At 44.8% G+C, this 66679-nt stretch overlaps 11 protein-coding genes and 1 non-coding gene across 20 annotated transcripts in view; 6 read left to right on the forward strand and 6 right to left on the reverse strand.

The window, feature by feature from the left end:
* Positions 1-411: 411 nt before the first annotated feature.
* Positions 412-6734, forward strand: LOC112890278 (MADS-box transcription factor 55-like). Of its 2 annotated transcripts, none has more exons than XR_003228295.1 (8): positions 412-740; positions 3753-3834; positions 4494-4555; positions 4673-4772; positions 4875-4916; positions 5957-5998; positions 6091-6368; positions 6455-6734. XR_003228295.1 is itself a non-coding variant. In XM_025957183.1 (8 exons), the coding sequence occupies exons 1-8, from the start codon at positions 559-561 to the stop codon at positions 6484-6486; spliced, it is 678 nt and encodes a 225-aa protein (XP_025812968.1). In that variant the 5' UTR covers positions 414-558; the 3' UTR covers positions 6487-6734. The 2 variants fall into 2 exon arrangements, 1 of the variants encoding a protein (XP_025812968.1); XM_025957183.1 differs by having other exon boundaries at positions 414-740; positions 6091-6248; positions 6477-6734.
* Positions 6735-6794: 60 nt separating this feature from the next.
* On the reverse strand, positions 6795-6868 carry TRNAV-AAC. The gene has a single exon. It is a non-coding gene; the product is annotated as a tRNA-Val (tRNA).
* Positions 6869-11858: 4990 nt separating this feature from the next.
* Positions 11859-18222, forward strand: LOC112889097 (peptidyl-prolyl cis-trans isomerase CYP40-like). Of its 2 annotated transcripts, none has more exons than XR_003227996.1 (10): positions 11859-12242; positions 14113-14613; positions 15018-15105; positions 15225-15277; positions 15943-16047; positions 17313-17388; positions 17472-17509; positions 17584-17664; positions 17743-17819; positions 17908-18190. XR_003227996.1 is itself a non-coding variant. In XM_025955584.1 (10 exons), the coding sequence occupies exons 1-9, from the start codon at positions 12027-12029 to the stop codon at positions 17752-17754; spliced, it is 1170 nt and encodes a 389-aa protein (XP_025811369.1). In that variant the 5' UTR covers positions 11859-12026; the 3' UTR covers positions 17755-17787; positions 17908-18222. The 2 variants fall into 2 exon arrangements, 1 of the variants encoding a protein (XP_025811369.1); XM_025955584.1 differs by having other exon boundaries at positions 17743-17787; positions 17908-18222.
* Positions 18223-20966: 2744 nt separating this feature from the next.
* Positions 20967-22076, forward strand: LOC112889098. Its single transcript, XM_025955585.1, has 2 exons — positions 20967-21470; positions 21587-22076. The coding sequence occupies exons 1-2, from the start codon at positions 21275-21277 to the stop codon at positions 21847-21849; spliced, it is 459 nt and encodes a 152-aa protein (XP_025811370.1). The 5' UTR covers positions 20967-21274; the 3' UTR covers positions 21850-22076.
* A 154-nt stretch (positions 22077-22230) lies between these two features.
* On the reverse strand, positions 22231-24712 carry LOC112889096 (pentatricopeptide repeat-containing protein At5g18475-like). Its single transcript, XM_025955583.1, has one exon. The coding sequence runs from the start codon at positions 24613-24615 to the stop codon at positions 23098-23100; it is 1518 nt and encodes a 505-aa protein (XP_025811368.1). The 5' UTR covers positions 24616-24712; the 3' UTR covers positions 22231-23097.
* A 194-nt stretch (positions 24713-24906) lies between these two features.
* LOC112890285 (protein CURVATURE THYLAKOID 1D, chloroplastic-like) lies at positions 24907-27586 on the reverse strand. Its single transcript, XM_025957190.1, has 5 exons — positions 27409-27586; positions 27027-27304; positions 25512-25616; positions 25353-25424; positions 24907-25216 (listed from the first exon to the last, which is right to left on the reverse strand). The coding sequence occupies exons 1-5, from the start codon at positions 27539-27541 to the stop codon at positions 25145-25147; spliced, it is 660 nt and encodes a 219-aa protein (XP_025812975.1). The 5' UTR covers positions 27542-27586; the 3' UTR covers positions 24907-25144.
* A 5415-nt stretch (positions 27587-33001) lies between these two features.
* Positions 33002-35382, forward strand: LOC112890057 (cyclin-D3-1-like). The gene is made up of 6 exons (XM_025956887.1): positions 33002-33546; positions 33736-33822; positions 33914-34012; positions 34119-34320; positions 34417-34538; positions 34719-35382. The coding sequence occupies exons 1-6, from the start codon at positions 33238-33240 to the stop codon at positions 34941-34943; spliced, it is 1044 nt and encodes a 347-aa protein (XP_025812672.1). The 5' UTR covers positions 33002-33237; the 3' UTR covers positions 34944-35382.
* Positions 35383-41107: 5725 nt separating this feature from the next.
* LOC112891188 (GEM-like protein 1) lies at positions 41108-44333 on the forward strand. Its single transcript, XM_025958119.1, has 4 exons — positions 41108-41559; positions 41667-41768; positions 43035-43306; positions 43831-44333. Exons 1-4 carry the CDS (start codon positions 41262-41264, stop codon positions 44017-44019), a joined length of 861 nt encoding a protein of 286 aa, XP_025813904.1. The 5' UTR covers positions 41108-41261; the 3' UTR covers positions 44020-44333.
* A 754-nt stretch (positions 44334-45087) lies between these two features.
* Positions 45088-54848, reverse strand: LOC112890858 (chaperone protein dnaJ 1, mitochondrial). Of its 4 annotated transcripts, XM_025957725.1 has the most exons (19): positions 54526-54848; positions 54379-54418; positions 53617-53709; positions 53435-53526; positions 52796-52879; positions 52663-52701; positions 52386-52535; positions 52260-52301; positions 52088-52175; positions 50693-50757; positions 50546-50608; positions 50401-50473; positions 49823-49914; positions 48320-48391; positions 47777-47833; positions 47404-47452; positions 47269-47332; positions 46222-46311; positions 45088-45644 (listed from the first exon to the last, which is right to left on the reverse strand). In XM_025957725.1, the coding sequence occupies exons 1-19, from the start codon at positions 54583-54585 to the stop codon at positions 45545-45547; spliced, it is 1413 nt and encodes a 470-aa protein (XP_025813510.1). In that variant the 5' UTR covers positions 54586-54848; the 3' UTR covers positions 45088-45544. The 4 variants fall into 4 exon arrangements, with proteins under 4 accessions (XP_025813510.1, XP_025813508.1, XP_025813511.1 ...); XM_025957723.1 differs by having other exon boundaries at positions 50546-50757; XM_025957724.1 differs by having other exon boundaries at positions 45502-45681; positions 50546-50757.
* A 2651-nt stretch (positions 54849-57499) lies between these two features.
* LOC112888407 (RING-H2 finger protein ATL32-like) lies at positions 57500-59451 on the reverse strand. Its single transcript, XM_025954615.1, has one exon. The coding sequence runs from the start codon at positions 59220-59222 to the stop codon at positions 57915-57917; it is 1308 nt and encodes a 435-aa protein (XP_025810400.1). The 5' UTR covers positions 59223-59451; the 3' UTR covers positions 57500-57914.
* A 1137-nt stretch (positions 59452-60588) lies between these two features.
* LOC112890972 (probable glucan 1,3-beta-glucosidase A) lies at positions 60589-64656 on the reverse strand. The gene is made up of 10 exons (XM_025957859.1): positions 64587-64656; positions 63939-64045; positions 63731-63850; positions 62823-63005; positions 62545-62703; positions 62276-62445; positions 62008-62160; positions 61446-61798; positions 60947-61126; positions 60589-60674 (listed from the first exon to the last, which is right to left on the reverse strand). The coding sequence occupies exons 1-10, from the start codon at positions 64654-64656 to the stop codon at positions 60589-60591; spliced, it is 1581 nt and encodes a 526-aa protein (XP_025813644.1).
* A 716-nt stretch (positions 64657-65372) lies between these two features.
* The window catches only part of LOC112888586, a 6910-nt gene continuing 5603 nt past the window's right edge, over positions 65373-66679 (forward strand). The window contains exons 1-2 of one of the 4 annotated variants that reach the window (XM_025954828.1): positions 65379-65598; positions 66516-66572. The gene's annotated coding sequence lies outside the window, so the exon portion shown is untranslated. Of the gene's footprint in view, positions 65599-66515; positions 66573-66679 lie in introns of those variants that run through there. The other 3 variants (XM_025954834.1, XM_025954826.1, XM_025954835.1) reach the window with 3 other exon arrangements.

Below are 66679 nucleotides of genomic sequence, written 5' to 3' on the forward strand. Positions count from 1 at the left end.
AAAATCCATCGCAGCGAGAACGAAAAGGAGAGCGAGCGCGAGGGAGCGCAAGGCAACCACCAGCCGCCGCGCGTCGCATCATCGCGGCGAGTCGCGCGCCGGTGACCACCCTCCCTCCCTGTCGCACGTTCTGGGCCCGTCGCCCGGCTACAGCGCCCATCCGATCCCGACACGCGTCGCATCCGATCCGATATTTCCGGGGCATAAACAAGGACCCGGCGGTCCAGCGGCTTGCTCCATTTGTTTAGTCGCCGGTTACTGTGCCGGGGAGCACAAGGGAAACCCGCGGCCAGGCGTCGCTTTCCTTTCCTGTCGCTTCGGCTCGGCCTCGGCTCCCTCCGATTGGCGAGTCGCTTTCGTATGGCGGGCGTACTGGTACTAGCCACTAGGCGAGTAGTCGGCGTACACGCGCGCCTCGCGTTTTGGGGGGCTCCTTTTTTCCCACCCCTGCGCGAATCCAGGGGATTTCTCCTGCCTTTTTCTCTCTCTCTCTCCCCGTGTGGGTGTAGGACGAGAGGGGCAGCAGGAGGCGGCGTCGGCGGCGCGCGGGGAGGTGAGATGGCGCGGGAGAGGCGGGCGATACGGCGGATAGAGAACGCGGCGGCGCGGCAGGTGACCTTCTCCAAGCGCCGCCGCGGGCTGTTCAAGAAGGCGGAGGAGCTGGCGGTGCTCTGCGACGCCGACGTCGCGCTCATCGTCTTCTCCGCCACCGGCAAGCTCTCGCAGTTCGCGAACACCAGGCATGCACACTACTCGACCCGCCTCCGCCGCTCTCCCCCTCTCGCATCTGCTGCCCTTTCCGATCCGTTCGTGTTTTTTTCTCCTCGCCGTGGGTTTTAAGTTGAAATGATGACTTTAGTAGATCTGGCTCCTCTTCTACCAACACCGTGCCTTAGTTTTGTTTCGGATCTTTGCAGTAGGGTTTCCCGCTGGGCTGCCGAGAGGTTCGCTCCCTTCTCCTCCCTCTAGTTAGGGTTTGGTTTTGGTTTGCAAGACGACGCGACGATGGAACTCACTACCTCGAGAATACGGTTTCTATCCTTGAACACGTACGCGGAGCCTTTCCGTCGCGTTTCCGGCGGATTTCGTGAACTCCCCGACGGCCCGGAGAAATGGGGAATTTTCTACAGTATTTTCCCCCGATCGCTCACTCGCGGAGCACTCCTTTGCCCGACATGCTTCCGCATGTGCCGACGGATACAAGATTGGCAGATTGCTCCAGCTCGTCGTACGTTCTGATGCCGAGGGAGCTAGCGTCCGGTCAATTCGCCGCGCCGCCGCGTGCCCTGCGGCGAAAACACTGCGCGCCCCATCTCATGGCGGACGGGGGGACGTACCTGTGATTTTATGTGCCGGGACGCCGCATGAACGAGACGTGTTGATCGCTCGCTCCCCGGGTGGAGCTAGCTAGCTCTCGTGCTTTGTGCATGCGCTGGTGGGGTAAATTATTCTGGACTAGTACAGACGCACATATGGTGTGGCTGCCTAGCTAGCTACTGATAACCCGTCAGGTTTTTGGTAGCTCCTGCTTACCATTATTGTTTGGACCAAGAGAAAATTCCAACATATTTAGGTACGGCTTGGCTATAGCATGTTTGACGAGCATGTGCCAATATGTATATTTAGCAGTACAGATTAGAAGGCGCATGCAGCACCAAGCATAATCGTATGCACGATTGATGTGATGTTAGCTTAGCTAAGCGCCCATTTGTGTCACTATGTATGCAGTATATATGGTTTGTTCCGTACTGTTTATGCCTGCAATGTGCGTGGCGTATGGATGCTTTGAGTTCGCCCTTTCAGACGCTATACTAGATGCGTAGATGTTGTTTGCTTGACATGACTACATATGGTCTAGATTTGTTTTGAGAGGGGTAGCCAGTATTGATGCTTTGATGAGTTCATACCCTTTTAGACACTAGATACAGACTGATGTACTTTTGTTTTGAGATGTAACAACTGATACATGTGTTGCTGGATATATTATCATCTTGATCGACGAACAGAAAAAATCTTGATTTTGTGTTAGGAAAGAATTAAGGCTTATTATGTACTCCCTTGTGCTTTGTCCTTAAGGCACTGGTATGCAATCTGCTGCGTGCCATATATATATCTATCATCACAACAAGTTAGCCGAGTGGATCTCTAAACTACTGAACAAAATATTATAAAATTCTATGGCGCATTTATATATACATGATGATTTCTTCTGTTTTCAATAAGAGGCTAGAGCAAATGGTTGTGATCATGCCTCCCACACGAAATTTGAAAAAAGACAAATTAGAATATTCGATTACCAAGGGATGTTAGATGTTAGAGTGCGCAGCGGAATCTGGCTACCCACGAGCCAACGCCCTATCAAGTCCAGGTCCACCGGAGCCTGCCCAACCAAGTCCTCAGGCCTAACTCAACCCAAAAGACTAGCCTGATGGATGAGGGCTGCCCCAGCTTATATGTTGTGCTCCCCACCATCAATTTTCGATGTGAAACTAAATCTAACAAGGGACAGTAAGGCGCTACTTAATTTCGGGATAAATTCTATAGGCCAGTAAAGAGCTATTTCACTAAAGTTTCTGAAGATCATACATGCAGATACTAAAACTAAAGCACAAAACAAATCTTCCTTTTATTCTTTCGCTATTCAGTGATTGACTAGTGAGCACCTCATTAACTCCAACTTTCACAGTCCTTGGAAGGACCCGATTGAACTAGATAAGGAATTCAAGCAAGTGACTTGATTGATTCCTTGTTCTTATTTATATCTGGAACTCCCTTCACACACACTATACAATAAGGAACATATATATTTCAACTTTACCTATATGTGTTTTGACATGAGATAGAAAGTGATACGAGTATGCAGTATATCTAGAGTAGACAAATCACTACAAAATGAATTTCCACTGTTATCCTTGGCACTTGGTGGATCTGAAAACACCGCAATAACTGCTTGTTAACAGAGTGACACCAAGAGTTTAGGAATTAGGTTATGCTGAGATTGATTATTTCAGATGAAGCCGGTCTGTGGTGTGTCTACTCTAGCAGAAGGGAAGGGGCACATAGCCCTTTGGCCGGTTAGATCCTACTGGTTGTTTGAGTTTATGGACGTGTTTTTCTGTAGCGTAATTGCTTTGCTATCTTAGTGTTGGGCGCGAGTGTGTTTGGGTGATCTTCCCCTTTAAAGCAAGATCTTATATTCGGCTCATTCTTCTCTCTTTTTAAAACAAAGATATGCAGCTCACCTCCGTGTTAGTAAACAAAATGTATATCATACGATTTAATCTCATTTTTTAGCTGTTCCACCTTGTATGTGCCTTTGGATCAATTTTTTGAATGTCATATTTGACATGTCGATCAATACCTTATCTTCATGGCAATAAAAAAAACATATCTCCATGCATGTAGCATATATGTGCATATGTGTCTGGAAGTGACTGCACAAATGGACCAATTTGTAGAGGGCCCAGTGGAGGCTACTACTATGACACCACAAATGCGTCACACATATATAGTACTGAACTGAGGCCCAGTTGGAACATGGAATGTTTTTCTCTCAATTCCTACTGGAAGAATGTTCCTACTAAATTTCTGCCTTTCAAGCCAGCCCCTAAGGATACCAACCTTGTTATATTATTATGTTTTCAAGTACTATATCCTCATTGCCGATAACCTTTCTTTATATCTTTTTTCATTATTTACCGTAACGTTTTAGTTTGGTACAATATTGATATTTTTTTTGCTTTTCTGAACAGTATGAATGATATCATTGACAAGTACAGTACACATTCTAAGAATCTGGGGAAATCACATCAGCAGCCTTCTATCGATTTGAATGTATGTTAATTAAGCAATCTTTTTCTTTCTTTTTTCCTTAGATCGTTTTCTTCTTGCTAATAGGCTAGCTGTGTAAAGAAGAACAGAAGCAAGTTAAAAAAAAATGTATGAAAGACCTCAGAGATATATCAATTATTATATCTGCAAAGTGTAGTGGGTCCACATACAATAACTAATTTTTTCTGTGCAAACAGTTCAATATGGATAGCTTTCTTTTTTGTAGTTCCTTGTGGTTAATCCATGGTATCCTTTGCGAATTTTAAGTTGATGAAAGATATATAGATCTTAGTACAAATAACTTGATCAGAGTACATGAGCATTGGTAACATACTCAGTGTGATAAATTGAAGAAATTAAACATTGCGGAGTATTCTTTTCTATTTTATCATTAGTTCACGAGCAATATTTCGTGTCTTTATTAGTATATGTTCCAATATAACTGATTTCAGATAGATCACCACCTTTTTCTTCAATAATATATGTAGATGCACCATGCATGGCGACGTCTCTACAGCATCAATTGTCCCAAACTTCTTATTCTTCCGTGTAGGTTGCACAAGTGTCGCGAGAAGATTTAACTTATAGAAAGGACAATATGTATGTAGTTAGTGTTGGATTTAACTTATATACTAATATTATTTTCCCATATTAATTTTCAGGTAGAGCAAAGCAAGTATAGCGGTTTGAATGAACAACTCGCAGAAGCAAGTCGTGGACTTAGGTTATGTTTTAAATTTGTTCCATATTGATTGTGTGATTCAGAGAAAATTGTTTGAGGTAGGAAAGGAAGCCTTTAAGTTTAAGTTAACAAAAATGATTTTACTGTTTGATAATGTAGACAGATGAGAGGTGAGGAGCTTGAGGGATTGAGTGTAGAGGAACTGCACCAATTGGAAAGGAAACTTGAAGCAGGACTGCATAGAGTGCTTAGTACAAAGGTAAGGTGACTGCTCATGATGTTCTCCAACCTAGCTTCAGCTTCTTGTTTGAGTTGGAGCTTTGTGTATAACTGTATTTTCACACAATGTATGTCTCTTCAGGACCAGCTATTCATGCAACAAATCAGCGAATTACAGCAAAAGGTGAGAAATGATTATATCAACCTGATTGCTTTTGTGAATTGTTATTATCAGACAATATATAGTAGAAAATTAGAGACATTGGGTGCACTGATGTTTTAAATAAGGTGACTGTTGTTGTCATTTCCTTTATGTGCTTACATGAAGTTTGTATGATCAAATTCGATGTTGCAATTGGAAAATATGCAGCCTATTTCGAAGCCCAGTTTTGGATAATGTTGCTTCAAAAAATAGAAAATCTCGTTCCGGTTTCCTATTTCCTAGTTTTATTTTTTAAAAACATAAGCCTGAATTTTATGGATTCAAACTTGGAACTAATTCTGGAATATTGGGACTCAAAGTTCATTTAAATGCCTGCTACACTGTGATAAGCTTGAACTGTTCCTGTGTTCCAAGTGAGACCTCAATGTGGATGCCTCATGGATCCTTGTTAGTGGAACCATATGAAGAGAACTAGGTGACTAGCTAGAGCCTGCTCGATAGTAATAGCAAAGAAAAGGTAGATAGAAAAGACATCTTCTGATAGAGAGATGATATGCATACATAGCAGATCCGGGAATATCAAAATTGTGGAAATATGATTCAGTTTACATGGGTGTGATAGTTTATGTGCTAATCTCTTATGGACGGATTATTACACTCCTTATAGACACACACAAAAGTATAAACATATGTATGTTAACTATTTGTGTTGTTATGATGTTTGCTTAGTCTTATCATTTAATTTATTGGGAAATAGTACACTGCAGGGTAGTATATTTGTTGTAGTACGCCATTCATATTTGTTGTAGTACGCAAAAAAAATCTAGTATTTGGGAATATGTTTATTCTCCATAATTTATGAAAATGTTGAGCATCTGCAATTCAACAGATTTTCATGTAGATATTTGGAAGTACAGTATGACCTTTTTCCACAGTATTTGCATATATATAGGATTAGCTTGCAGGAAGTGAATCCTTCACCATTTACAAATGGAACGAAATATAATTACAATGAGGGGAGAATTTAATGATGCAATTCTGTGGTTTTCTTTTTAATGTAGGGCGCACAGCTTGAAGATGAGAACAGCCTTCTGAAAAAACAAGTAACAAATCATATGTGCATTTGTTAGAACTTCCATCTATCCAATGGCAGCAAAGGGCATGTTAATAATTCTGTTATTGTTTTGGGGTGCAGGTGCCTCAGGTGATAACAGCTGGCGCGGCAGTGGTTGCTGCTGATACAGAAAATGTCCTCACCGAAGACGGACAGTCGTCTGAATCTGTGATGACTGCTTTGCATTCAGGAAGCTCGCATGACAATGATGATGGTTCTGATATATCCTTGAAACTATCGTGAGTTTACTCCGAAGATCTTATGCATAAATCTTGCGTGAGCAAGAGCAAAGAAGCTTTTAGAGAACTTGCAACATACTATACCTTTTAAGGCTATCACTTTGATTGGAGTCTGTCTATGTAACTATCTAGAGCTCTTGTAATGAAAATTACATGTTTTTCGTTCCATTATACCGTTGAATTCTGAAGATCTCACCACAAATAAGTATGAACTCATTGCCCCTGCAGGTTGCCTTAAAAGCAAGGACCACCATGATCTGCATGACTGGTACTCAGAAGAGGAAGACTGGAATAGTCCCAAACTCGAGACCGGGTTAACCAGAGCTGCTATCTGCAGCTTAAAGTTGCAGTCCTAAATTTGTAATGTTGTATACGTTATCTCCGTTCTAAAATCTTTGTGTATTATTTGTCGCCTGTGCTACACTATTGTTCATGTCATTGTACTTGTTGACTTTTATATGAAACCTTTGCCCTAGAGCTTACAAAGGTGGGTTTGACTAAAGCCCGTTGTTTGACAATTGAAAGAGCAAAAAATGACAAAAAAAATGGCGTCGCCCGGACTCGAACCGGAGACCTTCAGTGTGTTAGACTGACGTGATAACCAACTACACCACGACACCTTTTGTGGCACAAAATTCACTAAAGCTTCTATAACGACAAAACTGGGCCAACATTAGCGTGACCACGCTACAACGTATTGGCCCGTCTAGGTTTTTCCTCGACTGACCTGGGCTAATCTTTGCGAGGCCCGTCACATGGTCGGGCTACACCTTCCCGGCCCAAACTGAGCTAAAACTCCAACAGGGCTCAGAATGCCCCCCGTCAAAGCTCGAGACCACAGGCCCACAGTGCGGTGACCTCGCCAGATCTGTGTGTCTCGTCGCCGGGTGCCGCCGCCGCGCCTCGGTTTGTAATTAATTATCTGACACTTGCATCTTTAGCCTCGCTCCACCGCCTACGCGTGTGCGCCCATGCACCCGCGGTTCTTGCCGTTCGAATCGAGGGGCGGGCAGCGGGCTGGCGGGCGCGCCCGGCATGTGTAGCCGGTGCAGCAGGTACGCTGGGTGCCTGCGCCGCCCAGCGTGTACGTCCTGCAAGATCCGAGAGCTGGATCCGGTCCAGGACACTGGGGCTGGGGCCGACCACTCCTGCCGCAGGTGCTTAATGTCAACCGGGCCCACTCGCCCATTCGAACCTGGCTGGACTCGGTCCAACCAGTAGTACTACCACTCACTACCGCACCAGACGTCGCCCCACTTGCAATCGGGTGGCCGGGCCGACCGGCCTATGCACAGGCGCCTTGGTGACGTATGGTGTTGGGGTGACTATGCTGGTCCTGGCCTGTTCCCTCTCTATCACGGTCCGGTGATACGGTTGGCAACTGCTGAGCAACGATCGCCTACGCCTAGGTATAGGGATAAAAATGTAAATGCGGTTTTTCAAAATATTCGATATTTATATCCATTTAAATATTGTTATAGATATCTGTATCCGTATTCAAATTTATTATGGAAGTAAAGTAGATATATCTGAATTCGATTTTTATTATTTTTCTCTATCTAATTCCACGTCTGTATTCGATAATATCCGATACTATCTGTATCCGTTTTCAGTAAAACTATTTAAAAAATTATATTTATTTTCCGTAACCAATATTATTAATTTTATAATAAATTTATAAGAAGATTAAATTTACTAAGTAAACATTCTTTTTTTATCTATTTATAGGCGAAATTATTTTTATAATTTTTTACTATATATTAATAGAAAAATATTTATCTATTTATTGAAAATATACTTTATTTCTAATTTTATTTTTATATATTTATTTATTAAAATATTTGTTGATAAATAAGTTATTTTTAACTAGTTATAGTTATTTTATTATCATACTTTAGTTTGTACATATATATAATAATTTTATATATCAACAAAAAATAGCTAAATATTATCTAATATATCGAGTAAATATCTGAATGCGAATACGAATCTAAAGCATCCGTTTTGCATTTGTATTCGAAAATATCTAAATTCGTATTCATAATCAAGTTATAATATTATAAAAAATGTTATTCCATCTTCCATGCTCGGACCGGCAGGGTGAGGTGGAGCCCGAGTCTACGCACCGGGGCGTGCCTGCCGGCGCGGCCCCCACCGCCGCTCGCTCGCTCGCTCGCAGCGGCCGTCGCAGTCGTCGCAGCTTCTGGTTGTGCCTGGTGTGGTCGCCGAGGCGGGCAGGTCCCAGCCCAGGTGATAGGACAGCGACGGATCGCCCGGCCGGGCGGTCGGTCACGGCTCGTGGTGTGTGTGGATTCTGGATGGGTCCGGGCGGGCCGACGAGAGGTCCGAACCGGACGGGCACGGCCAGGCCTAGCCGCCCAGGGGACTGGCTGCTTGTGTTAGCAAAGCTCTGAGCACATCAGCACAGGCAAGGAGGAGAACAGTGTGGCGCGTGCGTGTGAGGCCAAAGCCAAAGCCGAAGCGCGGCGCTCGAGGGGCACTGGGGCAGACGAGGCCGAGGAGCAGTGGGCCAAGCGCAACCTTTTTTTTCGCGTTTACGGTTGATGTCCTGGTCCTGCCGCTGTCGGCCTTCAAAGACCGAGGGAAATTTGTCGAGGGGAACGGAGAGGACGGTGGACCGAGAGGTGAATCGTCAGAGCGATGGGGGTGGTGCAGGCCCACGCTGGGCGTGAGGCCAGCGCGTGCGCGTAGGTCGATGGTTCCGGAGTGACGGGGTAGTACCGTAGTAGGTGAGGGACCAACGCCGACGCACGACGCACAGGCCAGGCCAATGTTTGTGTGTGACGACGCCATCGATGAGGTACAGAGGTGCCATCGCCGGCGAGGTCGTGCTACGGAGTACGAACGCGATCCGGTGCCGAGCCGATCGCAGCGGAGGCCTTTTTTTTTTCTATAACGATCGCACCGGAGTTGAGCTCGCCTCCGGGGGGTGCTAAGATGAACCTGAAGCAAGTTGGTATATGTCGGCGAAGAAACACGATTAACCTAACCCTACACTTCATAAATATTTGGCAACCTTCCAAGTTCCAATATTACTTTTTTAAGATCTATAGTTTCGATATAAATATATGGGTGAGTCGGAGTTGTCATCAAAGATACTCTAAAATGTCTGTATTATCTCCCAGAGTTCTTATAAATATAATGTGTGCTACCATGAGTAGACATCTACGTTTGTACCGTGTAAAGAAAAATGTTTTCATGTGCAATTGTTGATAACAGACTATCCAAGTTAGATTTACGTATTTTAAATTGAAGGCAGCACACATGGGCATACATTAAGCTGATTTGTCTTGGATTTAAAATGAGCTAGCTCCCTTTACCTAACTAATCGTAGCTAATCATTAGAGAAATATATTGCTATACGTCAGCAGTCTTATAGATTATCTAATGCAATTTTATGTAGGATTTTTTATGATGTGGAGGAGAGAGGAGGTAAGAGAGAATAAGGCAGTTGCTTCGCGGAACAACCGCCTTATAAGCTAAAATTAAGGATTATGTGATCTAGATCGCTTTCACACAATTGTACGAGTTGTTGTTGTCATGCTATTCATAATATTTCTTTTTTATTCTACAAATTAAGTGATATGGTATACTATGAGACAACAAAAAAGATAACCTATTGTAGAAGTTGTCCGTTAAGTCGTCTTAGAATGCCGTGTCGTTACATAAGACCACCAATTAGACCGCTGATTAGACCGACTCCAATGTACTTGTCCTTAGCTCTATTTTATCCAAATAGAACCTCAACAATCCATTAGGCATCAAGTGAGCCATGTGCAAACTGAGCACAAGCTTATGCTAAATCATCATAATTTTTACTGTGTAAGTTTACATATTAATTTTAGTATTCGGCTAGGTCTAATATTTTATATTGACTTCTACCCAAACTTGCCTGTAGCATTCATTAGGCTTGGCCCCGTGGATCATAATTAAGTTTTTTCTCACATCTAACTGAAAATTTTTAACTATTCTTTCAAAATAGTACATACATAAATATTCATGTACACGCACACAAATGTACCCCTTAATACATGCATTCAATACTACCCTTCAAGAGGAGGGGTGGGCAAATACCAAACAAGGCGTCATCTACAACTAAAAGAATATCACTATCAATTTCAAAAATAAAAAGTTCAGAAAAATGTGACCATGCATAAGAGTACTTGAACCTAAGTAGATATGTTCCACTGCAAAGAATATAACTAACTGAGCTATGCTATATTCACTTCTAACTTCTTCTTTTGTTTTCCCTCGTCTGATTATTTGCATAGTATGATATCTTTCCGGATAAAATTGTATTGCAGACAATTATCTTATTTGTAGAAAAAAAAGTAGGAGCACTGCTATATCATTTATCAAGAGTGAAAGCAAGCGAGTTCATATAATGCGATATTACATAAAAAAATAGAAATTTCAATGTAGTCGATAAACTTAAGTTGAAAATGTTATAAGAGTAGTGTTGCAGCCTATATTGTGGAGCTTACCCTCTATGTTAACATAGAGTCAAAAACTGCACAAAAAGAAACAAAATGTATTCATCCTCTCCTTGCTCGACCTCCAATGGTTAATCTACTTTCTATTTTTTTATCAAGAATGAACCTTGTGAATTAATCCCTCTATCCTAAAACAAATTGATTTATAGTTTTATCCTAAATTAAACTATCTTAAATTTGATCAAGCCTTTAGAAAAATATCATCAATCTTTATTACTTCAACTAGTACCATCAGATCCATCATGGACTAGATTTTAATAATGTACTTAATTGATGTTTTATATGTTGTACTATTCCTTATGAAGTTGATCAAACCTAAGATAGTATGAACTTATATAAATATAAAAATCAACTTACTTTGGGACAAAACGAGTACTAAAAACAATCCATCAATTTAGTAGTTCCTTCAAAACCACCCAACTCTACTTTAAATGGGACTTTAGGGTGTTCAACACTTCAGCCTACCATTTGCAAAGAGCTAACCAACGACCACCCCTCCTCTCCACATTGTTCTTTTTATCTCATATATACAAAAGAAATATGGAATAAGATTGGTGTTTGTAGTTGACATGGCGGTTTCCATGGAATTTAAGCAATGAGCTCTATACTGGCAAACAAAAAAAGTGAGACTAGACATTGAAGCAAGGCAAGAAGTAAAATCATGAAGAAGCGGAAAATTATAAAGTGTGGGACAAGTGACTTTCATCTATTACCAAATCGGCCTAACATATGAGTATACATATTACCAAATTCTGAATAGATTACTTACATCGGAACTTTAATTTATTTTGTTGCCAGGACGACAACATGTATGGTTTGCTGAACTGATAGCAACTTTTCATAATACCAATTTTTAATTGTTTTACAAGAATATTAGTATTCAAAAGTAAAATAAAACAAAATTCTAAAGTTAAAATAAAACAATTATAGAAGTCCTGCAGATTCTTGCTCTTTAAAGCTTCAGAGAGGCAAATTTATGTCGAAACAAACAAAACAGTTCAATTTCACACGGTGCAAATTGTGAAAACCGGGGCATGCCAAACGGCCCTTCGGAGAATTTGGAACACCTGACCTTAAAACCCCCCGCACCCGCAGTCCCCGCACCCACCCCGCCGCAACCCACACGCTGCTCTCGCCGTTATTCCCCGAGATAATCGACGAAGGCACCACCACCTCCTCCACCATCTCGCCTCGAGAAGCTTCCACTAGGGCTACTCGTCTAGGGTTTGGTCTCCGGGACTTCTCCCTGCGGCAGGCGATCGTAATGGAGGGCGGCGGCGCGGAATCAGCACCCGCGGCGGCGGCCGAGGTGAAAAACCCGAGGTGCTTCATGGATATCACCATCGGCGGCGAGATGGAGGGGAGGATCGTAATAGAACTCTACGCGTCCGTGGTGCCGCGGACGGCGGAGAACTTCCGCGCGCTCTGCACTGGGGAGAAGGGCGTCGGCGCCGCCACCGGCAAGCCGCTTCACTTCAAGGTTCGTACGGATTAACTGGATCGTCGTGGGGGAGCTTTGCGTCTGCGCCCTCGCTTGATTTTGGTGGTTGCTGCTGTTTGTGCAGGAGTTTGGATTGGATTCTAGCAACTCTAATTTTGGTTGCTTTTGCATCTCTCGATTTGGGAATACTGCCCGTTGTCAATGTGCCGCCGTAACGGAATAAAGGGTTGAATATCGGTGCGATTTGACCTGTCCTAATTGTTCTCGGCAACTGAAACCGAAAAAACGCCATTTCTTATGCGATCGATTGGTTTTTCTAGGGTTCTGATTCAGATTTCGTAACTGGAAATAGATGGTTTTGTTTTGGATGTAGTTTACTCTGTATACATGGATCCCCCCCCCTGCCTGGTAGTTTAGCATTTCAGTTTCTAGGTGAGTAATTTGGTTCTGATGCGATTGTTTAGCTTCAACTATCAATTTGATCCCATAATCTTTTGTTGGCATTGTAAGTATCGTATTTTTTGTCATATAGCTGGATATTCCGCACTATCGAGTGTATTTGCCTTTGATGTTCCAAGGTTCTGCCTTGTTCTTTTTGTTTTTCTTGTTTTTTTTCCCTCAGCAGTACTGGTGCTGTGATGTCAAATCAGTGTCCTTTGATGTGCAGTGAACTCTATGCACGCACTGCTGCCACCAGTTCTGATACTATTATAAGGGCCCCTCCCTTTTGACTTCATCCTCATTCTCATCTGCACCTGTATATATTAACCTCTCAAGTACCACCCGTGCTAGCTTTTGGGCACTTCTGTTAAACTTGCCATGTTGCTGCTGTAGTGTTGCTCAGTCTATGCGCAAAGTAGTGTTGCTGTAGTGTACGATCAGGTATGTAATGCCTTACTGTGATTTGATCACATCGAGGTTCTTATTATGCTCTCACTGCACACGCTTTACTGTTTGCAATGGAAAAATGAGCGCAAGAATAGGATAGGGACGACAATTCCTGTGGTACTTTTGTTTTAGAATATTCTATTTGTTGTCTAGACTCACGAAAAGCACTGCAAATTGAAGTTGTATTTATATAAAATGCGTACGAAAAGCCTACAATAGAGCTTACTCAGCAACAGGCGGGCCAAAGGATCCGCATCTGCATGTCTGGTAGTGAGAAATTGGCAGGATTTTGTATTTCTTTGGTAATGATACATTCAGAGAATGTAGCCTTTTTGAAGAGACAGCCATCACTGTATCTAGATTCTCTTTGCCGGTCATCTTGGTTTGTGTTTGGTCATTGTTTTGACATCTGTCAAGGACAGATTTAGTGGCTAGCCGAGTGAATCATGCATTGAACAGGGATGTATGAGGATGTTGGAGGTGTGGTGGCACTGACTAACCTTTCTGATCATCTGCTGGAAACTTTCTGCCGTGGGTACTTGCACAGTGTTGTGTAGTTTTGGGTTTTTTGTGTGACAGTACGACTATTTACATCTTCACTCTTTTTATTGATATTCGTTTTAATCATGTTGAGAGCGATGCTTGTGATCACTATTTGTCTGAGGCCCTGCGGACCGGAACTGGTTCCTCTGCCGTCAGGCCAGAGGAATGTAGTCATCGGACGGTTATCCGTCACGCTCTCTCACTCGCACAGTGCGGTCCTGTTTGCTGGGCGTCGGATGGGCCAAGTCCCTCTGCCTTTACAGCAGAAGAGACTCATCCCTAGCTTCAGAAGTATAGTTGTATTTTGTTATTTGCCTAGTGCAAAGTCTGTAAGCTAGTAAATGAGAGTAGTGGATGGTTCTCTGTTATTTGTTCACCTTTTCTTTTTCTGCTGTCTTGGTACACATGCATATGTGATACTAGAATTGCCGCCAGATCTTGCCAGTAACAACATCTTTGGTACTTGTTACTATTGCAGGGCTCTTGCTTCCATCGCGTTATTAAAGGTTTTATGGTTCAAGGTGGAGATATAACTGCTGGTGATGGTACAGGAGGAGAGTCAATCTATGGATCCAAATTTGAGGATGAGAATTTTGTTTTAAAACATGAGAGGAAAGGAATGCTTTCAATGGCTAATTCTGGTCCCGACACAAATGGTTCTCAGTTTTTCATCACTACTACCCGGACACCTCATTTAGATGGGAAACATGTTGTTTTTGGTAGAGTGATAAAGGGAATGGGGGTAGTTCGCTCTATCGAGCATGTCCCTGTTGGAGAAGCTGACTGCCCTACTCTTGATGTGAAAATTGTTGATTGTGGGGAACTTCCTGAAGGCGCTGATGATGGAGTTGTGAACTTTTTCAAAGATGGCGACAAATATCCAGATTGGCCCAATGATCTTGAAGAGAAGCCTGCAGAGGTTTCATGGTGGATGGATGCTGTGGAGTCAGCTAAAGCTTATGGGAATGACAATTTCAAGGTAGTTTCCTTTGTTGTTCAAGTAAATATTAGTGTCATATCATTGAACCAAATCGGTTTCACAGGTGGGTCAATTCAGAGTGAAATAAGCAAATAATAGTAAGTTCAGCGAGATAACAGCTATATTTCCTGGCAGAGTTTACATATATATATCTTATTACTCACTTGTCACCAAAGGTGACTTTGTCCTTTAGTTTTCATCATTCCATTATTAGTCTCCCCTTTTCTATCTGATATGTAGTATTTGTCTCCCCTTCAGCCTTATTATTATTCCAAACCCATGCGCCCCCTAAATCTTTAGGAGTCACGAGTTGTGAAGTTCTATGCAGTGTTTCTGTTCTATAGATGTCTAAAAAGGTTATATTTCCCTATCTGGAGCTGACATCGATGCATTTATTCTCACAGAAACAAGACTATAAGGCGGCTCTCAGAAAGTACAGGAAAGCTTTGCGCTACTTGGATGTTTGCTGGGAGAAAGAAGAGATTGATGAAGGTAAATATAATGCTTCTAATATACTGTTCAGTTCTTTTTTTAATTCTTTCATATACATTCATCATTAAGACACATCACTCGGAACTTACTAGTATTGTAAACTGACGATTGATATGCAGAGAAGAGCACAGCACTACGGAAGACCAAGTCAATAATACTCACTAATAGCTCTGTAAGTTTTGCTTGAGAATAATCTCTCCTTACCTCGATGAATATCTGGAATTCTTAGATTTAAGAGAAGCGATGTTAGTGTTACCTCGCTACCTTTGTCATGGTAATACTAGCATCCAAGCTTTTGGATTGATGCATACCCTGAGTTACTTGATGTCTACATCACTACATGGTTTGTGCATTCCATTACTTGTTCCCCCTCTTTAGGCCTTACTTCTGCTTGTCTTCATAATCCAGTACACATTCAGCTTTAAAGTAGACGAACGTTTGAATTTCAGCTGACGATTTGGACTAACCCTAGGTTTTAATCATCATCGTTGCTCGTTGTATTAGACCCCATAACCAATCTCATGTAAATTCAGTTGCTTGAAATTTATGATTTGGTTTTCTGTTGGTCGACTAGAAAATAATTACTGCTGTTTGAACTTTCCATATCATCTTTCTTGTCTGCAGTGTTTCTGAAATCTGAACCATTCTAGCATTACAACTATAGTGAATTTACTTATTTCTGTGCACCAGCTCAGCAGCATACAGTACACTGATAATTGACATGAGGATAATATGACACTACTTTGGATTGGATAAAATAATACTATGTCTTTTGAACATGCCTAGTATTATTGCTTGTTTCCTCAAAATAATGTATGAAATATATGACTTTTTCAGGCATGCAAATTGAAGTTGGGAGATTTGAAGGGTGCTTTGTTGGATGCGGATTTTGCACTGCGTGAAAGGGAGGGAAATGCTAAGGCTTTTTTCCGACAAGGACAGGTCGGTTAACCTTTTTAGTAATAATTTGTTTGCCAATGCCTGCATTTTGTTTGTGACATTCTATCTTAGTTCAAAGTTCAAACTACTTCCTACATTGTACGATTGTTCATTACAGTCCCTTAGTTATTCTCTTGCATAAAATGCTGTGTCATGTTTGACCTTCTAGTGCTCTCATGTAGTCACATTTAAAGTGTTCACTGTGCAAACTTTCCGTTTTTACTGAACACTTCAGCTGAAATGACTTGTCTGTATGGCATACAAGGATAATTGACACCATGGTTATAGGAACCGAGATTTAAGTGAACTGGCCTGTCCATCAAGCTCGCTGGCTGTAGCCCAATTGTCCAACCTCCAGTTTAATAGTGATATTAAATTGATATAGCTAAATGCAAAAGCCGATAAGCACATATTTGCAAATACGCTTAAGTTTATAGATGTTTTCCTGTCATACAAGGCAAATGACTATACAGACTATCATGCTTACTTTTGCCTCACTTTATTTCCTAATTCATGCGGAAATTGAACTGTTTCATGCCAATTTTTTAGTTCCAATCAGGGTCCTCATCTACCAGTAGTTATCCACTAACATGTGTGGGCCTTTCCTTAAAAACAGTCTAGCCTGCTGGACAAGGTGGTCTCAACCATGAAATAATGCTGCTATAGTCTCGTAGTTGTTGTGCAGCCACCTGTCCAACCATAGCCTGCCATAGTGTTGCCCAGCTGACTCTGCTATCCCCTGTATCTCGGCCAGTCTCATTGTGTTTGGACCCACAACAACATAGGCTCACTGTACTTGAGGTTAGATAGATCCTCTGGTAAGAGTATGATTAGAAATATATATAAAAAAATATCAAGGAAGAGCATTAGAGATATAGGCGGCGGCAGGTGACCTAAGCTCCATTTGGCCGCTCTATTGCTGGTCCGATCCCATGTTTAAAGCTAACTGTGAGGATTATAATGGTAAAAAGGAATCTCAATATGGGTTTAATACGGTGCAGCTTTACTATCACTTTGAACACCTGGTAGGCCCTTCTTTTGCTGTTCTGGTTGACTTAAGAAAATGATCCCCTAGGAAAAGCTTAAGGAACATGGTGTTCTGTTCTGCCATTTGTTGTCCTCCCATTGGGTATTAATGCTAATGTCTCAAACTCTCAAGGTGTGATTGAGCTGAAATGTATTTCTTACCAAAGTACTTAATTGCCATAGTATCTTATTGTTTCTAAGTGATTATGTCCATTTCCTTATCCATTGGATGTGATTTTCAGGCACACATTGCACTTAATGACATTGATGCAGCAGTGGAGAGCTTCAAGCACGCACTGGAGTTGGAGCCAAATGATGGTCTGTTCTCTTTACTCTCTATGTGACATTGTAATTCATAGATGCAACCGGTAATCTAATGGGTTTGTTTTCGAAACCATTAGGTGGAATCAAAAGAGAACTGGCTGCTGCAAAGAAGAAGGTCAGTCTACTAACCTGTTCATGACATTGTAAATTCATGCGAGTTGTTTGCTGACAGTTTAAGACCTGCTACAGATTGCTGACAGAAGAAATCAGGAGCGGAAGGCGTTTGCTAGGATGTTCCAACCTTCTGGAAAATCTGATAAGAGCAGCGAAGTAATTTTCTAGCACCAATTCATTTTGTTATCCTTCGGACATGATAGAGCTAATGGTTTGATTTACTATCTTGTATAGGAGAACAATTGATCTTGCAGTTTCTTCCCCCCGGCAGAAACTCTGGTTAGTTGAATCTGGGACACATACCGGGACAGGTCCGAGTCAGTCTTATAACATAAATTCAGCTATTTTTCTTCAATGGCTTGTTAGATATGCTGACATAATCTGTGCTATCTGTTGCAGGAGTAACAAGGGAATCTGTGCTGCAAAAATGAAGATTCCCTATCTTAGATAGAAGGAAACATAGTGGGGGATGAAAGCTTTTGTTTTCTTTTACTACAGAAACTAGCAATTCGTGCATGTGTCCCAGTGTTGTTCTTCATGAAAAACCTAGGACATTGAACTTAACAGTGCAATTTTCAGACGTTGCAGTAAGTCATGCCAATAGACCGTTCCATTTTGTGTGGACTGGGGACCGTTGTGTCGAACCTGACGATTCACACCTTTTGTGCGCTTGTTTCACTTTCGTGATGTTTTCTTGGTGCCTTTTGTCTGCCATATCTGCTTGTTGCCAGACTCTGAACCAGGCCCGGCGCTTTTGAGTTTTTTCCTGCGCGTGTTTTGGTCTTCTGGGTCCATGTCTTGTTTTGGCGTGTCCGTGGCTGAAGTTTGGCGTGCACGTAACGCGTGCGTCACAGAATGCTTCTCTTTGTCCTGTCTTTCTTGGTTGAGCTCCACAAACTAACATGGAAATACCTTTCTAGTCTCCTTTTTGTATATTGCCTAATTCAGTACTAAAAGAGTGTAGGTTTGGGTGCCACCAATGCTCTATTTTGATTTGTAAATACTAGTAGAGTCTTCAAATAAAAATAATAGTAAGGAAAATTTATGCAATGTATAGCGAAGATGTTGTGAAACTACTTTTAAAGGCAAGTATGATATCTCCAGAGGTGCAATCAAGATATTTAAAAATCCACTCATGCGCAAATATGAACTATTTTAAAACATTTTCAAATATTGATAAAATATTTAAAGAACCTCGTTAAAGATGTACCAAAAATATACGGCATCGCGTTTGGCCAGCCTTGGCAACTCAACTACTACAATTAACAAAAATACACGTATGCTTCAAGTTCTGTTCTAAACATACTCGTCTAAATAAAGATATATGCCAATTTTCAGTCAGAGATTTGCAAATATTCATCTGGGAAATGAACTCCCGGTTGGAAGAGCTTGGACGAGAGGAGGTTTGAACCGTCCTCTAGCCAATTTCCAACCGCATTGACCTAGCTTAGTAATGTGGCCGTGCTACCTCAAGTTGCTGGACGGGCTTTGTGTCACTGGTTGAGTCAAGATTGAACTGCTCTCTCTCCGTTCCAAATTATTTGTATGCATCTTGATATATGCTATGTCCAAATACATAAAAAATTATTATATGTCTTAAAAATCAAAACAACGTGTAATTTGGAATGGAGAGATTAGCGATTAAAGCTTCCTCTCTCTCTCTCTCTAAGGTGTTCACCTTGCTCCTACCATGTTAAACCTTGCCGGATTGTGGTAGCGTCTCTAATATTAATGGGTGTCGTCACGCATTCCTTAGCCATCGCCCATAGTAGCATTGTTTCCACAGATAGAAAGGCTGTGCCATTGCTGCGCCCTTCACATGGCATCCTCATCATTCCTCGTAGCCATACGGGACATGTACCTTGGATCAACAAAGCAGTGGCCAGCCAGCCAGCCTGAAGGCTGAAACAAACGGGTGGTGTGCACTCTATGCCACCGCGCGCTTCCGGAATGGCCGGTCCCGATCAGAAAGCAGAGTGGCGGCCAGTGGATTGTTGTATATCATGAACCTGCGAGGGATCATTGAGCTCCGCACATTCTGATCTTGTCTTCGAAGCTACGTACTGGTCGACGCACCAATTGACAAATGCGTGTGTGGATGTGGACGACACCCTACGCGAACAGTGCGCAGCACAATGTGGTTCCATGTGTGTAAGCGTTAGCCTCTCGGTATGTATCCTTTGGTAGCTTGGTCGGTTAGGTCGTTATCGAGATAGAACTGAAATAGCCGAGACTGAAACTCTCAATCTTCATGGTTCTTAGAAACCGATAGTTTTTTTTATAGCCAAAGTTTAATAAAATAAATTAAAAATAAAAGGACCGGACTGAACCGAACCGAACCGACTGGTTCGGGTACGTGGAATGCCGACCACAATGACCAACACTTGAACACAACTCATGATACCACGCGCTGCTGTGTTGTACAGTATACTACAGATGTAGAGGCCGGGATGCCCGCCGATCGTACGCGCGTGACGCTGCAGAGAACGCGCGCGAACAGATTTTTAAGGCAATTCGCAGCGCAAGCAAGCGTGTGATCTCCCCTTAACGCTGTGATTGCTGGAGCGTGCACGCATTGCATCACAAACGAAATCTATCGGTGCCTGTGTCCCAAAGTTAAACGTACCTCACGGGTCATGAGCATGCTAGGGATTGAAAGGTAAGCGATTTTCGGATACGGCCCCAACAGAACAGAACAGAGTGCCAAATGGTCAGATCCCGGGCTGGAAACGTCGACGGATTATTTATGCTTGACCACAAGCTGACCTCGGGCTTTGAGTGTTTGACGCTGGTCGTGATCAAAATAGTTAAAGTTCCTGTTAAAATGGCAACTGGGAGCACAAAGTATGACCCTACTGAATTAATTACTGAGCAAAGGAGCACTCTCAGCATGACGTGATCATGAAGCGTGCATGTATACATCACGTATACTTCTATGAGGTTCCAATTAATTACGGCGTGCCTAATCATCTCGCACCGCCCTAATCCTCTACAGTAATCATGCCAAAGACCCGCACCAAGGGAACACAAACACTCACGATGAAAGGATAGGAATAGCTATTGGGCTTCCATTTCCTTTTTAAAGAAACAACTGCCTCTCCCTCTCCCGTCCATCAAAAAGACGGCAGATTAAGCGTAGTAGGCGGCAGCAGCAGCAGCAGCAGCTAGTAGATGATGCGATCGAAGTCCACCTCCCACCAACCCCCGCCCGGTCCAGCGAACACCGCCACTAAGCACGCCCGCTAATGGCGCACCAGTAGCCGCCGGGCCTCGTGTGTTCACGCACACGCCAAAGTGCGGTGCTGCTTTAACCGAAAACTACGCCGTCGCCGATCGATCGTGCGATCCGGAATCAACGACTTGGCACGTCACCTTTCTTTTTTTTTCTCCCCTGCTTCCAGGTCTCTCCGGTCCCGCCCCGGCCAGGCTCCCAAAATTAACGACCCGGCCGCCGGTGGCCGGCGAGCTCCGTCGTCGAGCCACGGAGCGCCGGTCAACTTGGCGCCATCATTACGCGACGCGCGCGTCCTGACCGATCAAGCAAGTCGGACGCTTGGACTCTGGTCGACCCACCCTCCTGCTCGGCTCCTATATATACCCGCTCGGCGTCGCGCCATGCCATGCCAGCCACAACCCGAGCGTCCAATCAGCTAGCAAGTGTAGAGCGGCTGACTGAGTGCGCGCTTGGGCTAGCTTGCAGTGTGCGTGTGACACGCTATAGCTAGCTTTGTCTGTTCGGTTGAGGCGGCGAGAGCACCTGAGATCCATGGCGGCGGAGGCGAGGAGGAGCAGCGCGGCGCTCGTGGCCGCGGCCGCCGTCGTCGTGGCGCTGCTGGCGCTGGCGCCCGAGGCGTCCCGGGCGGAGCGGTTCGTCGTCGGGGACGCGGCGCGGTGGACGTGGGGGTACAACTACACCGACTGGGTCATCAGGAAGGGCCCCTTCTTCCAGAACGACACCCTCGGTACGTACGGCCTTAGCTTGCTAGCCGACACGTTAGTTTCAGTCTCAGGCTCTCGATCGGCCTCACTTGGGGAGATCGATCTCTATTGAACTTGTTTCCATGCTGGAATGCCGCAGTGTTCATGTACGACCCGCCGAACGCGACGGTGCACGCGCACAGCGTGTACATGATGCGGAACGCCGCGGACTACCAGTCGTGCAACCTCAAGGCGGCCAAGCTGGTGGCCGGCGTCATGCAGGGCGCCGGATCGGGCTTCGAGTTCGTGCTCAGGAAGCGCAAGACGCACTACTTCGTCTGCGGGGAGCGCGGCGGCATCCACTGCACCATGGGGCAGATGAAGTTCATCGTCAAGCCCAAGAGCTCTGCATGCCGCGACTGACCAGCCCGGCGACCCGGTTGGCGTCCTGGCCTTTCTTCTGCATGCCCCCTTCTTTGATTCCTGTTCAAATCGTTGCTCCTTCGTGCTTGTAAGTTATTGATTGATGTATTTACGCGGCGGGCGTTGTTGCGTGGTGTATTCAGTTACGGGTGTATTTGTAGTGTCTGCTACTTATGCATGAATGGTTGGCTGAATAAATTAAAAGGAGCGTCTTAGTGAGTTGTCAAGTGTTGTTAACTGTTTCAAGGGAGAATGTAATGAGAATTGAGGAACCACATGTAGCAGTTGCTGCATTAAGCTGCCTGCTTGTTTCAACTGAACATCAGAGAGAAATGATCGCTATGGGTCAGACTCAATAAAATTAGATCCATTCCAGATACCGAGAATTAGGATTCTCGATCCCTCTCAATCTCTCTTTCAATTCGAGGAAAAGACAAATTACATAAGAAAACAACAAAGGTTCAACCTGAGCATCAAAACATGATCATGGACCATGCCTGCGTTACCTCGAAAGGAGTCAATTAAATAAGCACTAAGTCCATGAATGAAGTAAAAAAAATGGGGGAATTATATGGGTGGCACCCTTTATGCAGTCACAAAAAAGCACAACACTTTGGGTGCACAGTTTCGAAGTAAACCCCTCGATTTTAGTAAAAGAAGTTCTAAAAAATAACCTCTTTTGATGCAATCCAAACCGGCTTCATCATCGGCACTGCTCATCATAGCAGGTTATTTCTGATACAGCATCATTGTTTACCAGAGCTGACAACAGCAAGGCAGGTTCCTCCGAGTGCCAACCCGGTGCCCTGCCTCATGCTGGACTACCTCGCCAATGAAAGCTCTCTAGAGATTGGAGAATGATGAAGGTTAGCCTAAGGTGTTAATTGATGGCTGATATCTTTTGGATGCAGTAGCTTGTTCTGAAAGAGAAGTTTGTGCTAGGTCCTGTTGCTTGCTGTCAGCTGTAAGGCCTTGCAGCGTTTTCTTCCATGCTGAACATGCATCCAGTCCTGTAAGGCTGCTGTTACTTCCATTGTGTAATGGAAAAGGGAAGTATCCCAAATTCCCAGGTCGGGGGAAAAAATTCTTGTGTTTGAGACATCTGTGCTTGTTCATCTTTTGTAGACGTGATTTCTTACCCATATCATCACAGCATTATCAGAGAGATCTTCGCACCTGACTCTAACCTTGTCTTCCTTTGGGTTATCAAATCAGTCAAACAATCCATGCTGCTGTGACTTCATTTCCTCAACCTACACCAATCAAGACATCCAGTAGCTCAGTAGATCTCCTTTGCTTTCTCTCCCGGCACACAGCGTTGACAAGCCTCTCCCAACAACTAGCTTCTGGCATAAAGCCCACATCAGCCAATCCATATAATGCCATTGTCGCATCTGCTACGCGCCCAGCATCGCATAGACCAATCAACATGTTGTTTGAGGCTGCATAGTGAGGTACAAACCCTCGTCCAAGCATCAATCCCAGCAAGCCAACTGCCTTATCCATCTCCCCTCGGGAGCACAGGCAATTCATCACAATCCGATAGCTCGCGACATTCAACTGAACTCCTTCCAGTGGCACGCTCTCAAGCAGGTCCATTGCCTCCACCGTCCTCCCATCTTTACACAGGCCCTCAATCACCAGATTGTATGTGACAACATCAGCCTTACAACCCTTCTCCTTCATCTCCAGAACAAGATTGATACCCTCATCCACACTCCCATGTCTGCAAAGGCAGCCGATCAGCGCCGTGTAGCTGACAGCATCAGGCTCCACACCAGCACTCCTCATCTCCTCAAACACCACCCTCGCTGCCTCAATGTCCCCTTTCTTACAGTGCCCATTAATCAGAGTGGCATAGTTGAAGGCATTTGGCTCACACTCGTTCTTCCTCATGAATCCAAAGATGGCATGCGCCTTCTCCACCTGCCCCAGCCTGCAGAATCCATCGATGATCACATTGTACAACAGCTGATCCGGCACAATGCGGTCCTTCTCGATCATGTCCTCAAACATTTCAAAGGCTTCCTTCATCTTACCCCCACGGCAGAGCCCACTGATCAAGGTCGAATAGGTAACCAAGTTTGGCTTCACGTCAGCGCAGGTGTACTCGCGCATTTCGTCGAGCACTTTGAACGCGGTTTCCAGTTCGCCACTCTTGACATAGTTCTTGATGAGGATGTTGTAGACGCAGGTGTTGGGTCTGGGGAGGTACTTGTTGCGGGGATCGCTCAGGTCGGCGAGGAGCTCGTCGAGGACGCCGGGGCAGCCGCGGGAGGAGACGAGACGGTCGAGGCAGACGGCGAGCGCCTTGTGCGAGACGCGGGTCTTGCCGAGCAGCGCGGGCATGAGGCGGAGCAGCGCGAGCGCGTGGTCGGGCGGGAGGAGGCGGGCGAGCGGCAGGAGCTGCGGCTCCAGGAACCGGCAGGGCGCGGAGGCCGCGCGGCGGAGCACGGCGGCGGCGGCGCGCGGGAGCCGCGCGCGCGCGAGGCGGACGAGGAGCGCCGAGAAGGTGGCGGGCGTGTGGGAGAAGCCTCGCTGGGAGGAGGCCGCGTTGAAGAGGTCGAGCGCGCGCTGTGCCGAGGTGGAGGCCGCGATGAGGCGGGCGAGCTCCGGGTGGTGGAGATACCGCGGCGGCGGAGGGGAGGGAGCGGGAGGAGGCGGGGGAGGCGACGGGGAGAGCGGCGCGCCGCGGGCGGGGCTGCGGTACTGGAGCGGGGAGATCCAGGGGAGCGCCGGCTTGGTGGGAGCGGTCGGGGGCTTCATGGTCGGCCGGCGGTGGCGCGGATGGTTTGCCCCCGTGTCGGCGTTCACGGTGAGGAGCCGAACGGAAGTGACGAGATGCGCGCGGCCGGCTGAAATGGCGACGGTTTGGGCGTGGGCGCATACCGGCGTACCGCATAGCCGCACCGTGACAGTTTCGCACACTTGCTGCTGACAGCATGTTTTGTTGGGAGTTTTGACTCTGGAGATTGGACTCTCATGCTGAAATGCAAAGTGGATAGCGTAACAGCTATCTGACTCTCCAGCAGTTTACTCATACTCGAAAAAAATCCCTCTTCACAACCAATAATTTTTATTTTTCATGTGAGACGTAAATGAACAATCTGACAAAATTGGCTGTGAATCCATGATGCATTGCATCTATCTTCCAACGCGAGCTGAAAAAACAACTGAAACATGGTCGAGAAACAGCAGTGGACATCAAAGGTGCCGCCATTACTGTTTCAGCGTCAAGATTGAAAAGGCCTAACAAACTGTAAACGGCACTAAAGCCCAATCGCATGCTAACTTATCATTCATCACAGGATCCAAAAATTCTCCTCTTGAGATCCTCGACTTTGACGAGCAGCTCATCTCTGTTTTCCTGGACATAGTGAAGACATAGTTCAGAAGCCTCAACTCTTAGTACGAACGGTGTTAACTAATAAGTGGTTGATAGTAGATCCCACAACTCACAATTTTAAAAAGGAATCCTGTTTTATAAACACATAGACGCTTACCTTGAAAAGGAGATACCGTGTGCCGAACCAAATGGTGTACCCAAGGCCCACGATTTCCAGAATCTTTGGGAGCTGCAGATATGCAGGACTACAATCAGTTACAAGTTCTTCGATGGGGCAAAGGATTGTGCGTTTATGCAAAACTTGATAACTACTAACCAAGGGGATGGAATCAAGTACTGAAACAACAGCTGACAGGAACCACCCAGCAAAGAAAGCACCAGTGCCATATATCGCATATGTAGAAATCTCCTTGAAGCCCAGCTGGAGTAAGAAAAATAGCGCACAAGGAGCCATCATCCATCAGGTAAAGAAAATGACGAATCACAGGATATACTCACTCCATCCCAAATTATTAGTCGTTTTGGCTTTTCTACATTCATACGTTTTGCTATGTATCTAGACATAACGTATATCTAGATATATAGCAAAATCTATGTACCTAAAAAACCTAAAACGACTAATAATTTGGGACGGAGGGAGTATAACCAAAACACGACAATGAACCCCTGAATGTTCAGGTATAGAAGCGTCTTTAAGATCAAGGTTCCTATTGAAATAAAAGGAACTGTTGAGAGTCCTAATACTATAATCACTCAGCATCCTTATGATCAAAGTTCCGATTGGAATAAAGGGAACTGTTGAGAGTCCTAATATTATAATCACTCTATGTACCATACCATGCCATATATTTATATTGGTGATAAAACTAAGTTTATTTCTAAATTGTAAGTTGCAAAGCACAAAAACAACAATAGAAAAGCTGTAGCAATTACCCTGCTGACCTCTGTTTCAATTAAAGTTTACCAACTTCATAACATACTAGGACTTCTAGAGCTGTCATTCCAACCTTAATCACATCAGAACCACTTAGCTTCATAGGTTTTCCCCATTCGCTAAAATGCTGTAGCATTTTTATACAGCTTAGTCCTGCATATCCGTAGTATTCTTTAAGCATGAACTGCATGCCAAGTATTAATAAGGCTGATTAAAGTCCTTCTGTACACAATGGCACCACAGGCCAAAGTAATCCCCACATGTCACATCAGCAAACTGATTTAACATTTTGCAGTGACATTTTTGGATGATGCATCCCACAATATGCTGTTTCCGGTTGATTAGTTGAGCATGATATGGTATTCAATATGTTTGTTATAAAACGGCTGATTTTCCGATGGGCCTAATTTCTGAATTAGTAACCATTTGTCATTATATGTTGTAACAGACGCATTCCAATTCAATATAAACGTCGTCATATGCTACCTCTCGGATGCAATAGGACCAACAACCTTCGTGCAAGATAGAAATACTTCACCCTACTGCCGAGAGCTTGGGTTAAGAGCATCGTTTCTGAAATCCACAAAACCGAATTGATATCCTGCGGTGATCATTTCTGAAATGTGCTTCTACCGTCTGCTATTTCGACACAGATGTAATATATTAAAAGCAGATGGGTATGATATTCTACAGTCCTTGAATCTTTTTGTTCTCACTTGTCAGACAGCTAAGCCCCCCCCCCCCCCCCCCCCCCACCACCACCACCACTTGAGATCGTCATCGTCCCCCTGGGTTTCATTACTGGATATTATTTCTATATTTCGTAGCCGATGCATCCGAGTTCCATAAAAAACGTAGACAATAGAACAAACAACCTGCGAGATTGAAATACTTCACCTTACTGCCGAGCGCCTGACTAAGCGCGTCGTTGTCCCCTACTACACTGTCCACGGCCACCAAGCTCTGCTCGAACGGCGCGAACGGCACCGCCACCGGGTGCTCCTCGACCGCGCCACTGCTCACACCGTTGAAGGCCTCGACCTGGCCCTTCTCCTCGTCGCCGCCGGCCCCGGCGAATGCTCGCGCCTTCCTCGCAGCCGCCGCGTCGAGCTTCTCCGCGACGGTCACGAAGGCCGGCTCGGACCAATCCGCGCAGGCGCAGCGCAGGCTCAACCCTGGACGGGCACATCGAAGGAAGAAACGGCCGTCAATTCCGAAGCGAGCGGGCGGCGAAACCGGCGCGTATTTTGACGAGTTTGTTCCCCCTCCCCCTTGGTACCTCGCGTAGGAAGGGTGCGGCGGCGGAGGACGGCGGGCGCGGAGGGCGGCGGCGGCCCGCCGCGCGGGACGGGGAGACCGTGGCCCGCGCGGGTGCCGGCGGCGGCGTTGGTGGTGCAGACGGGGGACGCCATCGCGCTGCGTCTGCTCAGTTGTTTGTTTTGTTCTGATTTGAGAGCTTTTGGCGGCGGCCGCGATGATGGATGTTGCTGTTGTTGGTTTGGGGCGGCGCGTATATGTTTTGGGCCGTTTTCTTCGGGGCCCGTTCATTCGTTCCATCAGGCTTGCGGGCTTGGGCTGGAAACACAAGAGTGCATGTCTTGTCTTCTTACAATTCCTGCATTTTTCCCAAAAAAATAGTGCGTTGTGTCATTTAAGTCATTTAAACTTTAATCATACTGTTCCCGCCTGTTAGCCCAACTCCACTCTCCATAAATTATATGCCATGTCATCAATTTTGCCTATATAGCATGCCATTTAATGAGAATGAAACTCCCATGGAATTTTGCATTGAGATTGGTCGTGCTATCCACTACCCCTCCGTTCCAAATTGTATATCGTTTTGATAAATGTAGATATATAATTTTTATTATGCATCTAGACATAACTTATCTAGGTTTGTACTAAAAGCTTTGTATCTAAATTTATCAAAATGATCTACAATTTAGAACGGAGGAAGTAACACTGCTACGGTGATTCGGTTTAGCCGCTCACATCTCCTGCATCTTGGACAAGGGGATGGGGGCTACCCCTGCTAAACGGGGATTTTCATCGTAATTTTCGTGTCTTTATAGCAAGGTCGCAGAAGCAATCGAAGCTATCCTTCGCCATCTAGCAGTGAAGTAGAAGAAAATGGGAGTACTAAATATGTCGAATATAATTATTATGTAATTTATCGTTATCTAATTTCCTCTCCATCTTGTCTTAAAAAGAGTAGTATATAGCGAAGCTAGAAACAGCAAAGGGTTGGGGAATCAGGTGCCATCAGTATGCTGCCGTATCATATTTCATCATCTCATAACACAAATCAAACCGGCAAAACTAGAGATTGGTTTGGACAAATTGGGATTCGGCGGGGTGGAGAAGATCTGCACATTTGCTGACAGCATGCGGCGACGCGCATGGGAGAAAGATGAGACGTCGATCGACGAGATGGGTCTGAAGCGACAGCAAGACATTGCTGAAGACAATGGCAATGGCAATTGGATTGATGGACACCACAAGGAGGGCCTTGGCCACTGATCTTGGTCCCTTGAAGTTCACGAATTTCTTAGGTAATTAATTCTTCTGAACACTCGCATGCATCTCATACTTTACCACGGTGAGTTTAAGGCCGTCGAAGGTAGGGGAGGAGGGTTTTTCACGGGCTGTGTGGCATCCATATGTTCATATGCAGACAAAAGTAGACCGGTGACATATATTATGGTTTTATTATTTTTCCCTTAATTTAACCGTTCTTGGTTCAGCTACGGACAGCGGGTCAAATGCGTGCCAGCAGACAGCAGTTGTCTGAAACTGAACTGTGATTATGAACGGTCAATGCTGAACACTGAGCGCCCCTTGCCGTGCACGCAGATACAATACCTCAGCCCTACGATTCCTGAGGACGTACATCTGCCGGATCCTGTGCGGACGTATGTGAGGAGAGGTGTACCGTGTACAACGAGATAAGATCGCCGCTTGCCTACGGGTACGGCTGGGATCTGATCTGATCTGATCTGACGGCCACAATCCAGCACTGGGCTGCAGAACAGCAGGACAACCGTTGCCGCGTGCACTGTCTGACTGCAGCCATGGCAGCCACCAGCCGGACAGCCGCGGCCACAGCGCCCGCGTCTTTGAGCCGGGCCCGTGACGCCGTCACCCGCCGAGCGAAGCGAAGCGGCTGCACGACACGATGGCGTCGAAACGATCCGGAGAAGGCGCTGTGTCCAACCCGTTTGCATAGAAGTGCAACGCCAAGACACGCAAATAACCTGGTCCCGTAATCATGTGTGCTGCTCCATTTGGTTCGAGCGTTCGACCCATACACTTTTGAGTTGTCTGACAATGATATTCTACCCTTAGAATTTCTGAGACAAACCATCCTGCGACAGCAGGGGTGAATGAAGGATCCAGTTCTGAACCTACCGCTCGATTAATCCGCTACAGTTCTGCTTGGGACTATCTGCAGGATGCAGCTGCAGTAGGGCTCTACAGTGTGTGCACATGCAGCGGATGGCACAGTGGGTTGCCAGTGCCGAGCTGTAGCATCGGCAGTTCACAGTGTGCATCCAAATAGTGGCAATTGCAGCGAGCCTACGCAGGATGATCCTAGGCAGGAGAGATCGGCGAGAAAAGTCAGAACGCAAAAGTGCAAATTCTGCGGAGGGGAGAAAACTGAAGCAAATTCTTTAAAAAAAATGCAATCCAAAGGGAGAAAAAGGAAACCAAAGTAGGAAAAAACTTTTTTAACAGTAATAGCATATCATGATATCAATATCAGGAAACCACGCAAAAGGGAAATAGAAAGGGCAACGGATGATTTGTAATGTTGCAAAAGGGTGTGCCAGTGCCACCAGCTTTTGTATGGGTATCAGATTCCGAGGATCGTTTCAGCTTTCTTGTTCCCAAAAGGGAGCTCATTCTCATAATATTAGTGCAATCTAATCAAGAGCAATGGCACTTGGTGGCAATTTTCCTTTTCTTTTTGTAACTAGGAGCTCTACATGTTCAATTAAAAAGAGTTCAAACATAACACCAAACCGTCAAGATTCTGCATCACAGTGTGGAGGCTGATGTAGAGTCTAGGGCAAGGTTACTCCTTTGCCTTTTCTTTTTTTTTTTTCTCCCTTCTCCTCCTCCTTCTCCTCCTCCCCCTTTGCCTCCAATGGAGTTTTTGACAATACGAGGGGCTCAGCTCTCCTGCACCCCCTAAATCCGCCCATGAGCATCAGCACCATTGTATCTAGATACACTGGATGAGATAAGAATTTCAGTAATATGAATTATTATCGCTCTATATATTGCGCATATGCCATGAAATTTAACCATGTTGCAGATGAAGTCATTACAGATGCAAGTTATATTTATTTTGGATTATTGGATCAACCCAAAAAATTGATAAAATGAATTAGAATGGCATTGCGCGTAATTAATTTAAAAGGAGAAATAAATTAGGATAGCATGCCACCGTAATTATTTAGTTGACCCATGAAACACCGTTGAGTACCACTTACATCTCTTGAAGTCATGGCTGCCCGATTGAACATGTAAAATATGATAAAAAAATCAAGCACACATTTTATTGGCGGGTATAGTCAAAAGTATAGGCATATAGAAATGGTAATTCAATGAAACGACACTCTAGACGAATATAATTAAGGAATTCAAAATACAAGGCCTCAATTACTCTATTAATATATATCTTTTGTAACAAAATTGATGTCATTAGATTAGTATTTTAAAATACTTGCTTATGATTATATTTTTGTATTGCATAATGCATATTTTACAATAACCATTGATCAAAGTCTTGTCGTAACGAAATAAAATACCCATTGTAAAAAAATAGAGGAAGTGACATTTTGTTATTTGTCACTCTGGTCCATTGTAAATAATGAGCACTTGCACTTGGTCTTCGTATTAACTTCAGGCATTCAAAGATGTTATGTTTGAACAAGAATAACAACTTGTTCTCTGCATCCCATAATTTTGATAAAAATGTTCGTCTTTGTTTTCAACTATTTTGTTTGTCCAAAATATTTTGTTTTAATGACTGAAGGTAGCATTGTCAATCTGTCATTCGAGGACGTGCTTGTGGCCTTGTTCAGGTTTCTACTTTCTACTCTTTAGATGTCACATTGACTACCTGGCGCCTGTAAGTAATTCTGCTCATGATTAACAGCCTATGCTACTGCCGTAAAATCAAAAGAAAAACTGTCCAAGCCAAACTGCTCCAAACGAGCGAAAGTTTTGCTCGTTTGTTTTTTTCACCCGTCTGGCGACAAGAGGTCGATGACGTCGCGAACAGAGGAAAGCATGGAACTGCTCACTTTGACCGCGCGCGCCGCGGAAAAAGAGACGCACGTCCTCGCACAGGAGTGCTCCGCTGGCCGCTGCAGGCCTGCAGCCCGTGCTCTGGCAGCCTGTGCGCCGATGTTTGCAGCCCGCGGGCTGGAGCGCCCACATGGAGACGGAGACGGCGCGACGCAACGACCAAACTGCCCGCTCGGCTTCTTCCAGCTCCTTCGGCACTTGCAATTCACATCTCTATTAGTAACTCTTTTGTAAAAAAAAAGAAAAAAAAGTTCATTTTACTCCCCTCAACAATTTACTTTATCCACTTAACCACCTACCAAAATTGAAACTCAAACTACTACCCCAAACTATTTCAATTGGTCCAATCTACCCTCTAATAAGATTTTTCTTTTTTATTTCTCCACTTGCAAGTGGAATTTAAACTTTAAATTTTGGAATGTAACTTATAATATGATGCACTATGCTAGAAAAATATATTATAATTTTTTTTCATGAATATTTTTTATGCAGAATTGTATTTTTTGATAAATTTCGTGTTAAATGTTTCCAAATTATTAAAATAACTATAAAAAATTCGTAATGTATTTTTTAACATATGATATCATTTTCTCTATCCACTCAAAAAATTTGAACTTAAAATTTAATTCTTACGCGGAGAAAAAAAAGAAAAATATCATTATAGGGTAGATTGGACTAATTGGAATTGTTGGAGGAGTAAATTGATCCTAAATTTTGCTCAGGGAGTTAAGCAGACAAAGTGAATTGTTGAAGGGAGTAAAATGGACTTTTTCAAAAAAACATCTTCTACCATATACATATACTGTAAATCTTTTTTCTTACAACAGCTCACGCATACGCCTTGAGTTTCTACAGTTTCTGGTGATCACCTCACCTATTCGGTAGAAGTAGGATTTTTCTACCACTACTCTTGAACAACAAGTAGGAGTGGAACTGATGAGAGTGATGCAGCAGATGTAGGAGAGAACTTGTTCGCACGTTGAATTCCTGAAGATGAGCACATCTCGTTGCCTAGTAGCATGTGCCATGACGATTTGGGTCATTGCCTAGCAGCTGCTCATACCTCAGCTCCGCTCCATAAATGCCCTGAGTTGCAACAGCCGGGTGCAATGAAGTGCAGCAAAGATTCTCTGCTCATGAATACAACACGAAGTGTATATAAATCAGTAAATAAATAATGGATATACACATACTGTACCACGGAACGCACCATCTCATTGACAATACGTCAGCACGGTCGTACTGTGCGCGATGAAGAAACAGTGAGAAAGGCGCACACCACGCGAGCGCGCAGAGGATCCGGGCCAACAAGGGGTGTAGGCTCACCTCGGAAGAATCCAAAACAAGACAACACCCCAAAATTTTCTTCGTGTTCCACCCCTGTACGTTCCCCTATTTTCACTTGCACCTGAATTTTTTGTGCTAAATAGTTCTCGAGAGGGACCTCTGACATGGCAAAGTTCACAGTGTGCCCCTGAGCCCCTCTCTCTCAGAGGGATCCTACAAAACCCTGCCTCTCCCTCTCCACCACAGTAGCCTCCTCTCCTTCCCCCGTCTTCTTCCCCTTCTCTTCTCATCTGGTAAGAACACAAGCAAAAAGAACAGAGATTCTTTTCTTGGTGTCTAGAATAAAACTAAGTAGATGAGAAGCTAGTAGGGAAGGGAGGAGGAGATGCAAACCGAGACAGCATAGTAGAACCGCAAAGCAATAGAGCAATATCAGTAGATTACTCACTCTGCAATCCTGCCGCATTAGCTTGTACCAAGCAGTGTGGTTCTTGGGCACTATAGAATGACGCCAAGGTTCGACTTCGCTGCATCCATGCTTCTCTGCTCAGAGGACAGCACCACCGTTTTCGACCTTGAGGAGGAGAGCGAGGAGATTTCGTGGGTTCTTCGGCCGCCGTCGCGCCATGCCGACGCTTCTTCTGGGTTCTTGTTGATTGACTTTCCGCTGCAGTCGGAGAGTTTCATCGATGAGCTCCTGGAGAGGGAGGAGGGGCACCTGCCCATGGAGGGCTACGCCCAGCGGCTCCTGCAGCAACCTGGCGGGTTGGATTTGGTGGCCTTCAGGAGCGCCGCCATTGACTGGATTTGGAAGGTGAGCCATTCCCTGCCTATTTCACTGAATCATGGTGTTCAGGATGCGATTCGATGCGGAGAATCTGGATAAAAGTTGTCTCCTTTAATGCTTCATTGTGCTGTCTGTTCTTGATTTGGTACTTGTTGATTTACCTGTCCTCAACTTGGTGATTGATCGAATCTGTTCTTTGTTATATATGGTGAATAGGTCCATGAGCATTACAAGTTCGGACCTTTGACGGTTGTCTTGTCTGTGAACTACCTAGATCGGTTCCTCTCTTTGTGCGATTTTCCTGTAAGGACTCTACATGTATTTCTTGCTGTCCGGGTATCTTGATTTTGCTGAGATAAATGCCAAGTCATTGTGCAAATGCTTCTGATTGCAGCTAGGGAGAGCTTGGGTGACACAACTCTTAGCAGTGGCTGTATTGTCCTTGGCTGCAAAAATGGAGGAAACAATTGTCCTAAATCCTCTAGACTTGCAGGCAAGTGCAGTTATAGATTATTCTTTTGAGGGACAGTTATAGATTATGTGACACATCTGCATATATTATGTGTTTTCTCAAGTTGTTGAAGTCAATGGCTTGATAGGTGGTCGATGCGGAGTATGTATTTGATCCTACGACTGTGCACAGGATGGAGCATGTGGTGCTCAACACCCTGAGTTGGAGGATGCAAGCTGTGACTGCTTGCTCATTTATTGACTACTATCTTCACAAATTCAGTGATGGTGATGCGGTATCCGAAATCATACTTGCTCGCTCAATTCAACTTATCTTGAGCACATCTAAAGGTATGATTCTTTGTACAAGTGTGGTACCCTTCAGCACTTGTTTAGTATAATGTGATGGTCATCAATTGCTAAAGATGGGCAAATTTTGGTCTGCAGCTGCTGAATTCATGGCATTCAGACCGTCAGAGATTGCCGCAAGTGTGGCTCTTGTGGCATTGGGGAAATATGACAGTTCAGTACTTGAGAGTGTGGTGACTTGTTGCAAACAATTAAGAAAGGTATTGCATATACATCACCACAATCCAGAAATGCAATATGGTTTGTTGGATTATAGAAATTAGGATATTAAAGTTGTTAGCTTATGCCTTGATTTCAATTATGAAGTTCTTAGCTTATGCCTTGATTTCAAGTATACTTCGATGCTTCCTGATCTGCTTACATGCACTCATACAATGTAGGAGAGGATATTAGGATGCTACGAAGTGATTCAAGAAAAGATTGGTATGGGAGACATTATTCTCAAGTCAATTGGCTCTTCAGCTTTCCCCGAGCAGCATAGGCCCATAGGTGTGCTGGATGTAGCTGCATGCGAAAGCCAAAAAAGTGATGGCGTCAGTGTAGGAATTGCTCTAGTACACGATGAAGCTCCATCAGCAAGCAAAAGGAGAAGGATTTGCAGATGATTGATCTCATGGTCAGGTGCTTCACTCCCAACTATTGCTTCAAGCATGTCAATCTAATTCAGCCACTCGGAAGAATTGGTATGCCCAAGTTGTTTTGAGGATTCAAAGAAGCAAGAGAAAACATGGACCATGTTTGGCCCCCTAAAATGGCAAAAGCCAATTGACTTGCAGCGGATTTTGAGTTTTTTCGCAGTTCACAAAAGTCTTGGGCGTGCAAAACTATTTGATGATCCGGTGATGGTATTGGTTATTGGCTGATTGGTTGAGGTAGATAGCGGAATTGAATCATGAACTCCATGTGCTGTAGAGATGAGAGTTCTTTTGTTGCATTTTGTATTCATGCTCACTTGTTTGCTTTTTTGAGAACCTGGGAGAGGGATGCTTTGATGTGGGTAATGGAAATACAAGGAAGAAAACAAAAAACAAATTGAGGAGGAAAGGTGTGTCTTTGTTCCTTAAAAAGTTAATGAATTTGTGGGAACTATCTAATGATAGGCTGCTACAGGGCTTGGCTTGTTTCACTTATATCAAGTTAACCCCATTAAAGTAAGAAAACTAGTTCGGATATTTTGTTCTGCTGCTCAAATAACCGAGAAACAAGAGCACACAAAAACAGGTTGTTGCTGTAACCTTGTTCCTTTTCAAGCTGAAGCTAAAGATCTAATTCATGCAGTGATGAACAAGCATTATGTATCTTCGTCATTCCCCACCATGTTGGTGTATGCTAAGATGGTAATGCTCAGAGCAATACAATATAGTCAGCCAGTTATGTCGCAAAGATTTTTTTTAAAGAAAAGTGTTACATAATGCTTTATCAATGGGACATTGCAGTCGTCAAGGTGCATCTGCAGTTCTGCACTCTTGCAATTTGTGCTAGCTCCAAGAGGAAATTGCTCTTGCAATCTTTCATAAGTGTCGTCTCGCACTCTGTTAGGTGCAAATGTTCTTGATGTTCAGCCATGAACCCCTGCCCAAGTGCATATGAATGGGAGATGTTGAGCTGTTGTACGCTTGAGCATGGTATTCTCATGATCTCATCTCAGCATACTCGCTACTACTGTTTTGCCACTATCACTATGGAGTGCCACTTGATACCGTCCTACGGGATTACCTGCCACAGTCCGAGCCAAACGTAGCCACGTAGAAACAATGGTTTTAGATCTACAATCCTGACCTGTCAGTAGCATACTCTTTCACCAACGCCTGACACTGCACTGTAATTCATCCACCAGTTTTCATCACTGACCGCTGACCGGCCCCACCTGGCTGCATCTTCAGGCAGAGTTGCTGGCTTGCTGCCACTCCTGCACTTGCTATTGTTGCTCTGTTTGCAGCGCGCAGTAATCTGTAATCGGTTGTGTCCAACTGCACATACCGCCCCAACCTGTATCCTACGCAGGCTTCAACGCCACCGGTGGCGGCGGATCCCGGTCACCCGCCGTGGCCCACGGCGGAGCTGCTGTCATGGGAAATTGGATCTGGCCAGGGGCAGTGACGGCGGGATCGCGGCTGGCCAGGCAGCGCGCAAGCCCGGAATGCAATTTTATCGGCTGATCCTGCAGCTGCAATCATGCAAAACTACAAACCAACAACGTTGCATCTCCTGGCCACGCATCGAGGAGCTCTGGTAAAGCTTGTGTCGATACCGATGAGCCCGGTCGTGATCCTAATCGGGACATGAAATTTCTTTTTTGGTGTCTATTGATCGCATTCAGCGATTTGCGCTGGTTCTATCGTAGTTAATTTTCATCTTTGCTCTCTCGTCTTCCCCTGCCTCCGCCGCCACCGCTAATCACTTACGACCCGTGCTCCCTACCTCTAGCCTATCGGTTGTCAAACCGCCGTCCCGCAACCCGCCACCACCGCCGGTCTTTCCTTCCAACCCCCCTCTAAGGCTGGTGGTGGGCCGCCGGTGACCACTGGCGTCCTAGCAACCCCACCCTCTTGAAGTTCGGCCGTCGAAGCTCCGCGAGGAAGAAGCACAGTGCGTGTGCGACGTCGCAAGCTCTATTCGCGCGCGCAATTAAATTGGTGCTTCTCGTAGCTGATTTCTTTTTTTTTAATCACGCCTCGTAGTGGATTTACCGTTGCCTTATCCGAGCACACGAAACCACTTGAGACGCAAAGGAAAGGGCCATAAATATCTGCGAACAACAGCGAGGGACAGATCCCGATCGAGGTGTTCGGGGCGAGGGAGCATGGTTTCTCGAGCCTCTCCTCCACCTAGGCACCTACGTACACGACGGCCGGTCCCTTACCCCACCGTGTACTGCGTATACGTACGCACACGTGATGGGCTGAGGGAACATGGCTCGTGATGCGACGGTAGAGCGGGAACATAAGGTTGGGTATGATTTTTCAAAAAGAAGAGGTTGGGTATGAGTTCGGTCCCGTGGATCGGGGAAAGCAGATTGGTGCGGATGCATGTGAATTTTGGATTTTTGGGCATGTTTCATTGGTGGCTGAGTGGCTCATAGTCATTTGGAGTAGCTATGATTGGTAAAGAACAAGCAAGCCCTTTGATTCCTTGCTTAGTTTGGACCAGGAATCCTCTTTTTTTCCTCCCCTCTCCTTTTCTTGTTGTGAGAAGAGCAGAGCCTTTTTTTTTCCTTTTTTTTTTAAGAATTGAGCACCGGCCGGGAACGGGAATGGACAAGATTTATTGAGGAAACAAAATAATGCTGTACTATAAGTCTACAACTACTGCATTGTCTCGCAGTGAGGGTGCATCTGCAGTCTTACAATCTGAGCTTTCTCCATATGCAATTTCTTAACCTTTGTCGCACTGGATTGGGCAAGAGGAAATGTTCTTGATATTTTCAGGCATAATATTTTTTTAAAAAAGGTATTTTCAGGCATAATCCCTCGTCGAGTGTATCAATGTTGCAGAAGCGAATGTGCAATGGAATGCTGTTAGGCCAGTGATTGCAGAGTAGAGTCAGTTAAAGCCCAGTTTTTTCATCTCATTTGTAATTATCCCATAGTTACCAACAACCAGCCAGTGCATCCTTCCATGGGAAACTACAGCTCAAGCACTGATGCACGGTACGGTCACCCAGTGTACTCGCTTGCTACTACAGCTCTGTAACTGTAGACTGCCACCTGATGACTCTGCCTGGGTACTACAAACAAACTACCTGCTACAGTCAAAGCCAAAACACAGTGACCTGTACAAACAAGGTTGGATCCAAAACTCCGATCCGTCAGGTAACATTACCCCTTGCCCCTTGGTCTGTAACAGGTTGATGTTACATTACATGACAGCCCCTGGGGATTTTATGCAACCGGATTGGGACCTCGCGGAGCGAGTCTCTCATCTGTCATCGCGATCTGCTCTTCTGCTGCAGAAGACAAGAAATTCAGGGTCTTCTCCGACGGTGGCGAGGTGGAGAGAAGGCTAGGAGGAGGGGCGCGGCGGCGGGGGAGGGGCGCTGCTCGAGTCGCCCCCAAAAGAGACTACGCGGGGGTGAGCGGAAGGAGCTAGGGGCAGCGACTTTAACCTCGACGTAGCAGCAACGCCGGACTATAGGCGACAATGCTATTGCTCACCAGCACAAACGCAACGATCAGATGCGCTGTGGATACAGGCTAATGGCTGATGCGCCCGTGCCTGCTGCAGGCAGCTCCGCGCCTGCGCTCAGCAACGACCTGTGCACCGTGCACAATGCTATTGCTACTGATGTTTACGGCTCCGACGAAAGAACAGGAGGACCTGCGGCAGTGTCCGCTCTTCGACGAGCAAGGTGTCCGGTTCGGTAGCCGGCTCGCTGCTCGCGGCGTGCCGGCGTGTCCTCAGGTGTCTGGAGAGCAGGCTATTCCGTTGCGGAAGGGGGAAGAAGAACACTCCACCGGTCGGGCGCCGGCGACGGATCCCGGTGGTCCTCGGCGAAGCTGCCAGCGGGAACTCAATTGGCCCCGGGGCCATGACGACAGGATCGTGGTCACACAGATCACAATAAGCCCGCCCCGGCAGATGGCCTCGTGCACGGTGTCGTCGAGGCTTTGTCTCGCCCTGTGGAGTTAGTGGAAGGGGCTTTTGCGGGGAGCTGTTTCTGTTTGTGCCGCAGCAGTAGCAGTTTCTGAAAGGCTCAGCAGATCTTGCAGCGCAGTAATCATGCAATGGCAACCAACAGCGGTGCGCTTCCAGCTTGCTGCCGGGTATCACGCATCGTGCTACGAATGCAGATGGTGATACCATACCAGTATCTAGTTTTGGGTCAGTTAAGGTTGCGGAAGGAGTGATCGACATTGAGTGAAGTAGTTTGAGGCTTTTGGTGTAACACGAGCATATTGACTGTGTGTATTGCACATTTATGATTATGACTAACTGGCCGGTGGTGAAATTGTGATGGAATTAAGGTCCTGTCTGGAACATCCAGGACTAAAGTTTAGTCAGTTTTGTCCATAGATCCAAACAGGCATGAACTAAATTAAATTTTAGATGGAAAATCATCTGAAGCGGTGAATCTAAACTTTAGTTTGAATTAATTAGGTATGTTTTATGGACTAATGGACTAAACTTTAGTTGGGATGAAACTAAATTTTAGTCTACCCATTTGGATCACCTTCACAATCTAATAGACGTGTTTGGATCACCTAATGCTAATGGATTCAAACAAGGTCTAAAATAAGGTTGGCGGAGGAACATGTCTATCAGATTGTGATGTGGATGTATTGGTGTGATATTGCAGTCCACGACGAGATAGCTAGTGAATGGCAAGTTGAGGCTTTTTATTGGAAGAACCAGAGAGACCGGGCGAAGCTATGGATGATCTGCATTGCTCAGATAGTCACGTACTCCATTACCTACATGGTTCTAGTATGTCCTCCAGTTTTTTCATTCCCATTTTATTGCTTTTGCTTTCAAATCCGGAATAGTTCGATGAAACGCGTTTGGATTGGCCTATAATCGCTGCGGGAATCAGCAAGCTAATCTTGTAATGGACCCATGAAATGGCGTTATCCATGTCCTACAACTGTGCACGGACCACTTCAAAAGGCCAAGAGCCGGCAGGATTGCAAACACTGGAGAAGGACCAGGAGCCTGTGGCTTCACTGGCTGCTCCTAACTCTGTGAGAGGGAGGGGAGAGGAGAGAGATATGAACAGTGCTTTGCCAGAAGTAGCCGGAGCAAGCTGGAGCCCTCCCAAACGGGCGCCGGATCCCCACGGCAGCTACGGGACAGCGGGAGGCAATGATAACAAGCGACGGATCTCGAGCTGTTCGGGCCGAGAAAGCAAAGGTTTCCATTCCTCTCGACCCTCTTGCGCGTACGTACGCGATGGCCAATCGCTGGACCCCAGTGTATTGTGTCCGTGTATGTATGCGTGATGATGACAGCTAGTGAATTGTGTGTGATACGACCATAGCCGATGGGCAGCAGGGGAAATAAATCAAGCTTGCCAGCTTCGTACAAGCTGCGCCTATGCATGTGAGTTTTGATTGGGTTTGGGACCAAGAATATTTGTTTCCTCTTTACTTTTGCAGTGAGAAGAGAAGCACTCAGCAGAGGGGCAGTATGCACAAGATCTACAGGGTGTGACCGTGCTACAGGCCTGCAGCTCACAGTAAAGTGTTGTAAATGGTCGTGAAGATTTCGACATAGGTCAAAGAAAAGCTGAACCTTTTGATGTAGTTTTTCAAGTGAAGGTAGCCTTGTTATATACTCCTTTTGAAGCTAAAGCTTCTGACAGCACAATGAAAGTATGTTTTGTGAGAAATACAGTTAAATTGTCCATAGGGCAAACTCAAACGTAACCTTAAACTGAGTGTCGAAGTTAAAAAGTCAAGAGTGCACGAATTCTACACCACTATACATTTACAAGCAAAAGTACTACTCCCTCCATCGTCAAGTAGTACTGCATCCTAAAATTTACTTCCCAAGGAAAAATCATAGCCATATGAACCATATCAATGAAAGATGGGCCCCCAGCCTAACAGGGCCGGCCGCCGGCTAGTAGTGTACGATCCATAAACTTGCATCACGAGCCACTTCTATAGGCCCAGCCCTACTATCCTCCGCATCCTGGCTCGAACCGGCCCAAACGGGCCCAGCCCCCGCCCGCTTCCAGAACCCACCCACCAGGGCCACCACCGCTGATCCCACGGAGTCGGACCGGATCGCACTTGCCCGTTTCAATTGCAGCGCCGCGTGGGAGCTGCGACTTTCCTAGAGGCAACAAACTGAAACGGGTTGACCCCCACCACCGCTAGTCGCCAACCCCACGCACGCTCTGCGAGGACCCCCATTCCCCACCCCACTGCACCCTTCCGTTTCCTCGGACCCCACCGCCGCGCCGCGCCCCCCGCATCCCTCAGATGCAGCAGCCGCCCGCCGAGATGCACCCCGCCGTCGACGCCCCCGCCTCCGAGCCCGCGGCGCCCCAGCCCGACGCCGCGCAGGCCGCCGCCGCCGCCGCCGCCGCCACCGCGAGCGCCAGCGACACCGTCCCCGCGTCCGATCCCGCCCCGCCCCCGCCGCCGCCCGTGCCGGCGCCCAAGACCGTCACGTGGAGCGAGAAGCTCACGTCGGACTCGCCGACGCACGTGCACGCCGCCGCCGCCGCGGAGTCCAGCCAGTACGTGTCCCGCGGGCCCGCCGCCTCCTCGTCCAAGGGTAAAACCCCCCTCCCCGCTGCCTCGACGCGTCGAGCTTAGCTAGGTATGATCTGTGGAGTAAGAGTTTTGGTTTCTGATTTCGTTCTCGATTTGCGCCATTATCAGGCGCCGTGGAGGCGATGAAGGAGACGCTGTCGAGGTGGGGGAAGTCGTGGGGGGAGACGACAAAGATGGTCGAGAGCCTCAGCCGAGACACATGGCAGCACTGTGAGATCTCAGCACCCCACTAACCTTCTCTTCTTTCGGAGAATCATCTGTTTTCGTTTGTTTGGGAGATTCATTCCTTGAGGTACACGGACTGGTACTATGCCCTAGCGTTCTAAGGATGGAAGGAAAGCATCGGTATAAATAAAGTGTGCAAAACGTAAAGTGAAAGCTGTGCTAGACCCCTTTCCAGAACTATGGTGAGGGTTGTAGAGCTGGGGTAGCAGGATACTTGGGGGCTGTTTGGATGCCTGCCTTAGGCGCCACACCGCGCCTAAGGTGCGGCGGCCGATTTGGCCGCCACACCTGTGGCGCGAAATGTGTGGCGTGGCATGGCGTGTTAGGCAGGCATCCAAACAGCCCCTTGATCCCTTGGCCCCAGAAAAGATGCATACTTGAACATCTTGGCGTAGCTTTCCATATGCTTTATGCCTTGTAGGCTAGGTATCTTGATAAGTTTACTAGTGATTTAAAACACTTCTTGAAGCATTGTTACCCAAGGACTTGTATTCTACCGATAGCATTGGTGATCTTTCTCAGACATTCATCAGTCACAGCATATTATCTGGCATGTAGTATGCTTAATCATTTGTGAAGAGAAAGAAACTCGTTTTCCATCTTCAGTTCATCCAGTTCATATGCTTGTCTTTGAACTTAATTAGGTGGTGTTTCTGTTGTCTGAATGTTCACAATAGCAAAATATTAGAGATTTCAAAACATCAGGTTTCTATACAAATGCACGTGTAAAGTTCTGTTTGCACGCACCTTGAATAAAATCCTTAGGAATAACAGAAGCATCTTGGGACAAATCTTACAACACTGAGATTAGCTGTTACCTTTTAGGTACCAATAGGCTAAATACCTGCTTTCACAGAAGAAGTGATGTATTTCTGTGCCAATTTTGCTATGGAACTAGCACTCTAGGAGGCCATGCCAAAACTTATTGTTTTTTGTAGCAGAAGTTTCAAGAACTTATGAACTTAGGTAAATATTTCACGTTTGTCACATAAGCTGTAGTTCTAAAAAACTTAGTATTAATAGAAGAGAAGATCCTGTTAGTGGCATGTGTAGCCATCCACCTTATTTACTTCACATCTGTAAGATTGATAACGATGAAGTGAGACATTTGGCAGATAATTGATAGCCAACCTGCAAGATCCTGTATCAACCTACAAGTCTAAATGAAGTTGTGGAAAAAAAAAACTTAATGTCTTCTGTCAGTTAGCATGGTTTGCTCTTTGCCTAACGATATGCCATTTTTCCTAACAGTCAAGACTGGACCTAGTTTAACTGAAGCTGCTATGGGACGCCTAGCTCAAGGAACCAAAGTTCTAGCAGAAGGAGGCTATGAAAAAATATTTAAGCAGACCTTCGAATTTCTTCCAGATGAGCAGCTGAAAGTATGCTATGCATGCTATCTCTCAACATCAGCAGGTCCTGTCATGGGAGTATTGTACATTTCTACAGCTAAGATTGCATTCTGCAGTGACAATCCTCTCTCTTACAAAGCTGGAAACAAAACTGAATGGAGTTACTACAAGGTAAAGGCCATCCGCTTCCTCTGTATCATCTAACTACTGCTATTGAAATCAATGATGTCTTTGCGCATCAGTTTATCCTGTGTTTGATTGCTACGAGTGTTCATTGAGTCATTGTTAGTTTGTTTCCTGTAGATTTATGAGTGGAACTTACTATGTAAGAATAGGTAAACCTATTTTGTTAGTGGTGAATATGGCATTGGTTCTGGAGATTAGAGTAATTATGCTCTTCAATTCCATTCCATTCCATTATGAAGAAACATAGTTTAAAAGATAAACCAAACAATGGAAATGAGGACAAGGGTGCTTACCCTCGTGATTGTCCCTGGTCCCTGGATGAAGCCGGAGTGAATGCTGAAGCACTGTTTCGACTTAAAAATACGATGCATGTTAATTTGTCACGCGTAGCTAGCTTGTACCTTTTGGCTCAGTGACTGCTCAATCCATTTTGATGTTCAAACATCGGCAGGACTTCAGTGTGCACATGATTGTATTCATTAACATGTTTTCTTCACTTTCCAAAACAGGTGGTCATTCCTCTTCACCAGCTAAGAGCAGCTAATCCTTCAGTGAGCAAAATAAATCCTGCTGAGAAGTACATTCAGGTTGTTTCTGTTGAAGGCCACGAGTTCTGGTTCATGGGTTTTCTGATGTACGACAAAGCCGCCGCCAGTCTTCAAGAAGCCATGGCTAGTGCCCGAGAGTTGCAACCGTGAAGACATCAAATGGAAGTTTTCGGATACATCAATCTCCACAACGTCATTGGGGCGTCTCCAGTTCGGAACCGGATTCCCTGGCTTCTGAGTGTCTCCTGTTTCAAATCCTTTGCTCTGAAGCGTTTGACACGACACACTCACTAGCTTGCATACTGGAAATGTTTGTTATTCCTGCCTGTGTTGTAATCATGAGATATATACGGGAAAGACTGCATCTGTCCATTTTGAATGCCTTAGTTACCGACATTGAAATGTGACAGTATTTATGTTTGTTGAGAACTTGAATGTCAAGGGCCTAGGAAAGTTGAATGGAACCGGATGTCAAAGGAAAAGAGATACTGATGCTATTTCAAATCGTGTTTTCGGTTGAGCTAGAAGTACGTCATGCAAAACCAGAACCTAAAAAGTTTTCTGCATCCAGGTTGTTGCACCACCGTGGTTACCGGGTACTCAGCACGTTGCAACAGCCGTGATGGCGCGGTGTGGTGATCGCAGGCGTACTGGGGAAATCGTGGTAACAGGTGACCTTGGCCATAGCCCGGCTGGTCATTGGGAGTTAGTATTACGCCCTAGTGCTTTGCTTTTAAGAGGGACTGATGGTAGGCAGCCTGCTAGTCTGGCAGGGGCGGAAGAAACCAAGGAGCGGACCGATGGGAAGCTAGTGGGGGCGTGGGGCAGCAATTTAAAAAAAAAAACAACTCTCAGTTAGAGAGATGCATGCCCCTTTGAAGAAAGAAAAACAAATATGAACATTCAACCCCAAAACGCGTTCTTTCTGTCTCCATTAATTCCGAACACGGTGAGAAAACTATTGACCCAAAAATAATACAAACCTCCACTATTGAGAAGTCTGGAACCGAGCAGCAGCAACTGCAGCCAGGGAAATGCCTTGCCCACATCAGCCTGGCGGGCTGACAGTTACAGGGGAGATACGTGCAGAATAACATACATGATCAAGGGGGAGGGGATGCATCAAGTCACGAGAGAAATTACACCCGATTTCACCCTAACATGGTTGAAACATTGAACTATTGCAGTGGTCAAGCATCCATATTACACCACTGAAAAGAAATCACAACCAAATTTAGGCAACGCAGATGACACTCACAGAAGCTCCGAGCAATGTGATGCTAAAGCTAGTCTCAGTAAACAGTTACCAAGACCGAGAACACAGTAACTGTGCCAGTTGGATTTCATTTCATGGTGACGAAACTCTCCCTCATCTCTCCTCATAATGACACTGCCGAATCAGCAAAATTGCTAATATGGTATAATATTTAATGTTTATAAAACTTACGATAAAACTCCTATTGAGACTGGCCTAAAATATTTTATTACGATTGTCCTTCCCCTTAGAAACCCCCCAATCTTCTAGCTGACGACGCCTCCAAAATTGTGATCTCTCATGGGTGCAAAGAATCTTTAAGGAATCGTAACCCTATGTTCTATTGTGTGAAGCCGCCCAAATCTTCATAGAATTTATCATGTTGCCTCACTGCACCAGCAAAAGTACAGCTTCTAAGCCTTAGCTCACAGCCTTGCTCAGTATCAGGTGAATCAGTAGGAGGATGCCGGCTCCGACCATGACATTTTTCCCCGTCATATTTTCTGCGACTAGCTCCCACCTGTAAGTATTAACCAGTAGAGAGCTGCTGATAAAGCCTGTTTAAAATTTCATCTTTATCACTACCAGAAGATATAGGCTATAATGCAAAACAATAAAGATCACACTTTTCACTTTTCAAAAGCTGACCAGTTAGTGAAACACCAGCAGGCTTCTCTATCTATGAAAATGAAACTTAATATACATATGCATTTTACACTTTATACAAAATGAATGAAATAATAAATGACAAGACACAAAAGTTTTTCATGATGTTGCCAGCATGTGGTGCTTCGAGAGGTTCAATTGAAGAATAATATAAACATCAAAGGGACTCAATATAACATCAAAGATGGGCAACATTAAGATAGTGAGATTACCAACTTTGTGCAGAGATTATATACTAGCAATGTAAATAAGTTTAGCACGAATAAAACAGAATAGAAAAGGGAACAATTGAGACTGGCTAAACCTACTGTATGGTTCACTGGATCATGTAACTGAAAATAACACACTTCCCCTTCACCATTGAATGTTGTGAAAGTGTAGGTGGTGTTGTTTGTGTGCGTGCATGTAAGCGTGAGGCCTGCTGAACTTACCAGTTTCCTACTATAGAAGTATTCTGTTCTTTTGTAGCTTCCTCTAATATAAATTCTTCCAGCAGCGCACGTTGACGTTCAGAGACCACCCTGCAGAAAGTGCATCATAAATCAAACTGAACAGCAAGTACCAATGAATTATGGTTTATGATCAACCAAAGAAAAGCAACATGCTTCTTTAAGGCCTTGAATAAATTGATTTTTGATTAGCAAATAAAAGAAAGCAAATGACTAATACTAGGGCATTGAATGATCAAATGTTTGCTTAGAATAAACCAAGCTGAACACAAAGCACTGACGACGAAACTGCCAAGAAAACGAATAATGTACATAGTAACAAGTGATGCAAATGCCAAAGCTTTATTTTATTACTAGGCCCAATAGGGTAATGTGTACACAGAGGAATGCAAGAGGAAATGTGCAATAAACACCTATTTTCTAATAAAATGCTGAGTCTGATGCACCAATGTGCCAACTAGAACTCAAAGAATCAATATATTGGGAAAGGTGGTCAATCCACATATACTTCAATGAAATTATTATATGCATATAAATGATGATGTATTAGGAGCTCACTCTCTTCGTTTTATAAGTATATATAGATCCATAAATGTAGATGAAAGTTACCATAAATCCAAACCCTAACACCAACAACAGTCTAATCATGCTAAGAGGTAATCAAGGGCCAATTTAAACAGCAACCCCTACTGCAAGTTTAACCATCTGTTTCAGAATGGTTTAACATTAGGCTGTCCAAACAGTTCAGCTTATCCACTGCAACTGTAACATTTTCGACACTTTTCCCGCTTCATCGAATGAAGCCAGTAGTCATTACTTATTTTGTGAAGAGTATAACAAGATTGTTTCAAACAAATGTGAGCTAACAGGCAACCAATCAGCAATCAACATACTTTTACTTCAAGAGCTAATACATGGTCAAAGAAATTGGAACACCGTAACAGTTTAGTGTGTATGGAGAAAACTATTGTAGAAAACTATTGTATTTTGGCAAAAAAAAATGTGTCTAGAAAAGGAGAAGCAACTTACGAGGGGAAATGAATTTGGAATTGTACATATTGATCCCCAAAGTATCCCGACAGATTTGGCAACCCTGATAGAAATCATGATCATCAGCACTTGACTAGAAGTCAGATGATACATTTCTCAAGTTTCACAAGTTACCTTTTCCCCTTAAAACTAAAACATGACCTGGTTGGACTCCTTTGGGTATCTGGATAAATTGCACCAGATGTCAATTAGGTAAAGAAAATATGGAGTGGGGCAATAGATATTATCTAACACTTGATAGCATATCCATTCAACAAGTACATGCAGATATGCTTTCAAAAAACTAAGATTAAGTTAACAAACGAATAGTATACCAGGCATTTTAAATTTGAAATAGGCTCCATGCAAATAGTATGATTTATAGCGAATAGTATGATTATAGACAAAGGCTTGCCGCCTAACTCTTAACACAACAGACAGATAATATAATACAGAAGTGTGTAGCATTTTTTTAGTGGCCATCATGTCCTTTGGAATCAATTATTACCTTCACTTCTGTTGTGCCATTTAAAGTAGGTATTTCAACCATGCCACCAAGCATTGCCTGCATGATTATAAAAGGAAAACCAGCAACAAACCCATCACAAGCAACGATTAAAACCACAAATTCAAATCCTTTACAGAATTGTAAAAAAATAAATTGCTACAGAAATATGACTTTAAAATTATGATAGCAAAGAATAAAGGTAATGATATTTCCTAGATTATAACAAACTACCATTTCTGAATCCGCTGCTGCTAGATCTGTGCCTGGAACCTAAAAGGTTGCCGCTTTTTTTGTAAGATTCCAAACTTCAGAGCAAAACATTATAGTGGAATCAAAATCAAAATCAGGAAATCTTTTACTGAACAGATTGGATTTGTCTTTAAACGGAAACTATAAATAATGATACATGAATCATATGAAGGGAAAGAACTTTACATCATCTATTGTTTGGAAAGGTTCCTGAGTCCGACAGTGAGAAATAACATTATTTTCAAATGTTCAAATGGAAAGGATCAAAGTAGAAGGTGAGTAGAAACTATTTACCTGTGTGAAGCTTATCTTTTTATTGACATGTATATCAGCACCATCTCGCCTAAACACTGGATCATTTGCTACCTACAGCATATGCAGTTGATGGGAAGATCCGAAGATAAATTGTTTGATACAGGAGAACATAATATTGTATAACATTAAGTTCGTAATGGCCAAAGCTGATAGCATCTGTGCAATAAGTAATAGCACCGCAGAATACTTATGAACTCATCAGTAGTCCATAGATGAATAAAGAAAACTACTTCCTGATTTTTCCTAATAAGTGTGTTAGTTACAATGACAACCTTACATGGTTGTGAGAATCAAACATACGACACATTGCAGAGATATCAAGCATCATGGCAAATTGGCAAAGGACATGCATAACAATGAGGAATCCTATACTGCAAGTCTGCAAGGCATCCGTTGTATTTTGGTCACAAATCCTTCACCAATAATATTTTTGGATCAAACAAGGTAAGCCAATGCACCTAGTGGAACTCATGAAAATTTTTTTGAGATCTTTCTGAGATTTTTTTTCTTTTTTTTTCTCGAACGTGCAGGAGTGTTGCGTATCATTGTATTAATGGAAGAAGAGTCACACACACCCCTTAGAGAGCTATGAGCTTAATCACCTTTTACAGATCAAGGTCGAATGTTTCTGAGATATTAATTAGTAGTTAATGTGCTGGACCATCCAAGCCTAGGACAAGCCTGAGACAAGTGAACCAAAAAGTCAACCCAAGGGGAGAGACATCCCGAAGGTACCGCACTTAAGGTCGAGAAAAGGCCCCAAAAGCCGGCTACTACTTGAATGCTATCACTACAGAGACCGCGCCACGACTGGTGTAATGTAAACACAAGGTGTGCTGAAGAAAGCTTTGAAGAAATTGGTTCCGATGTCAACAATATTCTAAGATAGGACGGACACTTTGAAATGGATACTTTGGGTTCAGGCATGGTTGACGAGCAGGACTTTTCCGTTTTCGTTTCCCTTCAGAACTGGAACTACTGCTGGAGCATTCAATTCATCATTTACTGGCATGTCTGGTAAAAACTCCTATTATTCAAAACAAAAGGTGCATTTTTGTGCCTTGAAAGCCCGTTCGAACTTAAGCATGCAAGACACCATGCACATCTAACAATTGTTGGAACTGAAAGCATCACTTTCCAGCAGAATATGAACCGCTATAAGCTTTGTGAACCCAAAATTTCCAGTAAAATCATGATAGATAACTGTAATATGTCCTACACTTATGGCACAATAACAAACGGTGTAAGAGAGTTCACATGCACAACCTATTGAACTTGCCAATATGTTTTGTCGTGTGACACACCATACTGAACCAAAGATAGGAAAAGTATTATCCGAAATGACACCAACAGGTCAATATGACATATATATCTCCGAGGATAGGTGACTAAATCCTGGGTATATGTGAATGCTGGAATTCAATGAACTTATAGGTTGATATATATGTATGAAAAGAACCATGCAAGAATATGCATTCTCACTTGAATTTTGATGTATAGACTTCCATGCTGGGTGCCAAGTCCACCACTATCTCCAGCGTCCCTTACATGAATTGTATCACCAGAATCAATTCCTACATCGCAGAAAACAAGAAATATCTTCAAGGAGCTGATATATTACAATGCAAACTATTCTGTTAAACATTCAATTAATAATAAAACATCAGGCACAGTGTAACCAACAGCTTATTCAGGCAACATGCCGTCGATGCAAAGAGGAAGCCAGAAACGGCCTCAGCAAATCGTGAAGCAATCCCATCCTTCTAATAGAATAAAAAGGAGTAACAGACTGGCAGTGGTACAAAAGGTGCTAGATATCTCCTGAATAAGCATGTTAAGGCAAACAGATGCACGAGCAGCATGCATGAGTATAGTATGTACAAGCACCTAGATTTTGGCACGTAAGTGCTAGCTCCACAAAAGATGTCTAATTGCCTGTAAATAATACAGTGAAGGAAAGTTTCCAGTGGAAGCAATGCAAATATGATTATCTCCGTAACTGCATTAGATTATAGGATAATTACAAGGAACGTAGAAAGAAGCAAACTGACAAAAGGTACCTGCTGGGAGCTTCACTTCTACATTTTTCATACCATCTACCACCCCTGAACCTTCGCATGTCAAGCAGTGATCCTGCGAAAAATTATCATACATGAGATAGGGCAAAAACTCACGACTCCTTTATGTTACTTGCAGGATCATTACCATAATTACTTTCCCAGCACCTCTGCAAAAACCACAGGTGGTTGTGAATGGATATGAAGTGATCTGCATAAACCAGCAGTATAATCCCAAAACATATGAACCATACATATCTGCACGAAAACTTTGAAAGTAACAGCAAGTACTTACTCTTCCTAAACCTTTACAAGAGGGACAAACATATTTCTTTGCATTTGCCAAGTGACCTCTCCCACCTAAGTAAAAGAAAATCAGGGTTAATAAAAAAGAAAGAGGACATGGGCTAAATCAGGATGATCATATGCGCAAGCAAGATGGAAGCTTTATGAAGAAAAATTATAGCCTTCTACGGTATTAAACTATTAATTGATTCTAGCCTTACATACTTCTGCAAGTCAGCATTCATCAGCATTAATGTTAAGTCTGATCTACTACAGCAATAAATCTGCCAGGATTAGGCAAGGGACGTGTTGGGCCTTTTTGTAATTGAACAAACATTGTTGTAGGGCTAAACAACACACTAATCCAGAGGTTTATGAATTCATTACGCATTGAGTTTCCTGGGCTAAGGGGGTGCTGCAGAACCCCCTTTATCTACGCCACTGCCTACATCACAAAGTATCCAAAATTTGCTAAGTTGACAAGGTTGAAATTGGTTACTGCAGGTACACTGTTACACAATGCCATGGAGTGTTTGAAAGCAGCACAGGAATCTGGGAATCTTACTGCTGTATTTAATCATCATTATTTTCTTAGAATGCTTCATTGAAACAAAAAGCATATGCAACTTGATTCCGGAAAGTCATGATGGAAACAAGGACATGAATGATATTTAAAATGCAACAAAAAATAAATATATGGATGCCAGGGCAATCTAATGGAACGTCTTATCCCAATTGGCTTGAATTTTAGCTGCATAGAAACAACTAATTCAACTAGTGACATATCTTGGCAGATGCCTTGCTACTTTCTGAGGAGGGACGGCTTTGGCGCGTGGCAGGTGCTCAAGGGTTGTCTTTTGTGGCTGCCCCTGAGCCTGGTGTTTAGTTCAAGTTAGTGGTCGTTGTAAACGTGTAACAAGGGTTGCTAACCCTTTCTCCATCTTTAATATAATGATACGCAGCTCTCCTGCGTGTTCGAGGAAAAAAACTAATGATGTCTCTGAAATAGTTGGTTATTTGACCGACACCATTTAGATAAATGAAATGCACAAATAGATAAAATGTTCAGGAAAAATGTCTCTCCATTAGTGTCCTGGAGGCCTTGGGTTTGAACCAGCCTCCTTGCAAAACAGCCAAGGGTAAGACTACCTAGAAATTCCCTTACTCAGACCCCACCTTGGGTGGGAGCTTTTCGCACTAAGTACGCCCTTTTCAGGAAAAATATCAAAACAAAATATATAGACAGTTAAAGGATCACTCCAGAAAAATGATTTATGCATAAGTGCCTACTAACAGCATGAGCACAATGATTTAACTTGATTCAATCCACATACAATTATACAAAAGCCAAGCGCGCTAAATAAATGTAACCGAACAAAAGGTTCCAGCATAAAAGCATACTCACCACACGAATCACAAACATTTTTTGCACTAAAGGACACTTGCTTTATGCACCCTTTGGCAGCTTCACTGAAAGATAGATTCAACTCTACCTACTTAAGTCAAGAGATAGAATAAGTTCAACCAAAGAAAAAAGTACAATTTAAAATGAAAGAGAAACAGGGCTAAGAATGAACCTTAATATCATTTGCATGCATATTTGTCGCTTGTTGGAAAACCTGAAATCCAAGAGAATATGTGGTCCATAGTCTGAAGTGAAATGACAAGTGGAAGGAAATGTATTTGAAGTGATAGGAAACTACCTCAGAAAATATTTTATAGAATCTACTAGAGAAATGGCCATCATTCTGTCTGTGGAATTCTGTGAAAGGGTCATGGTTCTGATTGTTGGATCCTGAGAATGTGTCGTGATAAGACCCATCAAACTTCCCCCTTGACCCTCTAGAGAATAGCTGCCATATTACATCAAACATAAGCTTCTCCCAGATAACAAAGTAAATAACTCTGTAAAGGGCTTGAAAGCAGCCACGCAATTTCCTAAAAAGATTTTAAAAAGGAAACCAAACCATGAAAATTTACCATGTCATATTGCTCTCTCTTTGAAGGATCCCGTAATGTCTGGAGTCGAAGTTAGCATAACAAGACAGTGTTAATTTAGGTGTAACAATGAAAACATCAATAAGTAAAACACAAATTGTGGCAACTTACTCGCCTCGTATGCATCTCTTATTTCCTGAAACATCCTTTTTGTAGCAGCATTGCCTCTATTTGTGTCCGGATGGTACTTTTTTGCAAGCTAAAGACAATTTTATTTATTTAGAAGTGGGAATGTGAATGACTCAATCAGCAAACAAAGCCCTCAAAATCACACAATTTGCTTTTTTTCAGCGATAACACACATTTAAGATCAATCATTCCTGTAGCGTAGCTTATTAGTTACAAGTGAATCTGATCTTCATTGTTCAATGTATCTGCATAATCTCATCCGAGTTCCAGTTCGTTCCAAATTCTTAAAATATATATCACTGAAGGTCATATAATATCAATTCTTTTCGTATAAGAATAAAATTAGGTTTCCAGTTGCTGAAAGGAGTGTGGGTGTGATCAATGTCACATCTGGAAACATTTTGTAATGAAGCTACACACGAACAAGTGAATAATCATACATGTAGTGCTTTCTTTAGAGTTAACAGCATCACACATGATGATACAGAAGATAGAAAACATATGGGAATGGAATGGCATTTAATCGATGGAGATTAGATTTATGACATGCTCATCTTAGACAAGAAAAAAATTTGTAAGAGAGCCACAAATATCTCAAGATTATCTGAATTGTAATGATACTTACAGAATGAAAAGCCTTCTTGATGTCATCCTGCGATGCATCCTTAGGAACACCAAGAATTTTGTAATAATCTTTATCTATCGAACAGCAGTGACCTGACAGAAGCACCCAGAAATGTTAAATTGCCCTTTGTCATTGGAAAAGTAATTATGACAAGAAGAGTAGTTGAAACCGAGCATATTAACCTGTAGCATGAAAACTCCTGCTTGATATAAATGACAACAGCATGAATCGGCCATTGTACTTATCACCAATATACATGCCAGTAGAGCTGCAAGCTGCAGTACTCCAGATGGAAACAAAATCAACAATGATAAGGAACAGAGAAATATTGACAAGTAAAAAATGGTACTCTAAGATAATAAAGCAACACTTTAGAACTGATTGCTACAGGTAAATCTATATTTTTGATGCAAACGTACATCTATCAACTGCAGATATCACAAGTTATCTTGTATCTGTAGCATATATAAGTATTCCCCAACAATATACACAAAAACACACCCAGTATAGGCTACGAAGTTGTTCCCATCCAAAACATTTTCCAGGAATGCACGAGTATGAATTGGTTATGCTTTGCTTGTAATCTATAGTTTGTGTAAGCTAAAATAATCCTTCGTATTATATTCAGACTTAATGGAATTCTATGTGTTGTTTCTGCATGTATACTTTGAAATAAAATCTAAAATTATTCACATGATTAAAAAAAACACCCCAATATGACAGAAAGACCAACAAAATAACATTGCGGGAGTGAAATTCGTGAGTCAAAACCCTATAAATGGACGATTTCTGAACATTAGTCCGCTCTATTCAGTATTCATCCTAAACTCCGCCAAATCATCTACATTTTTAACAGTGCGTTTCCATCAGAAACAGCAAGACGTCCCTCAAACCCCAAACCAGCAAGTGATCAAACAAAACACGTCAAACGGGAGGAAAATTACGTGCATTCTGCCGAACCCATGTGCTCCTCTGCGCAGCCACCTGCAAGCAAAGCCCCAAACGGAGTGAACAAATAGCATTCTGCAAAACCCCAGACCAGGAGGGGGGCAAATAGGCAAGACAGTAAAATGCAAGCGAGCTCGCCTCACCTCTCCTAAGCGGAGCGCGAGTGACCTGGAGGCGTGCCGGAGCCACCCGAACCGGCCCATGGGGGGCGAGGCGGCGGCGGCGGCGGCGCGCAATGGAGAAATGTTGGTTCGTCGGGCGCGCGGAGTCTGAGCTTCCGGTGCGCACGGGGGAGAGGCGCGGGTGCCCGGGCTGGCGAGTGGCGAGGCCTAAGGAGGATCAGAGCGGCGTGGAGGAGGTTCTAGAGGTTCCAGAAGCATCCAGGGTCGAGAAGCCGGCGAGCCGCCCCCGGCGATGAAGGAGCAGCAGGGAAAGGAGATCGTGGATTGGAGGAGAAGAAAGGAAGGAAATGTGGGGGGTTTAGCGACAAGTGGGCTGCCGCAAAGGCTTAAGCCAGTGTGATGGGCCTTCTACTCCGTCTAACACAACGCTGTGGGCTTGATGGGCCACTACTTTGTGGGCTGGGCATAGTGCTTGAAATCGAAACTTTTCGCTAGAAAACGAGTCAAATTCGCGGGATGACTGCGAGATTCCTGCATTCCAAATTCAGTCGATTTCGTTTGGTTTTCTTTCTATTCTTTTCCGTTTGGGTATAGTTATTCCTACTCCCAGTCCCACTGTTCTTTCTTTTTTGAAAATTCACTCCCACTGTTCTAGGATCGGCCGGGCACACTTAGCTTGAGTTTTTTTTCTTAATTTCCAGCCAGATCAATTTTGCACACAATGTGAGTGCAGTACACTAGTTCCTGCAACTAATTGTTAACTCTTGTTTTCTCGCTGCTCTTTTCGGATCTTGACTAGAGAAACATGTATTGGGAATCTGGTTTGTTTGGACGCTTCAAAAAGCTCTACCGGGTGCATTGATTAGGGTTCACGAGGGTTAAAATTTAATCCTATCACATCAAAAAAAAATTTATCATTTAAGAGTATTAAATAAAATTTGTTTATAAATTTTTTTCACAGATGGGTGCTAATTCGTGAGACGAATTTAATGAGCCTATTTAATATGCAATTTGCTACAATAATACTACAGTAACCATCCGCTGATTATAGATTAAAATACCTCATTAGATTCGTCTCGCGAATTAGCTTAGGGATTATAATTAGATTTTATTTAATGCTTCTAAATAATAAAAAAAAATTATATGATAGAGTAAAAGTTTAGCTCTCCGGAACCAAACACCCTCTAAATATTAATATTAGTGTTATAGAGAGAATATGACTGCACAGTCAGCAGTATTTTCCCCCTCTTTTTCGCAAATCTTGTATGCACAATTTCACATAGTAATAGAAGAGTCCAGCCCAGCTGCCCTCGGGTGCTGAGATATCGAGAAACACTAATAAAATTGTCCTTACCTGCCCAGCTGCCCTAGCCCGTCTTAAAAAAGTATAACTTTTGTCAGGTGTAGTGCTGAATCTACTTACCAATAGTAGTCACCGCTTCTATGCAAAAGAGAGATTTATTAGAAAAAAAAACGCAGTCTGATTCCATGAAACGTGATTGCGTGATGCTACGTGGAACGCGGCTGCAGGGATTTGATTCCTAGCTGATGAATCCCGCATGGTTCTGTTTATTTCAGCTCATATCCGAGGTTCAATTTTAAGAAAGTTAAAAATCAGATAACTCCAGAATCGAGAATTTCAGCTGGATTCTCAATTCTCGATTTAAGATTCTCAATTCTCGATTCTTAAAGTTATCTAATTTTTAAATTTTTAAAATCGAGCCTTCAAAATCGACTATAAGCTAAAATAAACTGGACCTATTATCAGGAACCACTGCCCGCTGACGAGTCTGGATTCTCAATTGCGGATTCTGAATTTTTCAAATTATCTGATTTTTAAATTTTTAAAATCGAACCTTCAAAATCAGCTATAAGCTAAAATAAGCTAGATCTATAATTAGCAACCTTAGGAACCAGACGAGTCTTTGTCAGTGAGTTACGAGTGCGAGTACCACCGGCATCGAGACGGGTCGGCGTTTTCAAACCACGGACCCCGTTGTTTAGTCGTCTAGTAGCGAGCATCCAGAAAGTTGAAGTCAAACGGACACTGCCGCAGCGTGGACGCGGGAATGGATTAAGCTGTGCGTCGGCACGGCACCTTCTGGCGTGGAGTACAAATCCCTCCATCACCACCGTAGATCGTGCGATCGAGCTCGCCCGGGGCTAGAGCTAAAGATGACCTTTCCGTTTTGTGCCCCGTGTCACGAAGAAACTTTGGTCTGCTTTTGTGGGCACGTGGGTGAATTTCACGTGGGCCAAATTGTTTTCACCGTGGAGTCACGATGCCATTGGTCAAGCTCGTACGCCTTGAGAGCTGATGAGACGATGCTGTTCTGTTGGTTTGAGCCCCCTTGGAGGGCTCCGGCTGCCTGCTGCGAGGGCGGAGCCGGAGCTGGAGCAGGCGGAGCTGCTTGTTTTTCACCTGCTTCATCTTCTCATAGGTAAAGCCGCATCTGCGGCTCTTCCAAGCTCCAGACGGAGCCGCTTCACCACATCAGAACGTTTGGTGCAGATTATCAGCTCCAGCGCACAAGTTTGCCCGGTGGAGCCGGTGCGAGAGCCGCACCAAATGGACCTTTGGTTTCATAACTTCGATAGCAGACATCCCTATCCGAGGGCAGGATAAACTATATGCTATATGCTAGTGTGGAAGAAAAGGTACGAGAATTAGGGGGTGTTCGATTGTCTGGGGTTTATTTTAAGCCATATCATATTGAATGTTTCGACGCTAATTAGAAAAATTTAACATAAGCTAATTATAAAACTAACCGCATAAGCCTAGGCTTATTCACGAGATAAATCTATTAAGTCTAATTAATCCATAATTAGCATATATTTACTGTAACATCGTATGGACTAATCACAGACTAATTAGATTTAATAGATTCATCTCGCGAATAAGCCTAGGATTTTGAAATTTATTTTACCATTAGTCTATATTTAATACTTCTAATTAGTATCTATTAAAATAAAATAAGCCAACCAAACACCCCAATACCTCGTGTAAACTTTTTGAATCCATTTAATTTCTTTCCCAGCTTACCACGCCCAACTGCAGCTCCTACTATCTTACAACGACTTCGCTCCATTTTTTCAACGTCAACGAAAAAAATTGAATCAAGAATTCTCCTCTCTCTTTTCTAAACAAGCACTAGCACGCAGAAGAGGAAAACGGGAAAAGGGGACCGTCTCCAACGGGACGGAATCGTCGTGTCAGCTGCGCGTTCCCATTGGCGCGCGACTACGCGAGCAGCTTCGCCCGCGGATCACATGGCCACGGATGGCCACGGTCGTCTCGCCGCGCGTTGATACGCTACCAGCTGTACCGTGCGCCGGGCGCCGCCGAAGTTGTGGACGAGCACGTGGCGATGCGTGGTGCCACGAATCCCGCTCTCGTCGCGCGTTGCCGCTCAGGCGTGCCGGGCGATCGCCTTCTCCTCGTCGTCGTCCTCGGTCTCGCTGTCGCCGGCCGCGGCGCCGACCCTCGCGGCCGAGACGGCAGTGGCGCCGCCGCCGAGGCAGTCGAAGCGGACGCTCCCCTTGGGCGGGGTCACGGTGCCGCCGTCCGCCGCGGTGGCCGTCTTCTCACGCTTGGTCCTCGCCGCCGCCGTGGACGCCTCCATCCCTGCCGCTACCACGGCGGCCTCCGCGTCGGGCGCCGCCCTCCTCGACGCGGACCAGAACGGGACCCTCGACGAGAACGTCCGCGTGATGAACGACGGCCACCGGTCCGACCGCCCGAGCCGCGCGCTCCGGGCGCCGGCGCCGGCGCGGCCTTCCCGGTCCCGCCCCGCCGGCCCCGTGCGGCGCAGGCTCTCCTCGCCCGCCGCGACCATCTCCCTGCGCACGTGCTCCGGCAGCCGCAGCGTGAATCGCTCGAGGTCGCCGTCGAGGCGCGCCGCGAGGGAGTGGCCCGTGGAGTGCGACCGCGGGACGAGCGGCGGCGGCGGCGGCCGCCCCGACCGCGACCGCACCGCGCGGCGCTGGCTCCCGATCCGCTCCAGCTCCATCGCCTCCTCCCTCCTCGTTTCCTCCTCGTCCTCGGCGCCCTCGTGGGTCACGCCGATGACCACCTGATCCGTGGCCTCGTGCTCCGCGGCCACCTCGCCGGAGCTGTCCGCCTCGGCCGCCGCGAGCTCCTGACCGGGGTCGAGGTTGCACCGGCAGACGGGGCAGGTGACGTGGCCGGCGAGCCACTCCCCGATGCAGTCCGTGTGGAAGGCGTGGCTGCACCGGGGCAGCAGCCGGAGCTCCTCGTCGCCCTCGAACTCGCTGAGGCAGACCGCGCACTCGAGCGCGGCGTCCTTGCCCCCGACCCGGAGCTCCTTGGCCTCCGCGTACCTCATCGTCGGGAACGACGCGAGCACGGCGGGGTCGAGCCCGCGCTGCTGCTGGTCCCGCTGCTCCTGCCGCGACAGCGCGAGCAGCGCGGCGGCCGGGATGGCAGGCCCGTCCGAGGAGGCGCCCCGCCCGCACCGGCGCATGTACACGGAGAAGAAGCCGATGAAGAAGAAGGCCGCGATGAGCGCCACCAGGAGCACGACCATGGGCGCGCTGAAGCCCGGCGGCTGGTTCTGCATGCCGAACCCTCCTCCTCCGCCGCCGTTGTCCTTGTCCCGCGACGGCGGCTGCGCCGCGGCGGGCCCGGCGAGCATCAGCAGCAGAGCAAGCGCGGCGAGCAGCGGCGGCGGCGGCGCATGGTGGCGGGGCGTCGTCATCTGGCGGTGGCGGGTGGGCCGGCGGGGTGCGCTTCTTGGACGGAGTCGCTGGCGCGCGGGGCGCGTAGGTGCATATAAACGGCTCGAGTCATGGCCGTGGAGTGGACAGTGGAGGGGGAGGACACGGTGCGGTCGTGGCGTCTGGTGGTGCCCGGGCGGCGGCGAGCAGGCGGGTTCGATGGGTTCGGGGCGTTGGGCACCGGGGTTTCGGCGTCCGCGGCCGTCCAGGTGTCCGGAGTAGGTCGCGCGCCCGTACCCGAGGATGGGCTGGGCGTTGGGCTCTTGGCCAGCGGCGGCTGCGGATGGAAAAAAACGCACGCAAACCATTCACAAACGCATAAGCTGCTGAGCATCCTAATCAGATGAGATAGGTCGTGCAAGTGTGAAGTGGTGTACTGTGATGAGATGGCTTGCTTTGGGAATTTTGTTGGCCGTTGATTGGCGAACTGGGCTGACACGATTCGCGAGCTGCACGTTGTACGAGCTCGTCGTACGATCGGGTGTGTACCTCCAACGAATTCGTCCATTTCCAGACCAGCTAGTAATAAAGGCGCGGCTGGAAACTGGAATTCTGGTGGACTTCCGCCTTCCGGGGGCTCCAATCCAAACACGCACACAATCCTGAGGAAAACCGCGGGGTTTTCGGCTACCACTCGTGGAGGTCAAAAGCGAGAACTCGGCACGGCTCGTTGTTCTTGATCGGCTTCCTTCTTCGTATCTCCACGGCGCCTCCCGTGGGTGCCTCCGTGCACGAACAGAAGAGAAACCATGCACCCTTCTATTTTCTATTTTGCAGATTTTTTTTCCTTATTAAGCATGGCTTCGATCTTGATGTGACAGCGAATCACGACGGAGGCTGCGGATCAGTAGCAAAAAGATTTTCCAGACCAATGCAATTATCAGCTGACATTTGCAGTCGCGGCAGCGTGCCGAGACCGCAGGCAGAAACAGACTCCGAGAGACCGAGACCCGGTCCAGCCGTCCGCCTCTGACACGCACGCTCACGGGTCACGACGCGAAGCTGGAAGGCAAAAACAACAGCCCAGCACCCACTCTCGCGAGCAAGTCCACCCCACGTGGATCCGGCAACTCATAACGACACCGGCCAGTTCGCAACGGCCACCACACCCGTTGTACTTTCTGAGAGGCCCGACGGTACTGTCTCCATCCTGAACTGAACAATGGTGCTCAATTGGCAATTACAACCACCAAAGCGCGTCGGAAAAAAGAAGAAGAAAAATTGTATCGGCACCCTGTACACAAATGAATATCATGCCAGCTGATGTGAACGCAGGGAGGAGAAAGAACAGAGCAAACGGCAGCAGGAACAAGAGAGCCCCTGGCACGTCCTCCAGGATGTTCCAGGTTATCTTGGCATGATGATAAGGCAAGCTCCCCATCCAAATGCTAGCAGGAGAAGGAAGCTTGGTGTCTTCAGCAGGGATGAAGCACCTAAAACAGAAGTTGCATATCATGGTAAGAATAGGTAAGATCCAAAACAAGCTCCAAAGGAGTATCAGTTAGGAAGTTTTTTAACGGAAATAGCACTGAAATGACTCCCTTCTATGATCAATTTTTACTTCTATGGAATCGGTTACTCGTTGGCTAGGGAAATAACTGAAAGTTTGGAGCAAGAGGCACGCGCTTCCTAGTTGCAGGATCCACGATGGATTGGATGGAAATTACAAGCTTGGTCAATGGTCAGCATGGTTAGTGTGACTTACTGAACAGGAGGTATTTATTCCGAATATTCCACTCGAAGTCCCAATGCATCCTGTCATTTTTTAGTGTCCAATATGACCACCCAAAGGTGGCGTTTGCATAAACATCCAACTGAGCTCCGCCAAACTTCTGGTACTCATACTGAGATGCATTTTGCACGTCCCATTCATTAACCCATTCACCTGAGCAGTACAGGGACATAGCACCGTGTTCAGTACAAATAAAGATACGAGTAAATGACTATGGAGATAATCAAGTATACTTGGAGTAAAATAAACAGAAAATTGAGTCTTTAAGCACGCATGTTCAATGTGAATGCTATTCGTAACATCCAGGGAAAAGAAAAATGAATGCAGAAAGTGTAATGACTAACAGGTCCCAAACTCCCAACTCCAACAATCAAGAAATGAAGGAATAAATACCGAAAGTATAAGCAGCCTCTCTAAAATTTGTAAAACGGACACAGCAAGGCGGAAATAACGTAAGGAGTGGTAATCATACCAATGAAGACAAGAGGCCCATTTGCGTCCTTAAGAGCTTGCAATTGTGGTGCTCTATTCTTGTAAATAAATTCAATATTCTGAGTAGAGTTCATGCTGGCAAAGTACGGATCGAACAAGTTGTAGTAGTGTAAATCAACTACGACATTTGAAAGACCAATACCAGCTTGAAACAGTTCGATTGGGTCTGCATTTCCGATTCTTTGGCAGAGAATAACATATGCAGTTGATGAATGGTTTCGCACAATTTGGTAACCCCTCGTATAGTAGGACACTAGAACATCTAAAGGAACGCTAGCTGCAGAAGGTTCGTTCAGAAGCTCAATGCCCAAAAGGGAAGGATGGCCTCCATACCTGCAAAACACGAGGCCAAGAAAGCCACCTATAATATTTCAAGGACAGTATGCAATGTCCAAGAACATCAGAAAGACTAGCAGTAAATGCATTTTCCATGCTCCATGAGAGGAGATCAATTAGCTGACATATTTTGATGGTAGAGAACCAGCTCAGGAAAAATGCAGATAATTACCATTCCAAAGATGACATGCTAGGAGAAAGAATACCTTGTCACCAGGAAATCAATAACTTCTAATGTTTGCGAGACATATTCAGGTGAGGGCCAGTCCACGGAACCATCCCTGCTCGCACTGTGTTCCATTCCATTTTGAGAACCAGGAGCAGCATGAAGATCGATTATACATTTCAAACCATAAGATCTAATCCAACAAAAGAAATTTCATGTTACTAACTGAATGAACACTTAATACTATAGCATTAGAAAGGATCAGGGATATCAAATACTGCAAAGAACAGTTTGGAAACACGACATACTGTGCCCATGAAAATGCTAGGTCCAGAGCTGCCAAAGACCCTCCAACAAATGGAGAAGGTGGATATGGATCTTGTGTTATCCACCATCCGACAGGAATTCTCACAGTATTAATTCCATGTCGAGATAGGAAATCAAAGTCGCTTGCTGTTATAAAATTTGTCCTGTGCTCCTTAAAAAGTAAAAGTAAGAGTCAAGGAGTGTTGTGCATAAGAGAAAAATGGATTGGTTCAGCAAATTTTCAAAAGAAAATGAGGGCCCTCAGACATACTTCTAAGACCATCTTCGCCCTCTCGTAACCATAACCGTTGGCAAGCTGGTAGTCTCCATGCAAGTTATTGGCAACAATCACCAATTCAAATGTCGCTAAATTATTATCCCATCCTGGTTGGAATTGATAAGTGGAAATAAGCAGATGATCGTTTGTTGCCTAAGTTAAAAGGAGATTGCAATGTCTTATTAATGGCACGACTTGCAAGAAGGCGACTGAGGGACAATTACATATAACACCTCGAAATTATCGAAATGAAACTCTGGATTGAGCAATACTTGCACATAGCCTCCATTCAGAAGTTTGATATGAACCCTTTCATCATTCCTTTCGATGTAGAAAGTCTCAGTGGACAATGGTTCCCTTGCAGTTGCCAAGATCAAACCATCTTCACTGCTTGATGTAAAAAATTCACCTCCAAGACATCGAAGCTGAAATTCATTTTGTGACACCCTCCAAAGCTATTTATAAAGATAAAAACCAGTAAGGTAACGTTTAAGCTCAACAAGTACTAAAAGCACATGTAAATAACAGCATTGTAACAATGCAATGAGTTGCAGTTGCTTCAATACCAACCATAGAAGTAACGGATAATTAAATGATTATAAACATGTGATTGTGATGTTTAGGGAGAAAAGAATACTAAGACATATGCTCTAGATGTCTCATGTCTGTTTCTGGCAATCTTACAAACATTTTAAACAGACAGACAAAAATATCACCAATGCTTCACATATACTATTCAGTGGTCCGTTACTTTGCACGTCAAGTGATTAGTTTCTTGTCATGTGATATCCTATTGAGACACCACAGTAGCCATCAATTTAATTATATAACAAGAACTCAAGAAAACAGTTCGTTAACTGGGCAAAACAAGTCAGAGAAAAATAAATATATCATATAGCTGAAAAATTGTACCCAGTGGTAGAACGTGGAGTGAAATTAAGAAAGCATTTAATTAGTTCTTAAGTAGTATGAAACAATACTTATCTTGAGGGTGTACCCTATTGTAAAGCCTACACAAAAAAGTAAGACCAATACGTTTCGTAATTCTCTGAAATCAGATTGATAAGTTTCATACAATACCCTAACTGAAATAATGCAGAGGCTTATCACTTGTAAAGCATACAAGACAATAGACTGATACTTCTTTAAACCAGACTAATACATTCCATGTACTCCTCACCCTAAATGTCTCCCATGTTGAGGCCACATCACGGTCCACTGTCACATTTGAACCACCCCCATTGGCTGCACTAACATATTTATTCAATACAACAGAGCGGAGCTGCACCTGCGTCCCATCCTGCAAACGCAACACATAGAGGGTTAAAACCTCACAAGCATCAGTTTACCAAGAACACAAAGTGAACAACCAAGATCAATCCACCTACTAGCATATCCCCATTCGGAATCCCGTCAAAAAGTGATGGCTTAATCCACCCTTCAACCACCAGCCATCCTCCCAAGTTAACAGCCCTCACCTTGGACAGCCCATCCACTGCGGAAAAAAATGAGGATGCTCAACAAGTGGTAAAAGTGATGTTCTATAACGACTTATGCTGTTATGCAAAACTTTTACTGAGAATAGCACAGAACCAAAGACTGGAAGCTTGGGCTACCATTTTTAACGAGGAAATCACTCAACCAGTAATTTCTCAGTGAATATTTACTAACTGCGTTCTCCACAATTACAAATGCATATTTAACTAGACAATCACCATGCACAGTGTGCAGAGCAAATTGCATATTTCTGTACAAATTTCTTTTGTAGAAATATATGCGGAACAGCTGAAACCAAAAAACTATTGCACGTGAATAAAGTGTTATTCCTCCGATCATCAATATCTAATTGTCCATTCGGAATTGTAGATACATTCACATGTATGCCATAATGATCATTTGTATTTTGCGCTAACAAGCTTGGAGTCCAGTATTTGCCTCTCTTATTAGCTCCAAAATGTACAAATCTCACCATAGAATCTTTGCTCCCAAAAGCCATAAGACTCACAACTCAAAAGTGCTCGATCAAGACATCTCACCTGAGCATAGGCAGGGGGAGAAAAGCACCCATGAAAGCAGCACGAAGCCAGAGCCAACAAGACCACCCATGGCGGTGCCCTACCACACCACAACCCGCGGGACCAGAGCTGCCACGGGGGGAAGACTGAAGAGGCTATTAAGGCGGCACCGGGTGCCTTCCTTGCCGCAGAGTTTATCCCAAGGCACCCGCGGCAAGGCCGTACTAGCCCAAGCGGCGGCACCGGGTGCCTTCCTTGCCGCAGAGTTTATCCCAAGGCACCCGCGGCAAGGCCGTACTAGCCCAAGCGGTCGCCATTGGCAATTAAGGAATGGAATTAACGCTGGCTGGTTGCCTCGTGGGGAAGTGGAAGGGATCCGCGAAAAGGAAAGGTTCAGGCGATTTTTTTTTGTCGCGCGTCGCGGCCGATGGAGGGAGGAGAGAGCGGCCGTGGCGGTGGGGGGCGGGGTGGAGGAAGATGCTCCTCGGAGAAGACGGCTTTGACGATCCCGACGCTGACGTGTGGGATGGAAGAGTTGGGCCTGGGCGGGCTGAGCTCAGTTTCCTCACTGGTCACTTGGTGGTGGTGGCCCACTATATACATAAATTTCAGCCTGATGAGTGTGGTGGCCCATCTCCGAGCTGTCCAGCGGCCATCGCCTTCTCCACGCTAGATCTGGGCTGTTTTTTTCTGAAAATAACCGGGCTGGGTTTGGGTATTCAAAGCTTTTTGGTTCAACTTGGGAAGTCCAGCCAGGTCCGGCCCGCCCACTAGCCCACGTGACGAGACGAGACCAGCCAAGCAAAACCGAGCCGGCTAGGGTTGCACCCCTGCTCAGCCTCGCCTCGCACGCAGGCTCGCAGCCTCCGGCTCTCCCCCGCGACACGACACCGCCGCCGCCCACCGTCTCTACCATCGCCGCTTACCGTCTCCGCCGCGCCCCTCCGGCAAAGCTTACCCCGGTTCGTTTCCCCTGCCTTGCCGCGCGCATCAGCAACCCCCCGCGCGAGGAGGGCTCGTATCGACATCTCAGGTTATGATCCGATCCGATCCCATTCCACTTATTTTTTGGTCGAATTGTTTCTGCGATTCTGGGTCGCACGATTTACTCGTTCATCGAGAGATCGGGTGCTACGCGGAGCCGTATTTGGTTATGTTGCGTGGTTAGCGGGAGTAATTAGGGTTCCTGGATGCGGAGTCTGATTTCGTTGCCCCTGAAATTTGATGGACCTAAAATCGCAACTACGGGCTAATTTTGTGATAAAATTTTCCCTTTTTTTTTCTGTGTTTAGATGTTTGGGCGAAATGATTTGGAAAAATTCCTTCCATAGCATTGCAAGGTCACCACTTGGTAAATACCATTAAAAGGTAGCTGCCCCATAAAAGGTAGATTCTGAAACATTTTGTACTTTTTATGGTATTTTACGGAGTGGCGATCTTTTACTGGTATGTTTTCAAAATGGAACCGAATTTTCCTAATTAATTTCCCTGTAGGTATTTATGGGCACTCTTGTGGTTCTGAGTTTTGAGAGATTCTACTTAATGCACAATTTAGTTTGGTGAATTGCTCTTGGATATTGGATGAAATCGATTTTTCTTATATGCAGCTTGAAGCTTACACGATAGCAAGTATCTAGTAGGAAGAGCATTTTGGATAGCTTACACGATAGCTTGATGCTTCAATTCTCCTTATTTTTTTTTAAATAATGGCGGACACCATTTTGGATAGGCTAAGTAGAAGGGGAAATAATTGGTCGAGTCCAAGAACCACTAAAATGTTCTCTAATTCTTCCTATATATATATATATTTAGCGTTTATATATGTCGCAAATAGTTCCAGGATGAAACGTCGAGATTCTCTTTGTTACTAATTTTGTGTATCTTCTATTACATTTAATATTTTAACTCTAATATTTCGTTACTAATTTATGTTTTCTCTTTATTTGATAGCTTCTTTGGTCCAATTGTTGATTTGATGCGTACTTTACGTGTTTTTCTTCATTTGAGGTACTTCTAAACCATATTTTTGTTGTGAACCTTTATTTCCGTATAATATTTGAACATAATCTAGTAATCCACCGCCACACCTAAAATTTTCGGCGTCCTCCGTATAA

Source organism: Panicum hallii, chromosome 4 (genome assembly GCF_002211085.1).
Source record: "Panicum hallii strain FIL2 chromosome 4, PHallii_v3.1, whole genome shotgun sequence".
In the NCBI taxonomy this organism is placed as follows: domain Eukaryota; kingdom Viridiplantae; phylum Streptophyta; class Magnoliopsida; order Poales; family Poaceae; genus Panicum; species Panicum hallii.

Excerpts from the sequence above, each read along its gene's own strand:
- LOC112890278 (XM_025957183.1), top strand. The coding sequence starts at position 559 with ATGGCGCGGGAGAGGCGGGCGATACGGCGGATAGAGAACGCGGCGGCG. Across the intron at positions 3,835-4,493 it reads AGCCTTCTATCGATTTGAAT|GTAGAGCAAAGCAAGTATAG; the intron begins GTATGTTAATTA and ends ATTAATTTTCAG. Across the intron at positions 4,773-4,874 it reads ATAGAGTGCTTAGTACAAAG|GACCAGCTATTCATGCAACA; the intron begins GTAAGGTGACTG and ends ATGTCTCTTCAG.
- LOC112889097 (XM_025955584.1), top strand. The coding sequence starts at position 12,027 with ATGGAGGGCGGCGGCGCGGAATCAGCACCCGCGGCGGCGGCCGAGGTG. Across the intron at positions 14,614-15,017 it reads ATGGGAATGACAATTTCAAG|AAACAAGACTATAAGGCGGC; the intron begins GTAGTTTCCTTT and ends TTATTCTCACAG. Across the intron at positions 17,510-17,583 it reads TGGCTGCTGCAAAGAAGAAG|ATTGCTGACAGAAGAAATCA; the intron begins GTCAGTCTACTA and ends GACCTGCTACAG.
- LOC112889098 (XM_025955585.1), top strand. The coding sequence starts at position 21,275 with ATGGCGGCGGAGGCGAGGAGGAGCAGCGCGGCGCTCGTGGCCGCGGCC. Across the intron at positions 21,471-21,586 it reads CTTCCAGAACGACACCCTCG|TGTTCATGTACGACCCGCCG; the intron begins GTACGTACGGCC and ends GGAATGCCGCAG.
- LOC112889096 (XM_025955583.1), bottom strand. The coding sequence starts at position 24,615 with ATGAAGCCCCCGACCGCTCCCACCAAGCCGGCGCTCCCCTGGATCTCC.
- LOC112890285 (XM_025957190.1), bottom strand. The coding sequence starts at position 27,541 with ATGGCGTCCCCCGTCTGCACCACCAACGCCGCCGCCGGCACCCGCGCG. Across the intron at positions 25,617-27,026 it reads GTCAGGCGCTCGGCAGTAAG|CTGGGCTTCAAGGAGATTTC; the intron begins GTGAAGTATTTC and ends TTCTTACTCCAG. Across the intron at positions 25,217-25,352 it reads CACGGTATCTCCTTTTCAAG|GAAAACAGAGATGAGCTGCT; the intron begins GTAAGCGTCTAT and ends CACTATGTCCAG.
- LOC112890057 (XM_025956887.1), top strand. The coding sequence starts at position 33,238 with ATGACGCCAAGGTTCGACTTCGCTGCATCCATGCTTCTCTGCTCAGAG. Across the intron at positions 33,547-33,735 it reads CCATTGACTGGATTTGGAAG|GTCCATGAGCATTACAAGTT; the intron begins GTGAGCCATTCC and ends TATGGTGAATAG. Across the intron at positions 34,539-34,718 it reads GTTGCAAACAATTAAGAAAG|GAGAGGATATTAGGATGCTA; the intron begins GTATTGCATATA and ends CATACAATGTAG.
- LOC112891188 (XM_025958119.1), top strand. The coding sequence starts at position 41,262 with ATGCAGCAGCCGCCCGCCGAGATGCACCCCGCCGTCGACGCCCCCGCC. Across the intron at positions 41,560-41,666 it reads CGCCGCCTCCTCGTCCAAGG|GCGCCGTGGAGGCGATGAAG; the intron begins GTAAAACCCCCC and ends CGCCATTATCAG. Across the intron at positions 43,307-43,830 it reads CTGAATGGAGTTACTACAAG|GTGGTCATTCCTCTTCACCA; the intron begins GTAAAGGCCATC and ends TTTCCAAAACAG.
- LOC112890858 (XM_025957723.1), bottom strand. The coding sequence starts at position 54,585 with ATGGGCCGGTTCGGGTGGCTCCGGCACGCCTCCAGGTCACTCGCGCTC. Across the intron at positions 53,710-54,378 it reads ATGGGTTCGGCAGAATGCAC|CTTGCAGCTCTACTGGCATG; the intron begins GTAATTTTCCTC and ends GGAGTACTGCAG. Across the intron at positions 50,474-50,545 it reads GTGCTGGGAAAGTAATTATG|GATCACTGCTTGACATGCGA; the intron begins GTAATGATCCTG and ends AATTTTTCGCAG.
- LOC112888407 (XM_025954615.1), bottom strand. The coding sequence starts at position 59,222 with ATGACGACGCCCCGCCACCATGCGCCGCCGCCGCCGCTGCTCGCCGCG.
- LOC112890972 (XM_025957859.1), bottom strand. The coding sequence starts at position 64,656 with ATGGGTGGTCTTGTTGGCTCTGGCTTCGTGCTGCTTTCATGGGTGCTT. Across the intron at positions 62,704-62,822 it reads TGAATGGAGGCTATGTGCAA|GCAACAAACGATCATCTGCT; the intron begins GTATTGCTCAAT and ends CTTTTAACTTAG. Across the intron at positions 61,799-62,007 it reads ATTGATTTCCTGGTGACAAG|GTATGGAGGCCATCCTTCCC; the intron begins GTATTCTTTCTC and ends CGTGTTTTGCAG.